This window comes from Perca flavescens, chromosome 15 (assembly GCF_004354835.1).
Source record: "Perca flavescens isolate YP-PL-M2 chromosome 15, PFLA_1.0, whole genome shotgun sequence".
Lineage (NCBI taxonomy): Eukaryota > Metazoa > Chordata > Actinopteri > Perciformes > Percidae > Perca > Perca flavescens.
In genome coordinates this window covers 9,992,725-10,048,888 of record NC_041345.1, presented here as the reverse complement: position 1 = coordinate 10,048,888, position 56,164 = coordinate 9,992,725, and the positions used below count along the sequence as shown (strand labels likewise).

At 41.8% G+C, this 56,164-nt stretch overlaps 1 protein-coding gene across 6 annotated transcripts; it reads left to right on the top strand.

Moving 5' to 3' along the window:
• Window positions 1-16,817: 16,817 nt before the first annotated feature.
• tnrc6c1 (trinucleotide repeat containing adaptor 6C1) lies at window positions 16,818-55,021 on the top strand. Of its 6 annotated transcripts, none has more exons than XM_028599557.1 (21): window positions 16,818-16,915; window positions 23,639-23,741; window positions 24,616-24,637; window positions 33,795-34,145; window positions 40,450-42,933; window positions 45,032-45,211; window positions 45,790-45,956; window positions 46,080-46,166; window positions 47,134-47,352; window positions 47,916-48,062; window positions 48,899-49,018; window positions 49,252-49,335; window positions 49,549-49,789; window positions 50,007-50,171; window positions 50,406-50,576; window positions 51,087-51,236; window positions 51,632-51,742; window positions 52,147-52,362; window positions 53,034-53,107; window positions 53,210-53,349; window positions 53,436-55,021. In XM_028599557.1, the coding sequence occupies exons 2-21, from the start codon at window positions 23,679-23,681 to the stop codon at window positions 53,824-53,826; spliced, it is 5,583 nt and encodes a 1,860-aa protein (XP_028455358.1). In that variant the 5' UTR covers window positions 16,818-16,915; window positions 23,639-23,678; the 3' UTR covers window positions 53,827-55,021. The 6 variants fall into 6 exon arrangements, with proteins under 6 accessions (XP_028455358.1, XP_028455359.1, XP_028455357.1 ...); XM_028599558.1 differs by having other exon boundaries at window positions 47,913-48,062; window positions 53,037-53,107; XM_028599556.1 differs by having other exon boundaries at window positions 47,913-48,062.
• The last annotated feature ends 1,143 nt before the right edge of the window (window positions 55,022-56,164 follow it).

Genomic DNA, 56,164 nt, shown 5'->3' with positions numbered 1-56,164 from the left:
AGCATGTGCTGTCTTGAGTGCAGATGGCGTATTTTGTTCCTGCCTCTCTAAAAGAAGAGGCGTGATATCAATCTAAATCTCTCTTAGGAATTCTTATTCAATCACCTGAGAGAGGTTATTGAATACAAAGACCTTGCCTTCTATTCATCACCAGGATGAAGTACTGCGCAGCCCAGAACAAGTATTGTGTGTGTGTGTGTGTGTGTGTGTGTGTGTGTGTGTGTGTCGGTGTGTCGGTGTGTCGGTGTGTTGGTGTGTTGGTGTGACAGTGTGTGCCTGCAAATATTGTCTAAAGGGAATAACTGTCCAAATATTCTCTCCTTCTCCCTCCCTTCTCCTCTCAATCACCCTTTATCAGACCCACACATACACTAACCTCTGTTGCAACTAAATTAAAATTCTAATGGTTATTGATCTGTGGTTTATAAATAACGCGCTTGTTCATCATCTTCAAACCCTCCCTACTTTTTCCCCACTCTGTAATAATATAAGCACTCTCCGTGACTGCACATACACAATCAGCAACCCCCTTGGCTACAAAGTGGGCATGTATATTTAATTTCTTTGCTGAAAAGCCACAACCGAGTTTCACAATTGAAAGGAAATAGTGTTATCAAACTCAGGGCTTCACTCAGAGAAAACTGTTTGTAAAGATGAAAAGACAGGAGAACCTCCTGCATTTTCTTTTTGAGTCCAGGGCTTGAAATCAAAGAAAGAATTGTGAACTATAATTGAAATGTTCCTCTCTCTTCCTACCAGTATCATCATGATTTTAATAATTATAATGCTATAGGTGATACATTATAGAAATTAACTTTGCTTTTGGAAGTGCTCAAAGGTTGGCTGGCAGCCCATTTGGTTATTGATCATCTGTTACGAAGGTTATAATGTCAGGGGTCATGTCTTGGCTGGTCTGTCTGAAGCCCTGACCTCTGACCTCTCCAGAGACTCCCAGGGGAGTCTGGGATTGATAAGGGGGGGAATGGCCTCGTATTGGCTCATGTGCACCTACTGTTTACTTTTTCTGTTTAAGGAATAATTAGAGATTGTGAAATATTAGCTTTCCTGCTGAAAATGAAATGAGAAAATTAATACCACTGTCATATTTGTCCATTTAGTATAACGCTACAGCCAGGTAGCTTAGCTTAGCATTAAGACTGGAAACAGGGGGAAATCCTTAGCCTAGCTCTATGCAACGTTAAAATCCACCTAACATTACCAGTGCCTGTACAGCTCTCTAATTAACATGTTCTATCTTGTTTTTTAATTTTCACCTTGCATTATATGTACAAACTTGACTGCTAATTCACCCCAAACAGCCACTTGTGCGAATGTTAGCTGTAAGCTAGCTAGCAACAAACGCACCCACCGACAGTGTGTTTGTGTTTTTCAACGTCTGACTGAACTCAAAATTCACCAGAAACTCTAGTTCTTTCTTTTATTCCCTTCCGGTTTCCTTCCATTTTCCTCTCCACTATGTAGGCTTATAAAGCATATTCATTAAGCTTTGGGATAAGCCAGAATTTTGCACCCAACTCTCGCCAGGCCGGTTCACACCCACTCGTGTCTATCTATTGACTCGGCAATTGTACCGCCTCTAAAATGTGCTAGAGAAAATTCGAAGAGCTGTATCAATTTTCTCATCTAATTCTCCAACAGAAAGGGAATAAGCGTACTTCACAAAATGTTGAACTAATCCTCACAAATGTGATTGTCAAGTGAATCTTATTATCTTCCTAAAAGTGATTGAGGTGTTTTTGTTTTGCCACACTTGTATTTAGCAGCAGACCAGGTGTGTAGCCATTTGTGAACAGTGCATATTTATTTCTTTGACACATTTAAACTCTTCTCTAACACACACACACACACACACACACACACACACACACACACACACACACACACACACCTTTATCCTTGCCACTGCAGGAGGGGATGTGATAAGAGAGCATCCTAGTAGGAGATGAAACAGAAATCAATGTACTTGTGTTCATTGTCAATTCATGTTCTTGTTAACTTAAAGGTCATGTCATCAAATAAAGCTCCCAGAAGCAGATAACAGTGAAATGAGTAAAGGCTGAAGAACAAAGAGTGAAGCCGTCTCCCCTCGCCCCTCTCTTTCTTTCTCCTCTGTCTCCTCCGCTCTTTATCTGTTAATGAAGCACAATCCTCTAAAGCACTGGGATTTGTCAAGTTATCACAGGCTTGGTTCGTCTGCCCGGCTCAACACTCAGCTACTCTTTAATATTACAGCTTCTGTGTCTCAGTCTGTCTGCCCATCTGTCTGTTTTTTCCTCATTTATTCGTACATTTCTCACTCAAAATACTTCTCAGTCTATCTTTGAGTTCTCATCCTGCTCTTTTACGCTTCCTCCCATCATCCTTCTTTTTGATCACCTTCCTCTCCCTCCCTTTTATTTTTCTCTCCCTCTCTTCCTGCTGCAGTTGCTATTGCTGAGGATCAACATCAGGTCAAATTTAATTTCTGTGTTTACAAGCATCAGCTAGAGTCCAGTGTTTGTCCAATGATTATCCTCAGAATGTGTTTCTTGCAAAAATATATCCCCAGAAAAAAAAGCACTGTATAGGATTCCACATTAAGATGATGCATAATATTTGCTGCTAATAGTATTAACTATGGCCTCTGAGATGTCTAATCACAGAAATGTGATTTTCATGGGCTGATTTCCATAAATATATAATTCACCGCCTTTGCAACTCACACACCTCATGAATTTGATTGAAGCTGGAACTGTGTAACTGTTTATAACAGATATTAAAAGATGCAAAATTGCATAATTGTGTTGCCTGTAACAATAGTTTTGCCCACAATGACAATATTATGAGCATCGCAATCCACCTCAGGTCTCCCCTCACCCACTGCAATACAGTATGCTAATGATGCTACGCTAACAGCCACAATAAAAGTAATGATGATTACCAAGGCGATGGGGGTAGTAACAATAACAAATCCTGGGATGTATAGTGAATTATAAACATCCTCCCTGCTGTAATTTCATAGTTAATTCATATTTGTATTCAGGTCAGGAAAATTGGCTCTCTACGCTCGATGTGTGTGTGTCTGTGTCTGTGTGTGTGTGTGTGTGTGTGTGTGTGTGTGTGTGTGTGTGTGTGTGTGTGTGTGTGTGTGTGTGTGTGTGCGTGCGTGCTTGCAAATAAGCCTACTATATTGAAGAGATGTTAGCCAGTATTTTTATATTGCTGCATGCATGACTTCATCTGTTTGTTGTGTAAAAGCACATAATCCCTGCTTACTGTCTCTGTCAAATATTATTAATATATTGCGAGTAGAAGTGTGGGATATAAAATATAGATAGCTAGATAGAGATATAAAATGACTGTAAATCTGTTTGTGGCTCATTATCAGAAAGATATTGTAGATGTTGTTACTGGTCAGTGTATGACTCACCTGCAGATGGCACTGTATCTCACTCTGTGTGTGTGTGTGTGTGTGTGTGTGTGTGTGTGTGTGTGGGTGCGGGTGCGGGTGCGGGTGCGTGTGTGTGCGTGCGTGCGTGCGTGCGTGCGTGTGTGTGTGTAAGTGTGTGTCTATACGGTACATGTCTGTTTTTGTTTGTTTGTGTGTGTACACGTGACACTCTGTGATACATCTGCGGTTGTGCAATTGCACATTCATGCAAAAAAAAATGTGTGTGTGCATGTGCGTGAGTGATGATAGCATATGCTGTGATACAACTTCTCTGTGGTTTGAGCCTATGCAGCTGTCTGATCATTTATGCAGCACACTGACGACTGTTTTGTTATGTTGAATGTTCAGAGTGTCCCGAGAGGGAAGCGCGCATGACATCCACCGAGGGCTGTCCAGTTGACTGATTTGTGTTGGGACACACACAGACTGTACACGCCCTCACCTCACACACCATGCTGCTGACACACAGGGAGATGTACAGTGGGGGAAATAAGTATTTGACCCCTTGCTGATTTTGCAGGTTTGCCCACTTACAAAGAATGCAAAAATCTACAATTTTAATCATATGTACATTCTAACAGTGAAAGACAGAATCCCAAAGAAAATTCCAGAAAATCACATCATATGAATTTATTAAAATTGATAACCATCTGATGAGGAAAAACAAGTATTTGACCCCCTGGACAAACAGCATGTTAATATTTTGTAGAAAAGCCATTATTGGCCAGCACAGATGTGCGGTTTTTATAGTTGGTGACAAGGTTTGTGCACATTTCGGAAGGGATGTTGGCCCTCCTCCCTGCAGACAGCCTCCAAATCATTCAGGTTCGAGGTTGTTGCCTGGCAACTCAATTTTAAGCTCCCTCCAAAGATTTTCAATCGATTCAGGTCTGGAGACTGGCTAGGCCACTCCAGAACCTTGATGTGCTTCTTCTTCAGCCACTCTTTTGTTGCTTTGGCGGTGTGCTTAGGGTCGTTGTCGTGCTGAAACACCCATCCTCGACCCATCTTCAGCTCTCTCACTGAGGGAAGGAGATGTCGGTCCAGAATTCCACGATACATGGCCCCGTCCATCCTCCCCTCAATACGATGGAGTTGTCCCGTCCCCTTGGCTGAAAAGCACCCCCAAAGCATGATGTTGCCACCACCATGCTTGACGGTGGGGATGGTGTTCTTTGGGTTGTACTCGGTGTTCTTTTCCAAAACACGACGAGTTGAGTTGAGGCCAAAAAGTTCTATTTTGGTCTCATCTGACCCATCACCTTCTTGTTGCTGCAGGATTTCAATCCACGGCGTAGTGTGTTACCAACCGTTTCTTTTGTAACTGTGGTCCCAGCTGCCTTCAGTTGATTCATCAGTTCCCCCCTTGTGGTTTTGGGATGATTCCTCACCGTTCGCATGATCAGGGACACCCCACAAGGCAAGATCTTGTGTGGAGGCCCAGACCGAGGAGGTTGGCGGTGGTGTGGTGCTTCTTCCATTTCCTGATAACTGCACCGACAGTTGATCTTTTCTCTCCAAGTTGCTTTCCGATTCTCTTGTAGCCCATCCCAGCCTTGTGCACAGAAAGCTCTTTGGTCTTGCCCATGGTGGTGAAGTTGGATGCTGGTTGTTTGGGTGTTGACAGGTGTCTTTTATACAGGTAACGAGGTGAGGCAGGTGTATTTGATGTAGATAATTGGTTCGGATTGGGGCTGTGTCTTAAAGAAAGACTAACTGGCTTGTAGGAGCCAGAATACTTGCTGTTTGTCCAGGGGGTCAAATACTTGTTTTTCCTCATCAGATGGTTATCAATTTTAATAAATTCATATGATGTGATTTTCTGGAATTTTCTTTGGGATTCTGTCTTTCACTGTTAGAATGTACATATGATTAAAATTGTAGATTTTTGCATTCTTTGTAAGTGGGCAAACCTGCAAAATCAGCAAGGGGTCAAATACTTATTTCCCCCACTGTATGTGTACATGCACACACATCTTGCCTGAAGGTCTGTCACAGTACCCCAGAGAGGCTGCTGGGTTTGGTTTTATTGCCTGTATTGATCGTGGCTCGGGCCGAGTAGAGGGATCAATATGTGGATTATACGGGGGAGTTAACTCCTCGGTGCTGCCCCAGAAACCCCTTAGTTCTCTAACACCTCTTATGTTTACACTCAGCACCTGATTACCACTGTGTAACGGAGAGAAAAGAAGGACAGAGATCCACTAATAGACAGAGATAGAGATAGATGTGTGTTGTGTATAGAATTATATTTAAATGAAGCTTGGCACACTCAGCCTCTCCCCTCCCTGCCAGACGCCTACCCAGATACCCTACACTTCCTACCTATATCTACGTATCTACAGTAATTGACATTTTCCATCTGGCAGGTTCTGTATCTTCCTCCCGTTATTTCTATGGCAACCAGCGGTGGGGGCTGTAGTTGAGTGAGTTAGCTGCACCCTTTGGGCCAAGGCGTCTAGCCGGCTGCCTGCTGCCAAAAGCTGTCAAGAGAGCCCAGGGGATTTTCTCACTGCCCGTTTAATAAGGTATAGGAAAAAGTCAGACACTCTAATAATACCTATTTTGATTTTAAAGCTTGTAGAAAAACCCAGCAAGCTACTTGGTGGAAGAAATGCACATTTTAACGGTCATACCTGGATAAAAATCTCTCACATTTTTTTGCTTGTTCTTAACCCAGATTCTCCCACATACGTTATCCTCATAACTGTCTCTCTTACATTGCATCTGTCTCCTCACCCTCTCTCTCTTTACCATTCTCTCTTTTCATCTCTCTGTCACTGTCTCCGCCTCTCTTTCGCCCTCTTTCCCACCTTCATTGGGCAGAGTGAAAACCGGGTTAGAGTTGACTGGGTCTGTCCCAGCAGCTTCGATTGTAGTCCAGCAATTAGGAGTTTGAGAGCTTCTCAAGGCAACAGTGGAACTAACACACACACACACACACACACACACACACACTCAGAGCCCTCAGACTCCCAATAAAGACATGAAAGGCATTTGTATGTGAGAGAGGCGAGAACAGGAGAGGAAGGTGAGGTCTTGGTGAGTGGATGCATTAACAGGAAAACACTCTGGGTCCTTGAGATGGAAAAATACGCCTTTGTAGGTTGCAGAGGGTGGGGGATAATGGGAGACTTAACAGCACTTGTTCCTTTTCTCATATAGGCCAGGCTTGTCATGTTGTGGCCTTTTGTGGTTTAATGGCTGTCAGAGTGGATTTCACTTTTCTGTCACTCTCCCAGCACATACAATACAATATATTTATATATTATATATATTTATATTTCTGTCTCTGTGGGCCTTTTTGTGTTGAACACACAGACAAACAGCATGCACTGCCTGTACAGACGGATAGACAAACAACTCCTTTGCTTTTTTTCTTGTAACTATGGTACTTTCCAGCACTCATTTGACCATACCTGTCATACAGGCTGGGTTTCCTCTTGATTAAAGGGCCTGTACAAAAAAACAGCCTGTGGAAGTCTATCTCAACCTCATTTGACAGATAAACAAATTCTCAAAGTCTCAATGTCTAACATGCCAGTACATTCATACTTTAAATACAGCATGTTTGCATGGTGAATATACGTACTTTCCCCAATGTGGCATGGCCATAAGTCAGCCTAATATCTTAAGAGGCCATAAAGAGATGCATGATCTGCTGGGCTGCTGCCAGAGCAGTTCTTAAAAGGCTCTTTTAATTTAGCAGATTCTGAGCATTTTGTATTTTCCTAAATTGATCTTTAGTGTTTTTTAAAGGTGTCCAATCATGACCCGCGAGTGTTTAGCTTTTCACTGCAACCAAATACTGCAGCAGCTGATTTCACTGATTAATTTCCCACAAGGGAAATAAGCTGGCATAGCTGTAATGTGACAGTGCGAGCCAAACAGGCCATTTTAATTTTTTTTACTGTTTTGTTAAGTAAGGGTAATAGAGGAAAAGAATAGAGAGAATAGCAGAAGAAAAAGGGAAAATCCATACAGAGCTGATGAAAGAATGGAGACTTTAAGATGCTTTATCTAACCTAGCCTCTAACTCTCCCACTGCTGATAATATCATAGACATAAGGACAGATTTGCTCTACAAAAGAAATCGAGATCCCTCCCTTTGACCATATGCGCTTATGTTAGCTTCTGTCACTGCTTGTGTTGTTTCAATCCTGCTGCTACACCACACCGGGTGGTTTCAGGGGACGATTAGTGTATTATTAGCTGTATGATTTAGAGGCCTGCTGACCAGTTAGAAGAATAGATATCCTCAGGCTGCAGCAGATGCTACTGTACACAGAGCTGTTGCATGCCAGGTGCTGTGGTCTCTTGGTGGTTCAAGACCAATATTATTATGTTTACAGTTACTGCTATTATGCAAAGGCCTATGGTTGACCCTTAAATGGGATCAAGTACAACCATTTACTTAAATTGATTGATAGATTTACTTACTGACTTATCACTGAGAATTCAAGTTATATTGTTATTAGTAGTGTGCTGCTAATGTAAAGATGTAAAGCAACCTGATTAGCTAACACCACAATCCATGGCTTTAATAACCAAAATTGATAACTAAGCAGAACCAAAGACCAAGAAAACAAATCAATGCTTGTTTATATGAGGAGAGGCATCTCGAGCCACAACAAATCTTAATACCAAATGCTCATTGTTGAGTGATACACATTTAAAAAACCAAAGAAACAAATAAATTGAAGGTGTGAAATGAGAGGGGGCAGAACTGGAAAAGGGCACATCATGAGCTGAGAGTGGGAACACAGAGTGTACACACAGATTAACAGCCGTTTGTCCTGAGCAACCAGAATATTTGAGTCTTTCTTCCATTGAACATAAAACATCTTCTTCTGTCCCTCTGGGACAAACAAAACAAGCTTCCTTCCTGTTATCTTGTTTACGACATGTTGTCTGGGTATTCTGCCAATTACAGATCATAGTTTAATAATGCTCATTGAAGCGTTTTTGTGTACATATGATTTACACGTGTTGTTCATGGATTATGTACAATGTACCATTGGTTAATGAGTGTATGCAGGGTGTATTTAAAAGCCTGCATGTATGTTGTGTGTGTAAGTGTGTCTGTGCTTATGTGCATGGATATAGGTAAGGAAGGCCTGAAAGGTGAAAAACAAAAATTGTAGGCAATGTTGGCCAAAACCTAAGTTTAGCTCCTATGTAAGAAATGTTATCTAATTTGAGATGTTATCTCCTATCTACAAGATAATATCTCAAAGTTAATCTCCTCAACTTTTGGCCCTAATTAGGCTGTTTTGAGGGTGAGAAAGCCTGCAGAATGAAGCCCTTAGTGCACGATACAAAGGGAATTGAAAGTTCAGCCAAATGCAGCATAAACAAAAGGTAGGGTGAAGGTCGCGATGGATGGATCGGTTGAACACACAGGACCTTCACGCAGGAGCTGTCCGTGTCCGGTGTGAAACTAAAAGTCAACGTTGACATATTTGGGATGGAATTTTGAAAGGTTCTCTGTGTTTGAGCAAAGGTTATCTGTACATGTACACAACATATAAAAAATACACCCACCAAAGGTTTGGTGGGGTTTAATATGTGTATGCCGTAATATTGAAAAACACTATATTGATCTTGGTCTTGAACTATAATTGGTATTGGCTTTTTTTGGTCCCGCTTTGACTCAGACAAGGCTGCACATACTGTTATGCATGAATGCTGTATACAAGCATATAGACTGTTTAACAGAAAGGAAGTGTTTTGACTTGAGGTATTATTAAACACATAAAATGATGTATCTACGTTTGTAATATATGAAAATTGTCCATATCAGCCAATCCGACCTTATTAAATTCCCAAATGTCTTACCCAGCCTCCCTATAACATGCTTTATACTGTATCTATTACATCTATTTAATCTGTAGCAAACGGTATTGTCGCACACCTTAACCCATTTCATTTCGAGCTTATCTGTTACGAGCCTCTTCTCTCTCTCTCTCTTCTGTATGTGCTTGCCTCACTGTCTTTCTTTCTGTCTGTCTGTGTCTCTCTCTGGGGAGAGGGCCGAGGGCATTATGTGCAGCTATGAATGATTCATCGCCCTCTGTGGTGTATGTGCTTGGACTAGAAAACAAGGAGGGACTGAGAGGGTGAGGTGGATGGTTTGCAGGAAGGGGAGATGAGGTGACCAGAGACAGAACATAGCCAGAGGTGGAGGACAGCAGCAGGGAGTTTTTTTTGTTTTTTTTACCAGAGTAACCTACCTGTGTGTGTGCTAAATGCAACACTGTACATGCAATGACCATTATGCTATTTTATTAATGTTGTGTTAATCTATGTTTTTGCCTTGAGGACAGTCTTTACCTTCATTGACAGAAGATTTCTGAAATGAATGTTCTCATTACTACTTAAAGTGATGGTTCCGAGTAATTTCACCCTAGGGTCCTTTGCACCATGACCTCGAGCCAAACAACCCCCCAGAATCTTTTTTCACCTGGGTCGAACATTGGGAGAGTTAGCGTTATCAGCTGAATAGCTTAGTGCAGGGGCTAATGGATCCATGTTTGTATCTCGTAAATGACCCAACTAAATATGCCCGAAATGATACCAAACTTCTACAGCAGTGCAAATAGGTTATGCACTCATAAAACGATGGATTGGAAAGTTTGTAAGTACACCAGAAGTTTATGTAAATAAGAGCAGTTGGCTTCTGCTCTCTGCTGCTGCTACCTAACGGACAGTAAGAGTGATCAGGGCCGTCTACAAATTACAACACCGAAAAGAGATACAACAAAAATATTTATTAATTTAACTTTTCTTTTTTAAGTAAGTGCTGTAGTATAACTAGCAGAAGACAAGTTATAATTGAGGTAAGTTTGGAGACATTATCTTATTTAATCATTAAATTAATACATATTTTTGTTGTATCTCTTTTCGGTGTTGTAATTTGTAGACGTCCCATACAATCTTAATACAATACCTCATACCTCATTCCTCTCAATTCATAACCTTGCAAGCAGAAAACACTCAACACTCGCCTCAAGATTGTGAGACCCTTGAAACAACGTTATCTTTCCTTATCTAATTTCCCACGACCTGTAATAGATTATCTGCTGGATGATTAAGACCTGCTGAATAATTAAGTGGGCAATAATGCTAATTCATGAATAATATATCTGTTTATGATGGCGAAGCATAGATAATGGCTGCTGCAGCGCTGACAGGAAGATTGATGCTGTGGCCTAGATAGGATCTCTCCAGTGAGGCGATGCTGTTGACTGCGACGCTGCCCATATTCATTAGGCATTGGCTTATGTGCGTAATGACATACTTATGTATAATTTACAGGCACATCCCAAAGCAGAGGTGGCATACATGATGGAATAGATCAAACGTTTTTTTTTTGGCACGAGGCAGTTGGAGTTTTGCGTTACAGTCCTACAGTATGTTCCCATGGGTTGTGACTGGTTTATTCCTCACTTGGTTTATTTCTATTGCATTTTTATTTGAATCCTCTCTTTCTCTCTGAAGTATAACGTCTCTCTGAAGTAATGTTCTGTATGTTTTCATATGCACATGTATGCCAGCAGTCTGCTAATGTGTGGTCTTGAGCACTTGAGAACATTTTCTCATTCTGAAAACCTTTTCTGATTCTGATTGACAGCAATGTAAGCACAGTGCTATGTACTGTATGTATGATGATGTGGTGTAATAGCCCTGTAGACCCTGTGTAGGAATGTATGTGTATACATGTGTGTGAGGCATCCCTGGAAAAATTTCAAAATCAATTAAACAAATCCTTCTTTCAGCCTACCCCACCCTGATCTAGTCCAACCCAGCACTGCAGAGCCTGTAGCAGCCCAGCCAGTTTGATTACATTTGCGATTAGAGCCATGGCCAAGCGATGGTGAATTATGCCTGAGCTGTTACCTTGCTGTAGCTGCTGGGGAAATGAGGCAGCTAGGCTGCATTTGCCCCACTACCGCAGACCTTGGAGGTCACTCACAGGAAAGAGACATTCATCACTCTGACACATGGATGCTGTGGGGAGAAGAGGACGGTGTGTGTGTGTGTGTGTGTGTGTGTGTGTGTGTGTGTGTGTGTGTGTGTGTGTGTGTGTGTGTGTGTGTGTGTGCGTGCGTGTGCGCGTGTGTGCGTGCGTGTGAGCGTGTGCAACTATAACTATTACAGTTTTATTCCGCCCAACACTTCTGTGCTCCCAATAGTATTAAAGCACCATCTGAAGATATGCAGTGTGTATAAGTCATTCTTTCCTTACTGTGTTGATCTTCTCGGCTCACAGAGATGTTGTATTCTATGTGATGCTGTTGCTAATTGAAATTGTGGGTGAAGATGTGATGGTTTTACAAACACGTGCACTTTCTTTCTGTCTGGTGAAAGACTGGTCTTCCCTTCTATCTCTCTCACTCTCCGTGCCCATTCTCTTTATATCACTTGATGCTTTCTGTGCATATAATCATGAGTGGCAGACAGTGGCCATTGTTGGCCCAAGTGTCTATATGCTCACTAGAAGAGACTCATTATGTTACAAAATATTGATATCTCTGCTCCCAAGGACTTTAATCTCATTTTAAATGAAAATAGAAGCAATCATAGCTGTTGGTAGGGTGACAGCGGAGTAACCTTGGCAGGTGCGGCCTTATCTCTCTGTGGGAGAGATGTGCTCCATATTTGTGTGTATCTATTTGTGTTTGTGTTTTACTGAGTATACATAAGAATATGTAATGTTGGTCATGACAGGAAAGGGAGGGGAAAATCTTGTGACACAAAGAAACGTAAAAGAAAAAACATTAAAATGGGAAACTGTTGTCCAAAGCTTAATTGTTTAATTGAATAATTTGAATCCATAAAGGCACACAATTATGTTGTGTACGTATGTCATAAATCTGATTAGTGCTGACATATTTTGCATATTTTTCATACTTGTAATGTCTGGCCATTCAACATTGTGGATTATCTCTTTCCGTGTATCCTATACTTGCCTCAGCTGCTCTTCCTAACACCAACACTTGTGGTTTATTCTTGCATATCTTACTTGGACTATAGGCCAAGGCATGGATAGAAGTAATAAATAAAATAATGTGCAAGTTAAACCTGTTTCTCAACAAATTTGGGATAAACAGGATGGGATGCCAAGTCAAGGAAAAATACTGTCTTTTAGCACAAATACTGAAAAGATCTCTGAGAAAGTGTTCCTGTATCATATCAGATCCGTACTGATAGGCTTCCTCCAGTTTAAAGAAGACTGACACTAATATAAGCAATGTAATGGGCATGCTCCAGGCAACTGTAACTGTCACCTGCTGTCTCACTACACTTCAAACATTAGATTTAGCTCTCCCGTGGTTTTCAGATGACTGCTCTAATGTTGGAATAATGCACCAAAGTAACAGGAAAAGTGGAGGTGGATGTGTAGGCCTATGCTGTGTAGAAATCTTATCTTCATCTGTAAAGTGAATGTATTGCACACACCTGGCAATGTTTTGTATATGTTTATGGCTTTTATTTGCTAGAACAGCAGTGCACATTTTACGACTCACATATAACTTTAAATACACATTCATGTTTTATTAATTCTTCCCTTATCAAGTGACACTTAGTTGTGGAGGAACATTTTAGGTCCTTTACGCAAGTAAAATTAACAATACTGCAATATGGAAATAGTAAAAGCATTACAAATTTCACCTACAATAAGTAAATAATGTAATATTAGCAAAAATTTACTTAAAGTATTAAAAGTTAAAGTACTCCTAATTTAGAAAAATGGCGCCTGTGAATGTTGTAATATTATATGTTATATTAGATTATTTTAACTTATTAAAATATAATATACATGTATATGTAATATATGCATGTGTATATATATTTTTTTTTATATATATATATATATTTTTATATTATTTTTTTTTTTTTTTTTTGTTTGGTGTGGTTGTGTTTTGGAGTATGTCTTGTATGTTTAGTTTTTGTGAGTTAAATTGTGAATAATATATATATATATATATATATATATATATATATATATATACATATATATATAATATACAATATAAAATATATAAAATATGCAGATTATTTATAATTTACCTTAAGTTACTGTTATACAAGAGCATATTAAGACAGCACGTGTACCTGCCTCTATGTGTGTATGTCATAAGTTGTGTTTCCAACCCTTTAACTCAATCAATACAAATGCCTTTCTGCTCCTGAGAGATGTCCCAGACCGGCCCTCTTACAGGGTCAGGTTGATATGGTAACAATGTGAACTTTTACCCTCAGCCAAACAGGTCAGTTGGCCAGGGTCATAATTGAATTTGTCAGATTTACATTGACTGGCTGCGTTCACTGATCAATGCTGCTAACGTCCACAGTGGAGACAGCAAGGTCAGATTTTCTTCTCTTCAACAACTTTTCACATACCATCTTACACACAAACACACACACACACACACAAGTTTTAGATGCTGTATTTGAATCAGAAAATCTCATTACAAGTACACAGAATATAGAGAGCTATACATTAATTGACACTCCAGGGTAAAAAAAAACTGTCTTGCTCTTTTTTTTGGTAAACGTTTCAATCATAAACAATAGTCAGATATGAACATGCCCCAAAGGTGCCTAGGATGACTCTATTAAAACATCTCTTTGGCCTTCATTTACAAAAACAATATCAGGAGTGTTTAAGATGTTACAGAACAGGTTATGTGAGATAGGAATCCATCCTTGCATCAATTGTATTGAAATGAAGGTGGACAAGAAACCATTCATTCGGCCACACCAGCTACATTAAATAAGACAAAATGGTAAGAGTAAATGCATTTACATGTGTTTATTTTCTCTGGAGTAAACTGGTTAACAGGTCAACAATACAAATGGAGTAATTAGACGTAAACAATGGCTCTATTTATCATTGAAATACAGTGAAGAAGAGCTACCAGTGAACCATTTGTCTTTCATTTCTTCTCCTTCACGTGAAATGATATACCCTGACCACAGAGGTCACGGTCCACTTCACTTTAACGGCCACAAAACCATGGTATCTGTTTTCAGTGTAGCATGGCAAGCTCAGTTTAACAGCATCAGCAACAATATGTTGTACAGAGACAACATCATTATAATGTATAGTTCATTGAATCACAAAACACTCTGATTACAGTTGAGTCTCTACAGCAGCAATATTTCCTAAATAAACCTAAAATGCAAAAAACAAATGCAGGATCACAACATTGTTTAGATCTTCAAATCACTAAAATTGAGATGATGATATTTTTGAGAAGATGGTATCACCCAGAATGTGGTCACCATAGAATATCACACACACACACACACACACACACACACACACACACACACACACACACACACACACACACACACACACACACACACACACACACACTCAAAGTTAAAAGATGATTTAGGTAATCTATCTGACACACAGAAGATTCATCACCATGGTGCATAATTAGTGCCTCCCCTCCTCTCCTCTCCACACATTTTTCCCCTTGCCCTCCATCATCTTGTTGACTGAATAATTGTGTTTTGCCACCGTCACTGTAATGCATATCCCTCCGATTATCCAGATGTGGCTGACACCATAATCCATATGCCCACGACAGCAAGTACAGATGGTTGTGTAATTGCAAGCACACACTGGTGATCACCCTGCTTTGTAATCAGATTCATAGTAATTTCATGTGGGTGTTCACCATTTGATGTTTCCAGATTCATTTCCCTATCAGATGCCACTGGAGTCTCTTTTAGAGTGGACTTCCATGTCTGCTAATGAGGGTTTTTATTTTGCTCCAGATCTGGCTCATTGAGTGGTGACATATTGGCCCGGCACACACTCCAATCCTATTTGTTTCACCTCAGTTCAATGGTGGAGATAAAGTTTCCACTGAGCCATGCACGGAGGGAATTTCTCATTCTAAAGTGGCCAAAATATTGACTTCTAGAAGTTTCATCTCCAGTGTATTGGGAATATATATGTCTAAAGTCGGTGGTTAGGTTACAAGCCACCTTTTGATGCATCAGTCCATGCATAAGCATATACCTGTACATGGTTATATTATTGCACTTAAATGCAGCACAATCATGTGACATCTAAGTGAAGTTGCATCTACCTCAAATATGACGGGTGTAATAAAGCTTTACAACCATCAGGCTACAGGTTGCCTGTTTGGAATCCACAACATTTTCCTGTCTCTAAAGTAGTCAAGTCAATTTTATTTATATAGCCCAATATCTCAAATCACACATTTGCCTCAAGGGGCTTTTCAATCTGTGGAGTATACAACACTCTCTATCCTTAGTTAGGTGAGTTAGTTAGGAGTTTGTTGTCATGTTGAGTCAAGTCAATTTTATGTGTGAAGCCCAAAATCACAAACTTGCCTCAAAGGGTGTCCTGTATATGATATATGTCAGCAGTAGCATTTATAGACTTGCTACTTGATAACATTAAAAATTTGAGTTTTAGCACTCTAGTTTTGGGATTTGGGAGAGAGTTGTTCATGTTTACTCATATTTATGGACTGTCTTAGACCATAACATGTATGAATTTTGAAAATGGCCGTAGTTCCCCTTTCAGGAAAGTAGCAATATAACAATGTATAAATGTAAAAATACTCCACTACTAGTAAAATGTGACAGATGTCAAGGGGCCCCAAGTACAGTTTTTTTTGTAAGGGGTCACAAGCCAAAAATGTTCAGAACTACTGTCTTTAACAAGGTATTGTGTTTTATTAGCTCGGCATATGTTTTTTTATTTTTATTTTTTTATAGAAAATCAGTGTGGAGTCCAAAGTTCAATATTTACCTCTGAAATGTAGAGGAGTAAACTGATCATAAAATTAGCACAAAATGGAAGCACAAGTACCTCAGATGTGTAAGTAAAGTATACATGAGTAAATATACTTCATTACTGTCCACCCCTGATTTGGTATCACTCCTAGCACATATGTGTCAAATATAAAAAATGACACCACAGCAGCAGGATATTGTGGAGTAAGTCATTAGTTTATGGTTTATAGTAGAAATTGTGCCCTCTATTGGTGTAAAAACATAGCACAGGTTCCAGGTTGCACAAACTGCATGCTGAAATGCTGTTATATATTATATTTATCCCCGTAGAAAAATTCACTTTTTACACGTAGTTTGCTGACTTGCTTACTTTGTTCTTTAGCTATTAGGCCTATATCGTTACTAGGAAGGGGGTGCACGAGGCCACACAGCTGCATCAGTGCAGAGAGGGGAGTGATGGAGGGGCTGCAGTTGTCATGGAAACGCCGGGGGTGGAGCATTGGGAAGTGGCACCAGTTTGTTTTGTTATTGAAGGTCACGTGGCAAGGTGAAGCTCCTCCCCCCTCCCCCCGTTACCACCGATTCAACCGTCTCGAGCTCGAGCTCCGGTCAGTTACTACAAAATGGCTGCAGAGGCTCCGCCGCCAACGAGAACCTCCTGAACGCTTCATGGTAGGCTTTTATCCCTTTGGGCGCTTAGCACGACAGATTTGCACCTTGTTGTTGTCCGCTTTCGGAAATACGCGTAATTTTATAGTTAAATATGGCAGCTAGAAAGGGAATGAAAATATTTCAGCTCAGCCCACTTTGACATCAATGTTTTCTTCGCTGCGAGTGGTTATCGCAGTTGTCTGTGGCAGAAAGGTCCTTGTTTTTAGACAGTGCATGAGTTACTTACCTTAGCACGGATTTTGTATGTTTCATGTCATTGGTAACCTGCGCTAATTGGCCTAACCAGCACAGTTGCTTCACAGTTCTAATGATTCAAGGGCACCCTGTGTTATTGCTTGTTGAGTTGTATTTGTAGTACGTTGTAGACGGTTGAACGTTTGCTGTTGCACTGGTGTGTAGGAGTAGAGTTGACATGGATATTTTTGCAGCTCATTCTCACATAACATGCTCCGTGCTGCAGAGTGAGATGCCTGTATCTAACATGCATCACCTGACTGCCAGTTAACGCATTAGCAAGCTGAGTTTACCTTTTTTACTCATGTCCACATATGGCTTGTCTTTTAATTTCAATTACTAACAATATTTGTTTCTCATGCATCCTTATCCAATCAGCCATTCTCTTGTTGAATAGCTAGTCGTTTGCTGGCCTAAACTTTGAAATAAATGTTGCACTGACTACTTTATATGCAGAAAATACAAGTGCTGAGATTAGAGGCCACTGTCTCAGCTAAGCGTTTCATTGCCTTGTCATAACCTTGGGATGGTTGTTGAAATTGAAACAGCGTAATATTTTATAAACCGTATTGGAAATCTATCTTGTTAGTCCATAGTTTGAGCATCGAAAGCAAACCTTGAGATATGATGCATTGCTTCCTGTATTCCCTTCACCATACAGTAGAGACAGCATCATTGCCCGCCTCCTGTTGTAGCTCCTGCTACAGCAGCTTCAGTGACACACACCCCTGAAGGAGAAAGCAGACTGTGTACAGACTGGGAATGCCAGCTCCCTGATGCATGTAGAGGGCAGGCTGACGTAAGCTTTGAGGCCCGCTGGTTTTACTAATGTGTTAGGGTCTCTAATTTGGGTCTGGGCCTGGCAAGGGATGAAGAGATGGTGGCAGTAAAGGAAAGGGGGTGGGGGCCTTTGCTGTCCCTGCCGGGTCAGGGGCCCCAGTCAGCCCCCAAGCCTCTGAAAGAGGCAGTGTGTATTCACAGAGAGGCACCAAGGGGGGGCTTGATAACAAAAACAGGCCACTAAATATGGTGATTACTATAAGGCTTAGGTCATAGCCTCACTTTCAGTTCAAAACTCTCGATGGCTTTTTGCTTAGTGCTGGACTAGAGGGACGAGAGGCATTTTGCCAGTTTGTTTCATTTGGTTTGGCGGGTTGTTTGGTGTCAGTGATGGGATGCTTAGCTGGAGTCCTCAGTGGAAATCATGAGTTTTCATTACGCAGAAAAAACGTTTATTGCTGTCAAAGAAATATGTTTTTGTCTTGAAGTTTAGATAATTTTTTCAAGCAAGTTTGCTTGAATTCTAGTTTCATTCATCTGGTGTTTGTTTTTGAATGCTGGATAGGTAGTTGCTATATTTGTGTACAGATTAGGCCTAGTTCTTTAGAGCTGTTAACAGTTCACATATGCTTTTGTATTGGGGTGTCAGACACTTGGCAGTATTTTTTTAGATAAATGCTACATTTAAAGCATTTTCCTAATCGTCCTTTACAGAAATAAAAATCTCCAGCACACGATTGGTCTCACTGCAGCTCAGTTATGTGAGATCTCCCTTTCGTACAGTACAGGCTATTACTCCACACAGAGGTTTTTGTTTTTTTCAAATTATGAAGAGGATGTGGAAACTGTAAGAAAGCTACGTGATTAGAGTTTAAAAAAGACAGTTGTTAAGGACGTTCTTCGTTCTTTCTGACCTGGACCAATACATTGTCAACCGGGCTTGTAAAAGAGTTCCCGTTACTTTTGGAGCAGACCACTGACATTGGGACTGGAGGCAGTGCTTTTGGAGTGTGTCCATACAAGTTATTTTAGGGCCTGTTCAGAGTGCCAGGAGTACAGCATAAGTTTCTCTTTTTTTCTGTCGTTAGCTCAGGTCAGAAAGCATTAACATGACCACACTGAGAATAGCTTCAAGTACTTTAGAGAGTACAATCCTCTTTGCGGAGCACAAGGACTTTGTTAGTGCTTACCCAGCAGTTTTTAAATCGTCACATTATTTGAAAGGTAACGCTCACTAATTCGGCCTTTTACTTTTCGGTATGTTTTTTTGTTATGTTTTCGTGGTGTGTCTTTTTGAGGTTGTGCATTTGAAAATCTGCTGACTACTATGGCATATCAGATATTTTTGGAGTAAAAAGCTGTGTTGCGCTCAAGTGCAATTGCAGAGGGTTGCTGCACATTCTGCCATAGCTGTGGCGGCTGCTGCTGTGGTTGCTAGCGAGTGTTCTCCCAAGGGCTCGCCGTGCTCTTGTTTAGCTTGCAGCGATGGCATTCCTGGCTCTGTGCCCAGCGACTGCCGTCTAGCACCCCTTCCCCCATATCTCACATATACACACAAACCAGCCCCATCAATCGTAGCCCCCTCATCTTCATTTCTCCGAAGTGGGGCAGCTCGGCATTTACATGTCCGCAATTCACCTTGCGATCGTCGACTCTTCTTCCCTCTCAGACTCCACTCAATTTTCCAACAATTTTTTACACTTGCTTTTATTGGCTGTCCTTGGTCTCTCCCCAGTCTGACTGTGTTTTTTCTTTTCCTTTTGCCTTCCTTTGTCAGCAGAATGAGTGTGTGGTTTAAGAGGGACACCAAGCTTTAATCCTGTTGTTCTGACAGGAGGGTGTAATTCCACAACAGAGCTGAGCTCATTGACCTACGTCCTTCATATCCACACAAGCTGTGCTTTCCCGCTACAAACGGCTGCTCATGATGTAGCACAGCCCGCTACTAAGAGTAAACATCAAATGAAAACTGCAGTCTTGCAGCCTCTTCTGTGCAATTTTATTTATTTATAGAATGGCCTTTATGTTATCATTATTAATGTTCTTATCTACATTTGATAAAAAAAGGGCTCCTCAGAATTTCCTTTCTTTTCAATTACAATTATATATGGGGGAGTCTGTATTTTTTTTATTCTGATTTTAAATAGTAGTTTAATTAAAGTCATGTCTATTCATATAGTAGTGCCATTATATTTCCAGAGATGCTGCAGCTTCCAAATGGGCAGGAGGTGCCATTACTGCATTCTCACCATCAGCCAACACAGAGTCCAAGGGACACACATCTGTCCAAGCCAGGCAGATGTTTGGAAATGACACGGAAGCTCTCATTGAGAGAGACTCTTTCTGTCCTGCTCAGGGGACCCAATGTTTCCTAAACTGAAATAATTTTGACGCTTTGCTCGGCACTCCTTCTCCTCATCTGGGTCCGAGGCCGACAGCAGCTCACATTAACTGGACCATCTCTCTTATCCTCTGATCCTACATGACACAAGCCCCACACTGATGCCTTTGAAAGGAGCAGCACCCACTATATTTAGCATGGCAGCTGCATCAGCAGGTTCCCTATCCAGCCTCTTGAGTGTAAAAATAAGTGTGTATGATGTGAATTGATAGATAGTATGGGGGTGGTGTGTCAACAACCTAATCTCATGCATGCTAGCTGGTTACAGTCCAGTTATAAAGACATTCTATTTAACATGCAGCTTCTTTTCATTTCTGTGCTGTTTTTTGAAACCATCAGACTTGGAGTGCTGCAGGATTGGCTGAATTAAGTTTTCAGCATCCTGTTAACATTAGCCTGTTTGTTACAGTTAATACTGATAGCATTTTCTGTTTTTTAAAAGTTTGTATAAAAACAAAAAGTCAGTTTGAAGTGAAAACATCAAAAGCTGGGCAAATATTTGGTTGATTTAACTTTGCTAAAATTATTAGTCCCAGGTTGTTGTTTGTTTTTTTGCAGTTTGGTTGATTTATTTATTTTTGGTTTTTGGATCACTAATAGATTACTTTGTTGTTGAGCTGTTTGATGTACAGTTAATTCAGAATAGCCATGGTTGTTTTGACATCAAGTAAATCATATCTAAAGCACAGTCTACCAAAAATATTAAAACATTTATTTTAATATAGCCAATAGCTGGGTACACTTCATCTTCAACATTGTCATTTAGAGATTAACTTGCACAGGTTTTGTGGGTGGTTTCCAGTTGCCTATTTAATTATTTAGTTGTTTATGTCTTTCTTACACTTCTTTCTTGCACATCACTGATTGGCCACTTGAAATGATGCAATGCAAGGACACACTTTCTAACAGTGTAGCGCAGTGTACTCAGAAAGCAGAATGCATTGGTTTCCCTCAAACTAATTTAATAATAGCAGGTCTCTAGTTAAATTCCTTACTTACTAACAGTTTCCCCACATGTTACGTCAGCGTTAAAAACAATATAAAGAACAGATGAAAAAATATTGTGGGGTCTGATCTTTGCGAACAGGAGGCTTCCCCGTTGGGATCCTTTGTCACCTGTTTGCTCGCCGCTCGTCTGAGAGCAGAGGTGACCGTGGCCTCTGGGAGATGGTGGCAGCAGCAGCAGCTGCAAGATCTGATTTGGAAAAACTTGTCTGCACACTCAACAGTTTAGGTAGACCATGGTGCAAGAAATCAAGAATGAATCGCACATTACTGTAAACCTTCAATTCAGTTACAAATGTAGTAGCAGAATGAACTTTAATGTGCAGTGAATATGCACCATTACAATTCTAAACCTAAACCTTACACGTGTAAAATCATTACTCACAGGGTCTAATAACAATACATCAATGTCGTCTGACATATTCATGTATAAGGATGGAGGGCACTGCACTTGACACATGTTGACTACTTTTCAAATTTTAAACCAGTCACAGCCCTTTGTATTTTATCCCCGCGTATCTTTTCGTACCATTCATAGTAGCTCCTTGTAGCCATACAGGAAACAACAGTGAATTACTGTTTCCAACTGTATTGTTGTCATAAAAAAAAAACAATGTTTCATCATAACAAAGCTAAATCAGTGCTGCTTGGTTGAATTCTCTTATCAACCCAGTTGGTGGTTTCTAACCAATTTTATAAATGGCCTTTCATATCCTTGGTTGAATGTATTACATTTGCCATCATGGTCAAGAAAGAACAGTCAAGACAGGGAAAAGGAAATACTTTTCTTTTGTTTGTTTGTTTTATTTGTTTTTGGATATTCAAAACCATGTCTTGAACCCTCGCTCTCATGCTCCACGCCCTGACTAAATTTCTCAGTTATAATCTCAGATTTGTGCTTTATTTTTTGATTCTTGTCCAAGTTCAACTTTCTTCTTGTATTTCCAATTCCATCATTGAACATCCACAGTCAAATAGATTTCAGTCCAGAGCTTAAGGGCGCTGTCTGCCTCCACCTGACTGCTCACCAGGGCCTCGGGGAGCGCTTGTTGCTAGGCAATGGCACACACCGCTGTTGCCTGCAGCAGCATAGGCATGGCAGGAGAAAAGGCTGATGGTTTTAATTTCCCATTTTAAGATTTAAGGAACTTGATTCCAATGTATGTATTTTTCCAGGCTGGTTCCTCTTCTCTCAGTCCTTAAAAAACCCAGCTTCCAGCTTTTTATTTTTATTTTTTTGAGTAAAGGATTAGGATAGATAAAGCTCTCAGCTGGATGCACTTGCACATGCAATTATAGGGCATTGCCAGGTGGTGTTCAACTAGAGTGGTGTGTGTGTCTGTCTGTTGTGGACACTTTTTGTCTCAGGACTGGGTAGAGAAGGTGTAAGCTATTACCATGTCAGTGTTGAGACTTTGTCCACATGAATGGTGGGCATAAAGTTGTCTACGACCCAGAAGAATACTGGCATGTATTGTTTTTATGGTCTGCCCACATATTAGTTCTAAGAACGGGGACCTCATCTCATTGGCATGTTAGAACGGCAGCTGTTGACAACACTTATTTTACCTAAGAGCAACAATCGAATAATGCAGCTTAGTAATTGTATATACAGTCCCTCCAGAAAACGCGATTAGGCGATCGCATAATTCAATGCATAATCAGCCAAAGTCTGCATATTTATGCGGGGGCCGCATTTATTTTCAAATACGCCGCACTTTCGCCACATAAATTGCCGATTTCTGCGCTAAATATGCGGGGCTTGCATGATTTTATAATCCCTGCATTTTTGTTGCAAAAAAGTCACATATCTTAGCAGAAAGTTGAAAAATGTTGCGTTTACTTCACACAAGAGCAGACATTTTCCCCTGTTGCCATGGGAACATTATGAAGTGACGTAATTACGCGACGTGAACATCATCGAAAAGCAGGGTGTAGGGGAATCACTTTTTTTTTCTCTTTTTCATCAAACCACAGTTTTTGCAAGTTCCCGCAATTTTTGCAAGTTCCCGCAATTTTTGCAAGTTCCCGCAATTTCATTGCATAAAATTGCATAAATATCCCGCATATTCCATCACATTTTTTAAGAAAACATGCCACATAATCAAGGATTTCTGCCCGCAACAATCACAAAAAAATTTCTGGAAGGACTGTATATAAATCAATGTTGCAGGTGTTCGCATGCCAAGGCACAGTACCTTTCTCAGTTGGTGATTGGGATTAAACAATCTCTCTCTCTCTCTCTCTCTCTCTCTCTCTCTCTCTCTCTCTCTCTCTCTCTCTCTCTCTCTCTGTATTTTAAGCTGTGAGAAGAAGCAAAAAACACGAGAAGAGAACCATTTGATGGAAGATAAGAAAAAGAAAAAGCAAGAAGAGAAGAAAAAGAAAGAAGCTGCTCAGAAAAGGGTAAGCTTGTGGCAGGCCCTCTCATTTGACACAAATACAAATAATTTTAGCTTTAATTGCCTCTGCCTACCGTTGAATCAAAACCAACATGGTAAGATACTATGAGCCCCCGTTTAGTGGGGATTCATGCATGGCCAACATCCCCCAGCAATTGAAAGAAATGCTTCCACTTCCTTTTTTTTTCTCATACAAAGCTGTTGAGGGTAAAAACTTTTTGTATTATTTTAAATTTTAGGTGGTGAACAACAAAGCACAGGTGTCCAGTATGCTCAGGTGTTTTTGCTGAAGTTACATCACATAGATCACACATGCATATTGAGCACATGCAATTTGTCATGTGTGTTTCCACAGGGAGCATTAACCAGAACATTATGTAGTCTTTACCCCGCAGCCCCCCACCTCTACCCCTCCTCTTCACTTGTTCCTTTAGTGGGTTATCTGTATTCAGTTTTTACCTGCTGTTTTCTGTAATATATTTCATGTATCCTTGGTGCTTCTTGTCACTGCGGGTGAAACAGTGTTTATGTTTCTTAATGTACAAGAGGAGCATTTGTGTTCTTTATTTTACTCCCACTCCAGCCACAAGAGCAATGAACCCGCTCACCCCCCTCGAGCAGCACAAATGAACATGAACCTTTTAGCATTTCAATAGATGAGCAGAACCAGCCCCTGAACATTTTGTTCCGATTGCCCTGGCTAGTTGCTCCAGCATTGTCATGCAGCTGGAGAGCCAGCCGATGCGACTAAGATGTTGATGGCACATTAACATTTAGGCCCACAATTTTCACTTATAAAAGATGGTTATGGCTTCATTATAAGTTATTCTAGAGAGTCTTCTTTTTTTTATTGCTAATTATTTTTTTCTCTTTTTCAGGCCACAGAACAGATAACCAAAGGTGAGTTCTTGTGACTTATTGAATTAAACTTTATTTATTTAGTGTATTCTGCCACACATACAAAATGGGTAGCTTAAATTTAATTTACTTTTTTATTTGCCCGCAAATGTGAATCTCCCTTTGCTTTCTGTTACAACATGCTGCACATGGAATAACACAAAGTTTCTCTGTGCAGGCAACATTTTGCCAGGTTTGTCTGCCATGATCCTTGCAATGAGTTTGTGATACAATGTTTTCAAACAGTAGGGAGACTTATTGTGTGGGTTTGTTAAATTGTGTATCTTCCTAATTGCGTATATGGATAACTCTTGTGCAGGATTGCTTTTTTGCCACAGAGCCTCAATTTGCTCTCTGTTCACTGCTGTGTAATTTGGAAATGAAGCATTAGCTTTTATTATATTCAACATCTTGAACTGAAAACATTAGCCGCAGCCAGGTGGTCCATACTACTTGAGCCAAAATGGAGGCCAGGTGCCCATACAAGACTAATAAGGAGCATAGGGATGGTGCAGCTGCTCCTCGGGCCTCCCTGTGGGCTCCTCAGGCATGCCTAGGAGGGTAGCGGTGAGGAGAAATCTCAGAAGAGTAAGAAAACATAAGGAAATGTAAAAAAAGACATGAATAAAGTTGATTGGAAGGTGACTTCTGAAGGGAAAGGTGTGCTTAGCTTGCAGGTTTTGAACTCCTGCTCTGTGGCAGCTGCAGACCCACTCTTCACTTTGTCTCCCTAAGCCAGTGCTCTTAATGACCAGAGAGGAGGCGGGTAGACAGTGTTGGACAGTCAGTTAGCCCAGGAGCAGATCTCCTAGTTGAGATGAACCGGCAGATGGGATAGGGACTTAATGTCTCGCAAGGGATGGGCAGGGTGAAATCTGATTAGAGCTTCTGGCAGACTTTGGCAGCAAGAGAATGGACACCTAATTACAGTGTTAGTGTATTTGTGCCCAAAGCTGTGTTCAGACAAATGTGTTTGTGTGAATTTAGATCAGTAGAAAGAAGTAAGTTCTCCTCTTATGGGTTCATACAACTGTGAACTCTCTATCGTCAAGGGTCAGTGCCTTGACCACCTACTCTCTCCCTGAAGGATGAGTTAATGAGGCTGTAATGTCACAGAGGTGCCCCCTCCCACCCCTTATTCCTCTTTCCTGAGTTATTTATAGCCCCTCACAGTTTGCTGCACTAATGAATGTGATCTGGGTTGGCTGTGTTACTATTCTTTGTCTTTTGGGTTGTTTCACAGCATCCACAAATTGATATATATATATATATATATATATATATATATATATATATATATATATATATATATATATATATATATATATATATATATATATATATATATATATATATATATATATCTATATATATATATATATATATATATCTATCTATCTATCTATCTATATATATATATATATATATATATATCTATATATATATATATATCTATATATATCTATATCTATCTATCTATCTATCTATCTATCTCGATCTATCTATCATTGGATTTTTTTCAACTTATCAACTAGTTTATTCAATTGAAAAAATGTCTATTATTGTTTCACCACGAATAAATTCCACAGAGATACAGAGCAACTATTTTAAATCTAGAGCTCATTTCAAATCAAAAAATATTTATACATATTGTGATGCCAGAGATATGACGTTTTATTTTTAATTAATTATTTAATAGTATAGTGGCTAATTCACCATAAAACCATAACAAAAAATAACATTTCAAAAAATATATTTTTTTTACATAATGAGTGACTTGTCAACTAAGAGAGGCAGATTGTATCTGATACTAATGAAGGGTACACTGGGAGCTAATTAGGAGAACAAGGCTAGCGTGTAGGCTGAATAAACAGGCATCTATATACAGGAGATCTCCAGGAAGACCACAAGCACCATAGTAACACTACACCACCTCCTGTCTAGTCAAGAAGAGAGACACACTCTGGGACCAGCAGGAGGGAGCAGAAGAAAGTGGGCTGTAAGCAAAGAGATGGAATTAATTGTTGTAGTTACATTTGTGCAAAGTGTAGAGTGGCAGCTGTTAAAACACAGTGCCTTTGGTTGATTTTGAGAGAGCTGGAAAAGGGCAATGTGAGAGCAAAAGAAACAGACGGAGCCATGTGAAACTGAGAATGCATGTCAGTTTCCTGTTTGCCGGCACAGCTGAGGGGGCCATTTGAAGAAAACGTCTACTGGCTCACTTCTCAGACACATACACACAGGCACACACTGTCATTCTACCAGTCCCCTTATATGACAGGCAAACACCAGCAGCATATGTACATTGTGTGCTTGTGCAAACACACACATATGGTTTTACTCATATGGTTTTCCATTGCTATTCACAAATACTACACAGACCCCTCTGCAAACGTAGCACATTCATTTCCAAATACCAAAATACCTATGAGGGTGCTTTCACACCTAACCTGGTGGGTTTGCCTGGTTAGTATGGTTCTTTTGGGATGGTGTGAAAGCGGTCTGTTGAACTCTGGGGAGAATTAGTCAACAAGACCAAGACTGCCTGAAAAGGAGGAGGGTCTCTGTCTGCTTCCAAGCTGAGCTGATCTATATATTTGTGCAAATTATTTGGTAACCATTGTCACAGTGTGTTGAGCTTGTGTCCTAATCTTTTTTGGCACTTGTTCATTAGAAGTGAGTGAAACATAGTGACCACATAGTAACCCCCCATAATTTCTAAGGGTTTATTAGCTATTGTGTTTCTGTTCATGTTGTGCGTTTTTATCAATATAAGATGAGGGCACAACATACATACATCTCAAGGCGCACATTTACATAGCGCAATAGAAGATAACATTATTAAAGAGCAGTGTCACGGCAGTAATTTCATAACAGATTAATTTGCCTTTTCACATTCACTTAATTACGCCCAGCACTTTGTGTTGGAGAGTCACGAATTGCGCTGTGCTCAGGGGGGAATTTATGCCAGTGTGCCGCTTGTCATCGTCACCGCCTCTACTACATGTCTTATGAGCACAGGTTAAATGGATGCAGCAATGGCGATGATAAACCACTTTTTTTAAAGAGCAACAGGGCTGGATTTTGCAGTTGTGAAGTGTTACACTATATATTGTGCATATGAGCTTTTTGTCATCAAATGTCTTTTCATTCAATCTGTGGTTATACAAAAGCGGTCTAAAAATATATTTTTGACAATTTATTATCCCTTTTTTAATGTAGAAAAAGGTCAAAAAGATATACTTACTTAGAAATTGCTACGTTTTAATAAAATCAAATATTTAATCTATCAGGTATCTTGTATAATACAATGTGTGTGACAATTGTAGCCTCTTGCAGTTTCTGTATGAAGCAAATATTGCAGTCTCAATCATTCTTCAGTGAATTGTGTTTGCCCAGCGGTTGCTGCCCAGGTCAGGAGGACAGGACGTTCAACTCTCTTTCACCCATCACTTCCTCTAAATCATAACAGACAGTGGAATCTGGTCTGCCTGCAGCTGTTGGCACAAAAGGCCAGGGATAGGGGAGTGATGAGTCCAGGGAAGCTCTCTGTCTGTCTTCAGTCTTCTGAGAGCAGTGGGCACACAGGCAACCCTTCTCTAATCTGTCAACCGGCTCTCATGGTGATGTTTCTGCATGTTGAGAATAGTTCTGGCTAGAAGCACCTTAAAGACGAGAGTGATTGTTGCTGGTATGAGTAACTGGTGATGATGACTTACAGTGTATTATACAGCTCAGGTGTGCGATTATGTTGCACCATTCAGAAATCTAGTTACCATTTGATAAATGTTCTGAACTATATAGCCTTATGCTCTTCACACTGTGCTGTCAGACATCAAGTGCTTTTAAATAGCATTTTGTCTGTGTTGAATGTGATGCAGCGAGGTAGGGGTTTCCCTCTTAACTACAGTGTCATATTTATTCACTTCTAATTAAGCCCTTTAATCTTCTCTCTTGTGAGGCTCACTGCTCACATTTTAAAGCCCACAGGAGGAAAGAGATGGAGAACCCTAAAGACACGCCTCCATTCCTCGCTCATGATTCGTTGATACTCTTTCTGCTGCCTCCTCTTCAATAGACATCTGAAAAGGATCTAGTAATTCCCATGTTTCCCTTTTGCTTCAATTAGAGTAGTGTACTATGACACTTTGGCAGCAACACCAGATATACAATACACTTGAAATACAGTGGCTACAGAGAAGGCATGTATCATAGAGAATTTGTCAAACTTGAATACACATGGATGAAAGGGCCTTTTCATCCATGGCCTTTTAGAAATAATCTTTTTTTTAAGATAATCTTTTGGACATTTTCGGCCTTTATTTTTGACAGGACAGCTGAAGACATGAAAGGGGAGAGAGAGGGGGAATGACATGCAGCAAAGGGTTGGAGTCGAACCCGTGCTCGCTGCGTTGAGGAGTAAACCTCTATATATCGCCTGCTCTACCATCTGAGCTATCTGGGTGCCCAGAAATGATAATTTTTTGTGTTTTATGTATGGGTTTTCATTTAGTGTGGTTAACCAAATCTGAATCCTCCAGATTCCTTCACTTTTTTTTCTTTGTTGAACTTTATTCTGTCGCACCCATTATACAGAATTTGTATAATGCTGCCATGTCTATGAAATGATAGACTGTTGTTTTATAGAAGCCAGGCAACCTGCCTGTTTGAATAGAGACATGCATCCTACTGACACATCAACCCGGTTTAGAGAATGTTCTTTGGCTAGTGTGTAAAAGCTTCATTCAAGCCATAACTTGGCTGATTAAAAGCTCAGCCACAGAAAGCTTATCACTAACAAACTGAACTTTTCCATGCATATCTGTGTATACTCTCCCTAAGAGCAAGGCGATCCACTTCGATGAATGGAAAGCAGAGACAGCATGGTGCTATTATTAAACCTGTAAGTAGACTTGCACTGATAGTATTGGAATCGGCAGTGATCCATCTCACAAGCACTTTTACTCAGGTCCGCATTTGAATCTGTGCCAGTATTAGTTGTTAAATGCCATGGTCTCTGCACAATATTTTATGTTCTCAGTTCAAGAAGAAAATGCCTCCTCACTTGAAAATTTTGAAATGCTTAACGAAGTTCATATGAACAGCACCTTTTGTTTAGACAAATCCCCGGCTAAGCAGTAGCACGGTCTTCTGTTGTGAAATTGTTGCTGTAATTATTTTACAGCATACATGGAATCTGTATAACAGGAACTTTAAATCAGAGGTTCTCAATAATTTTTCAACCAAGGACCCCTTACAAGATAGAGAATATACCTGGAGACCCCCGAAACTTTGTAAACTATAAAGCCTGTAAGAAAATAAATACACATTTTTATAATGAATCTGAAAACTTTCACAGAGTGCCAAGGACCCCCACTTCACTGCTTTTAAGTTATACTTTCATTGGCTGGTCTACCTATGAAAGTATAAAGTTCTCCTGTGGGTCCTGAACAGTTTCTATGTATGGCCCTCCACTTACAAAGCTCACACACAGAAGAATCCTTTATCTTCAAGGTCATGCAGCCTGTTTTTCTTCTTATAAGGGCCCTCTCCTTTTTTCCACCTACCTTCAACTCTCTATCTTCCCACACAACCTCACCCCCAACCTCTCGGTCTTAAACAGTCAAGCAAGCATGCTATCATCTTTCCTCTCAGAAAATTAAGACCCCTTTTTAAAGTGGAAAATGGGATGTCTTCCTCTGCGTGAAGAGCACACAGCCCTAAGGCCACGGTTTGATGTGCATCTTTGATGAACTGGGAATTCTCCTGTGCACTCGCACAGCTGAGCACTGTGTTTTTGCAAATAGGCTGTTAGAGCAAGTGACTCAGATCTCTTATTACTCTATTTCACTTTTTCCTGCAAAGCACTGCCTTGTGAGACTTGTGCTTAATAAGCCACACCTTGCTGATGTCAGAGGTATTTACTGGTTTGTTTTTTGTCTCCCGATCCCCTTCCTAACCAGATTCAGTCTGTGATTTTCATCATGAACATAATCGCAATAGACCATTTTGCTTGAACATAATTGCAATTATTAGAACATTTTGCCTGAATGTATCGGTCACTTTGAAGAAGTGAGCAGGACTGAAGTCATTGTCTTGAGAAGAAGAATCCAGCGTGGCATAGCCTACTATACGCAAATGTGTTCGTAATTGTAAGCGGATTTAGACCAGAGCTGGTTTCCGACAGTGAGACTCAAATTCACAGTGGAGCATGCAAGGGGGGCGGAGACTGTCTTACACACACACACACACACAAATCATTCTCTTCATCACTTAACCTCCCTGCTCTACCTCCTTCTCTTCACTCTGTACGTCAGCTCTCTCTTTCGCTCTCCCTCCTCTGATTGGCCGACAGAGCAGCCAGCCAACTTCCCCCTTCTCCCAGCTTCCAGAAGAATTTACGTCACACATCAGAGAGTCCCAACTATATAATGATCGCCTTAAAAACTATTATTATATATTGTGGCACATCCACAAAGTTCTCTGTTTTTAAGAGGAAATCACCTTTTAAAATCAGCGGGGAGAATTGTCTGGGAATTATCTGCCGTCCCTAATGGTGTAATAATGATGAGGATAATAGTAGATCACAGTGAATGAAGGAGAAAGGGAGAGGAGAGCGCGGGAAGGTGGGGAGGGATGAAGCACAAGATAGGAGAGGAAATGGAGCAGATGTAGAGAAATCCGATGAGAGGCGAGCTCCAGCTCTCGAGCTTCCACCCTGATTCCTGAGCTGCAGGGAGAGGGAGACACACAGACAGATGCGGGTGAAACTGGATCAGACCATGCAGACGGTGGTTGTAGCCTACAGAGGGTTTGCGGTACTGGGGGCAAAAATTACAGAGAAAACCCCCACACATGCATTATAGACACAAACATATGCAGAAAAATGAGGAAGAGAAGTAATTGGTTGTAATATGTGAGTGAACATGTCTGTCGGTATTTACAAGGCTGTGTGAACGTATATACCACAACACCATCCTGTCCTCTCCCCTCAGTGTGGGCCTCAGCATTACATAACTCTTTGTGTTTCTGTGTGTCGGGCTGGCCGCATGTGTGCGAGTTATTCATTGCTTCACTGCACACACTCGGGACGGCAGCCAATGGCGAGCACTGCTCTTTATAACTCATTACGGCCACACAAAGATTTTCTTTTTCTTTTGGTTGCTGCATGACAAGGTTATTTTTTTTTTTTTCTCCTTTCCCCCTCCTGTATTTTATTTCAAGAACTCAAATACCATTTTTGTCTGGGTGCACATTATGTCAGATCAGCTGATGTTTAGGTCTTAAAACACATTTTTTTGCATCCTGTTTACATTCTAGTTTACCAGCTTATTCTATTATGTAATGAAATGTACTGAGACGATTATACAGTGTGCTTTGTGTCCCATAATGCATCTCACCCAGCAGCAGCTCTGTGACCCCGAGCTGATCATCCTGTTTGACTTAGTAGTGACCTCTAACCTTGCACGTCCGCATTCAGCTACAGGATATTAGCCTGCTGAAGACTTTACACTTTACTTACACTTACATTAACAGCTTTGGCTTCTTTTCTTTGGCAATGTTTATATATGACATGTCTTGTTTACAGTCTGCAAGTTTGAATGTGGAGCTTGTCTTTAAAGCAGCTATAATCAATATTTTTAGAATAACCATTTATCAAATGATTATATATAATGTGAGAGGCATCGCTCATGTTGATGAACCCACAGAATTATTACGTGAATCTGTAGTTCCCTTCAGCTTTTCAGGGCTTTATGGCGATTTTCAGCTTATTGTTAGTTGTCCGGCCTGCAACTTTGCTGTTTTCACAGTGTTCAGTCTAACCGCTCTCATACCATTGTTTTCGGCCACTGCAGGCAGCTGCTTTCATTGAAATGGGTAGTGACCAAAAAGAGAGCTAATATTAGACCTACATTTGCAAGGTGGCCAGAAACACGACTCCAAATCAGTGTGGGACCCAAGCACTTTGCTTCGGCAGCCGCACGAGCAGTTAATAACCAACAGCATTGGTAGAACGCTATCAGAGAGCTGATCATTTCAGGGGCCTTAACCTGCTACAAACCATAAATGGCTTATGTTGATGGGCTGAGAGCTCTTTAAAGTACTGTCCTGACGGAGACAATAGCCCACAATAATGCAGCAGGCAGCAGATATAAGTCCATTATCTGTTTTTTAGTCTGGATCAACGGAAGTACATTGCCAGGATAAGCCTGACAAGCCGGATATCTGGCGAAGAACAAGATGTTAGGCTTTGCCCCTTCCCTGCTGCTAACGGTGTGTCAAAATCCCTTAGCTACGGGGGGGAAAAAAAGAACATCCTCCGAGCTAGCAAGCTAACTTTTTCGGCTGAAAATAGCCGGTTTTGCTGAGAATTTGAATTGTGCAGTAAGGTAGTCCTGCTTGGTTATTTTGGTGAATGATTGTAAAGAATTACAAAGAATATCTTTATCTTGCATTTACTTTGACTGGTTTTAAAAAAAAAATGGAAGCAACCCAGAGCGTTTTTTCTTCCTATTCTAGAGTGCATCTGTGGTGTAGCCCTTACTCCACAGCGCTGTGGAGATAGGTCTGGCAGTCCTATCTGGTACTTGACCTCTTCATCACTTCCAATCTGTGACTAGGCACCAAAAAGCAGACTGTAAGAGTTGTTTCTTGGCATCCCTAAAGGCTAAAGATTTATTACAGTTCTTTGGTTCTCCAAAGAGCAGCCAGGTTTTAGACTGACCACTGCCTAGCATCAAGTTTCAGCCAGCCAGGAGAGTCAGCTAATCTTGTGCATTTCTCCTCATTTGCCTTTCTGAATTTAAAGTTACGGCCCCTATCCAAAAGTGACCATGGCTTTAAAAATAGGCAGTGGAGAAAATGCTTAGCCACAGCAGCTTTTCCAGAAAAAACTTGAGCTATATTGATTGTTTTTCTTCTATATGCACTAGGTCAGCAACTAACAGTAATCTATTTTTTTTGGGATGTTTTATTTATTTATTTATTTTTTTTTTTTTTTGCTTTTTTAAAATGTCAAATATAATGAAAAAATACAACCACTTAGGTTTTTGTTATCGGTCAATTGTTTTGGTGCTAGTGCGCTCAACAACTGCTCCTCCTCATCCCTGCATTTCTGCTTTCTTGTTACCTGTCCCCCACCACCCTCCCATCTTCACAGTGCCAGAATCTGCCAAGCTCGACCCCACCCCTCTTCCCCCCGTCAACCCCAGTGCTGTCCCATCTGTACCCCCTAGCAGTGGCAATGGCAAGCGCGCCCCCTCTGGATGTCAGCCGCAGACAGCACAGCAGCCCCAGACTCTGCTCCAGCAGCGCTACCCGCCAAGAGAGGTGCCCCCACGCTTCCGCCAGCAGGAGCACAAACAGTTGTTGAAGAGGGGCCAGCCTTTGCCCTCTGGGACTCTGCCTCTCACCACAACGGGACGTCCGGCCACTACTGAACCTGCAGCAGCAGTAGCCATACACTCCTCTCCCTCCTGCTTCTCTTCCTCCACAGCCAGCCTGCCTACAGGTCAGCCGAGACACTCTGTTGGCGAGTCACTATGTCTTTTTTTTTTTTTTTTTTTTTTTTTTTTTTTTTGTGCAATTGGTTTTAAAGGGGAATGCAATTAATGCATATTGGAAAATTTTTCTTTACATGAGGCAAAAGGGGTTGCTGTAAGAGAGTTGAAGGTTGTTGTGAATCACTTTCAGTATATTTGTTATGTGATGTTACCTTTTATTGAGAGTGGTGAGTGGATTTCAGTAGAAAATTGGGTAGTTTTAAGCTGGGAAAACTCAGTGCCCTTTTATTGTCATGTACGTTTTGTTAACTCACACTACACGCTTTAACAGGCATTTTCTTACAGACAGATAACAAAAGCCTCACATAGGTTATATTTGTACATGTGATGTTGCCATTCCTTTTTACAACCCATCCTGACAGCTGTTAGACTTTTATCAGCTACGCCCAATAGTAGTCGTGTTCTGTATATACTGTCATTGGCTTTATCTACTTTTTGTATGGCACTGTGATTGTTACAGCGTGGTGTACCTGTAGAGCAGTGCGAATGCATTTTCATCACAGGTGCTACTGTTTATTTTGACTCTTTTGGCTGGGAATTAGAAATGAGGATATAGCAATGTCTGTGTGTCTCTGTGTGTGTCTCTGTGTGTCTCTGTGTGTGTCTGTGTGTGTCTTCCACAATAAACCAGGTTCTTATGCATTTCCATGAGATAAAGGTCTATTCCTTCTTAATAAAGTATCAGTGCTCTTTGAAGATGATGATGTTTAGAATTCTTTTTAGGGCACTTGGCATGTTTCATTGTCTGGGAAGGAAGACAATTTTTTTACCATGAGTATGTCTGAGCTTTGTCCAAACCCTCTGATGCTGTTTGAATGCTGCTCTATCTCCATGACGATGAGATGTTTACCCTGTTCTCTTTTCTTTCTCCTCCCTCTCATCATCATCCTCCCACTCTTCGTTGAGCATTGCTGACCAGCCCTACAGTATTTCTTGTTTTTGGAGGAGGAGCCATATGGAGCAAGCTAGTTGGCTGGGCGCCTCAGTGGGCCTGACCTGGCACTGATAGAAAGACTGAGTGAGAAAGAGAAAGAAAGAAAGAAAGAAAGAAGGAAGGAGAGAGCGAGCGAGCGAGCATGGCAGAGGTCCAGTACTGTGGGCTGAAGTGACTCATGGCTTACGGTAAAAGCTGCTGCTTCTCTCCGCCCCTCTCTGGCAGGCCTGCTCTGCTCTGCTTTTGCTCTCTGTAGGTCTTTGAATTGACTGATAACATTAGGACAGACAGACAGGAGAACCTTACAGACTGAAAAACAGATAGGAATCGAGGGGGAGGTTTTCGTATATATGCCTCTACAGAGACTGCATGCTGAACAGGAACACAGAAGTTTTGCACATGATGCTCCACTCTATCTCCCTTCTCTGATCGGTCTCTTTAATCATCTAATGTGTCAGTCGAAAAACCTCACAGCTTATTTTCTGGTTTGTAAAATATTCAATCTTATTCAACATGCATACAGAGCGCTCCAGGTAAACCCACCTCCATCCCTGTCCCTATAGCCTTGTCTGCTTTCATTTCTTGCAGATAGCTAACAGTAGACACACACTAGCTGCTTTCATTCCCTCCCCTCCCCTCCCCCTCTTCTCTCCATCCGCTGACTCCACCTCTCCTCACCCCGTCTTCATTACCCTGTCACATGTTGGCTCTCTTGAAAAGTAGGGCTGATAAACATGGTCTGTGTGTCCACATATATGCATGTGCGAGTATGTAAACAAACATTCTCTTCCTCTGCTGTATGTGCCCCTGCTCTGGGTCCCTCTCACAACAGAGGCTAACACCAAAGAACCACATCTTAATGTAAAAAGGCATTGTCAAGTGAACAATGTAGCTAATGTGCTCATATCGTGTCTAGTGGGGAACGGGGAGAGTGTATGCATGCTAGACTTGATGTGCTCTTAAAGTTTGCTGATGGTGCTGTAAAAGAGCCATGGGAATCCCCTCAAAGAGGACTGGGACGTCTTGTGATGTGATTAAACATCAGCTCCCTGTTAACCACAAATGTTGAGCACTCGTTTGCTCTGTGCCCATGCTCCTCTCGCTCTCTCTGCCATGCTCATTGTTCTCGGATGCACATGTGTTCACCTCCTCCACCTCTGCTATACCACTACAGCTCACACATACCCTTGTTGGCCAGAGGGCAGCCAGGATTAGTCAGGCTGCACATAAGTCTGTCAATCTTTCCATTATTATAGCCTTCTCCCACTGTTGCCTTTTGCTTAGCTAACAATCCATATCCCAGGGCCCTTTGCATGTAGGAGGCGTGAGAGACCAAGCTATTTTAAGACTGGCATGCTGGAGAAAGCCCTTGACCTGGTTTATCCTTTAGAGAAGGAGGAGAAAGAGGATACTTACAGGCAAACATGACGACCAGATGTCTTAGATGTTTACTTTTTAGAACACATTTTGTCCCTCTGTTAGTCTTTTCCCTTGAGATAATAACATTGCATTAACAGCAAAGTAGCTACAAAGAAAGCATCCATATGAAATATAATTTCTTGCATAGATTTCTGTGCACTCCCTGTCATTAAGTTGCTGTTGTTTGTTCCTGGATTAATTAACAATTCGGCTAACAGCCTACAAACTATCTGTGCCAGTTCATCATATTTCCAACAGTAGCAGACCGTAACAAAAGGCTGTCAACTGTTATTTGTGCTGGGCCTACAATAACTCCTGGTTTGGTCTACGGTTGGTGTTTTTCAAAGATGTTTCACATTCGTGGTTGCACAACTTAATAATAATTTGATTATTGAATACTCTCATTCAGTGCCTAAGATTGACAATCTTCAATAGATACACAGTTTATGTTGCTCTAAACACATGCGTTATGTAAATATATATTGTAATTAATTTTTGGTTTATGTTGAAATGCATACACATTTAGGACTGAAACTAATTCAATTTTTTAATATGGATCAATCTGCTTATTATTTTCTCGATTTAAGTTTTCATTCAATCAATTGTTGATTCAATTGTTTTATCAAATAAATGTCCTAAAGTTGTGAAAATGGCCATTATATTTCCAAAAGCTCAAGGTGATGTATATAAATGCTTGCTGTGTCTGCCAAAAGGAAGAAAAAAAACATTACGATATTCAGTTTACTCTTATACATGACAAAGAAAAGCATGAAATTGGCACATATGAGAAGCAAGAACTAGTGAAGATTAGGCTTTTTTTTTTCTGAAAAATGACGAGCAAAAACAATTGATTATCAATTCTTATAGCTTCCATCAGTTAAATAATCAATAATTTGTGCTGCACCTACACAGTTATGGGCTTTTTTCAGTACACCAATAAAGAAAACAATTGGGGTGTTACTATTGCGATCATTAAACACAGAGGTTGCGTGCGTGCGTGCGTGCGTCTGTGTGCGTCTGGATGGCAGCATGCATTGTCAGCTCTACCCCATCCAGTCTCTCTGCCCCTCGGGGACTTCATTAAGCCAGGATCAGTGCAGCTGAGTCCCACACAGCCCTCCTAGATTACTTCCTCCTTCCATCTCTCAACATCCATCTCGGTTTTTGTATTTTTATTCCTCAATGATCCCTTATTACCTGACCCTTACCTCCCCCCCCCACACACACACACACACACACACACACCTTACTACACTTACTGTACATGCCGTTCATGCTTGTCAACTTGCTATGTAAAATGAAATAAGTTGGAAGGCTGAAGGAAAGCATGAAAAGGTTTGCCTGCTGATCTGAGCATTCAGTATGTAGTGTGTCTTTTTCTGTTTGTCAGTGTATGCATCCACACAGTAGATGCAGTGTCGCACTGTGTGTATGTTAAAACACAAAGGAACAAGTGGCCATGCAGTAGCATGGCGTGAACTCAGCACATGTTAGGTCCTCACAGTGGAGAGGCACAGGGGGCTGAACCTCAGCCATAAAGGGGCTCTGTTCTCTACTAAACATTGACTTATTGTGTTGTTGCGTGGGCGCTGGGATCATTTGTAAACAATACCAGCCTTGATCCAGGGGATTGCTGCGCTTTTTTCTTTTGCCAAGCTCCCAGCCCCGGTTATCGTCCAACCTCCATGCATTCTATTAAGTCTAACACATGTACTTCTCTGTTGTCTCTCTATGCAATCTCTTTCCCCCCCTGCTGCTCCAGTGCCATGTTTGGGACCAGACCCATATGAGATTGCTTATTTCATGTACTTTGCCCAAAAGGCATTCTTGGCAAGCAGTCATAAATTTAAACAAAAAACGTGCGATCTGATGATATGCCTGTTAATACATAAACGTGCATGTGTGAGAAAATTGTCATTCCAGCACTGGAGGGGGTGCAGCAGGCTTTTGTGAGGTTTTTCTTGCTTACTCTTGCCTGTCACTGTCACGTCTATTCAAGAGGCTTTCCATTGTGGGTGGCAGTGCTAATTGCAGATGGAGTGGTCTTTACTAAATATTTAGTGACAGTTTTGAAAGGTTGAAAGATGTGAGAGTGGGGGGAGGTTAGAAGAGTCCACCTTTTGTTTTACCTCATGCCTAGTGAGTACATAATGAAAGTCTCCAGGCTTTATCCTTCAGCTGTTAACCAAGCCCCCCTCCCATCCCGTGTGGATGAGCACTTTCCAACATTTAAACTGCAGCGGCAGTGCATTGCGAGCATGCAGTGTTGAGTTCTTATGCTTTGTTTTTATTATTGTGAGTGAGACATGCATGCTATTAATGCAGCAATGGTGGAGTTACAGGCAGTAGCTCAGAGCGTTTTTGACTGTAGTTCAGGACTGAGAAAATGGCGGCCCTGCACTTCTCAGTAGAGTGACGCTACAAAACGACAGAAACACAGTGCCCCCCCCCCCCCCACCGCTCTCTCTCTCTCTCTCTGCCTCCTCTCTCTCTCCTTGAGTTGCAGGCATTGAAGTAAGCTTGAAAACGGGGTGGGACACAAATGCTGTCACTTCCCTCATGTAGTTTTCGAGTCTTTGCATACAAACTAAGCATGCATGTGAAGGCACATGTAAACAAACTGACACAGCACAAAGGACATCAGAAATGAGGCAATGGGGTAGCAGCAGGTCGATCAGTGCAGCAGTTGTGATCTGCAACTGGGCTTAGTTTTATGCAACTCCAGGGAGCTCAATCAACTCACTCCATGAGGATCTACAAGAAATATGCCAAAGCTGAACTTGTGGGGGTTATACAGGCAGATGGGAGGCTGACGTGTTGCTGAAGAGACAGGCTGCCTAGGGCTAGTGCATAGTATGTGTGCTTTATGTCAAGTAGAGGTCATGACTGAAATGGTTAGGAGGTCAGAGGTTAAGGATGACTCAGCTGGATGGCCTCTGTCATCGATGTGTTTCCCAATTATGAGACTTCTTCTTAGGGTGGCCTGTCAGAAAGATACAGTGTCTAGCTTTTAGGGCTTCTCTTTTCATATGTGACAAACAAATGCATTGTTTAATGACCAGAAGATTTCGGTTCATTTTTAACCCTACCACTGTGAAATCTAAAGGTTGTATTTTTGGAAAAACCCTAAACTAGCAGTTTAACCACAAGCCCATTAACATGTTGAACAATATCTACAATGATTATAAAATCGCTTCATGGATGTCTGAATTCCCACCACATTGGCTGCATCTCACTACTGTACAACTTTAACTACTGTATAACTCTACTACTTTAGTGAATGTAGTAATGTTTGGTTTTGAGAATTCCAATACAGCGAATTACATTTTTAATCCAGATAGATACTAAAAAATAAGCCAATCAAGCAAGCGAGACAGATCCCATGTAGCTTAATCCATGACTGCTTTATCTGACAGATATTTTTGTCAGTACAACACTGTAACATAATCTGTAGTTTCACTGAATATTTTCTTATCTTATTTCCGTTACATCATAGAGAGCATTATTCCTTGCTTGAGTCATAGTATATTTCAAATGAAATGTATGAAAACTACAGTATGTGTGATAGTATAGTGTTTTGGATAGAGTGCATAAAAGTTGTATTTATTTTCAAATTAAAGATCCCTCTGCCATCATATATAGTCTTTCTCTGTGTGTGTATCTGTGTGTGTGTGTGTGTGTGTGTGTGTGTCTGTCTGTGCACTTTCAGTGTGCATTGTATTTATTTTTATTAAAAAGCATCTTGCAAAGTCTATGTACCCATAAATAGACACGTTACGTGTTGCCATGGCATTTCAACCTTACTAAACATATGTGGGTGGGATGACGTACATAACTTATACCTCTCTTCTCTCATCCTCTTGCTCATATCCTGTTTTTTTTTCTTTCCTCCCATACAGAACTGCCTCCACAGAGTGGCCAGGGAGCCCAGTATGATAATCCCCTCTGGGGACACCTGCCAGCCAACAGGAGTGCCACAAGTGCTGGATCTTCTACCAGTCTCAGTGGCTGGGATCAACTGATCATTGACCAGAAGAACACAGAGGCTTGGCCTTCTATTACCCTCAGCCAGAGCCAAGCCCATCCAGGAGGATGCCCTTTGGACACTGACCCTGGTCACCTGACCACCAGCAGCAGTAGTACTAGTAGTAGTTGTAGAACAGTGAGTATGGCCACGGGGGCCAATAGCCAGACAGGCCATTTTCCTACCAACCACCTTAGCAGCAAGGCCAACAGTGGGCCCAGCCCTGCCAATCATACTGGAACCAGCATGCTCAATAGCCAGGCCAATCGCAACTGGGGCTCTGGGCCTGGACCCTCCCATTGCCCCCCTCAGTCCTCAGTGGGGAGTGAAGGGAAGAATGACGGCCCAGTGGGGGGAGGAGGCAGCAGGGGCTGGGGGGCTTCATCATCCTCCACTACCAACTTTAACTTGAACCTAAACCCTAATGCCAACCCTTCTGCCTGGCCCATGTTGGGGCATGATGGTGGTGGCACAGGGGGAGGTAGCTCAGGGGGAGCCAACGCCATTTCACCTCCTCAATCTACATCCAACCTCTGTAATCCACCTGGCCCCCCACCAGCCCAGACCGGAGCCAACACTAACAGCAACTCCTCTGGGATTGGCAGCGCCTGGGGTAACATAATGGCCTCTGACACATCAGAGCCACACCGCTCCCCAGCCATGAATGTGTCTTTCAGTTCAGAACCTCAGAACCTTAAAACTGATGGACCAAATCACACTAATAAGCAGGAACCCCCCAGCCCCATCCGCAACTTGTCTGGCTGGGGTAGTTCACCTGTAGGCTTGGGTTCCATGGGCCAGACCCCTCCAGGGGGCCCACAGGTCAATGGAGAAGATGGTAGCTCAGTATGGGGTAACAGTGGCGACTCAAAGGCATCTTCATCTGAAGAGGCGCCGGGTTGGGACTCTGGCTGGGGCCTTGGAGGAGGTGGAGCAGGAAACTCTGGAGGCTGGGGTGACCAGTCTGGTGGAAACTGGGGGAAGCAGCGCACTGAGGAGGCCCAAGGAAGCTGGGATGCCCCCACCTCTCCTCCCCAGGAAACACAGGCTAGTCCTTGGAGCAAAACTGTGAACAAAGCTGGTGCAAGTGAAGGGAGCAGTGACAGCATGGAAGGACATCCCAAGCAAAGAGACCCCTCATCCAGAGATAATCCAGCTCCTCTGCTGCCTGCCCAAGATCTGGACCCCAGGGTGTTGTGTAACACTGGCTGGGGACAGACCCCTGTTCGCCAGCACACCTCCTGGGACATGGACAGTACTAAACACAAGAATGATGCAGCTGCTGAATCATGGGGCTCTGGCCCAACCACTCCAAGCGATGCCCAAGGGCCCTCCAACAGTAACATGGTCCCCTCTCAGAGGACTGACCCTGGGAACAAAAATGATGTGCCTGGTTCTCAGGGATCTTCAGGTTGGGGTGGAAGCATAGCTGCCAACAATCAGCCTAGCTCTGGTTGGGGAGAACCACCCAACAACATTAAGCCCCCAGGTGGCCCTGGTGGCTGGGGGAATCCTCCAACAGGAGGCCCCACCACCAGTATACCCAAGAATGGCGGTCAATCCTGGGGAGAAGAGAAGTCAACTGGGTGGGATGATTCTCGCAACAAGGCAACATCCCAGAGCTGGGGAGAGCCACCCAAGGCATCCCGAAGCTGGGGTAATAGTGGAGGGAGCAATAATGCAGGGGACTGGAGAGAACCAGAAGAGAGCAAAAAGAATCCCACCAACCCAGGGTGGGAGGGAGAAGCAGGAGGCTGGAAGGAAAACCCACGAGGCTGGGGAATGTCTTCTTCAGGACCTGGGATACCAGCAGGAGGAAATGGGGGCTGGGGAGAGCCAGTGAGTCAACGTCCCAGTGGCCCTCCCCAAAGTTGGGGGGGCAAGCCTCAGGATGGACCCAGTGGTAGTAGTGGGGGAGGAAGCATAGGCTCTTGGATTGGATCAGGCTCAGTGAAGCAGGGTGGAAGCTGGAGTGGCAGTAAGAAGGAGTCCTCAGCTGAGCCTACAGGCTGGGAAGAGCCCTCCCCACCTTCAATCCGACGTAAAATGGAGATAGATGATGGGACCTCAGCTTGGGGTGACCCTGTTACCTATAGCAAGTCAGTCAACCTGTGGGACAGGAACAATCCAGGAATGTCCCAGGCTAAAGTTACCACTGGAGGCAATAACCCCCCAGGCCCCAACACCAACAACAACAACCATCCCCACTCTCACAATCACCCCTATCACGGGCCGCCTGCACCTTTACAGAACCACACCCAAAACTCCCAAAACCCAGGGCCCACCAGTGGGCCCATGGATCCTGTTGTCCAACATCAGTCTGGACCATCTCACAACAGGGCCCCCCTGATAGCTCAAGGTGAGACATCATAATACTCTGATTTTGAAATGTGTAATAGTACCACATACCCCACACCTATCCTGTTAAGCACAGTTGGTCAGATTAATTCACTCATAGTTTAAAGATGAGTTAACACAGTTGGTAGAGCAAGTGCACATATGTAGAGGTTTACTCCTCGACACAGTGGCCGCGGGTTCGACTCCGACCTGCGGCCCTTTGCTGCATGTCATTCCCCCTCTCTCTCCTCTTTCATGTCTTTATCTTTCCGGTGAAAATAAAGGCCTAAAAATGCCCCAAAAAATAATCTAAAAAAAAAAAAGATGAATTAGATTGTCAACATTCAGATTTTAAAGGTGATTTTATTTCACATATTTAAAATCCAAATTATCGTAATTTCACGTTTTTCTGCATTTTTCTTTTTTACTGTTCAAAGTAAAGGTGTCAAACATAAAAGCTGTTGGGTAGTTAGCACGTTGCAATGTTAAGCTCCAATCTCTTGATCCACTTAAAGGTAAAATCTTGACCTAGTTTGCCCTCTTTGGATTTACATCTAATCAACTATCCAAATGAGTTAAGCAGTGCCAGCCCTGTCCCTCCATGAGGCTCCTCACATTTCACAACACACAGACACGTCTGTGTGGGTAACTCTGGCAACCTCTGATGGGTACCCAAGGGAAGTACAAGAATGCTGTTTACAAAGTGCCTTGTGAAAATAGGGATTCACCACAAACAGTTTGAGAAGGATCGGAAGTGTGTGATTATATGGGAGCCACCATCTGTCAGTTGATGAAGGGGAGAGGTGGAGCAAGCCCCTAGGAGTGCTGTCCCTCACTTGACCCTGCATGCAGACTCCACATTAGATAAAAATATGATGTTTGTTCGTCACAGTAGCCCTCTTTGGAATAGTATAGTGCTTCAGCCAGTCATACTAGAAGGTTGAATGTTTATTATAATTTTGGAGCAGCCTTTAGGACTTGACCTCTCCCTGGAGAGCGAGCTAAGCTAAGCCTGGCACTACCCGGGCCCAGAGACAGTGCTATGTCTTTCATGCCAAGAGGTTCCAGGCTGCGCCAAATCTTAAATGGGTGTCTTCACCCTCTGTCAACCATCCTGCTAAGCCAAGCCCAGGTTTCTGCCTTCCTGCACGAGTGGCCCTTCCCACTCCAAAACAGAAGGATAAATGGGTTGATGGTGTTTACCAGAGGCTCAGTTAGATTTAAGGCTCAGTTAAATAACTACAAATAGGAAAACAAATAAAAGAGAATGCAAGTATGTTTTTGTAGGCCTATCGTTTAAATGCATTGCAATTTAAGCTATGAAATTATTTAAATTTATAGTTATTAACATGTGGAATCAGAAGAGAGAGAGCCTGAGTGTCCACACATTTTCTGTGAGAAACTTACTTACATAAAGTAAATTAAATGATTTAATCTTCAATTCAGCATTTTGTATTCAAGACATGAGCATCACAAACTCTCATGTTGAGCCCAAAAGTATGTCAACACAAGCCAGCAGAAACTACTTAACCCAACGCTTCATACTTTGCCATTTAACTTTTGCCTGGCCAGTAAAATCAACAAATTGGTAACAAAGCACCATAAAGTTTGATTGTGAAATGGCATGTGAAAATGCAGCAAATTGTTTGACAGCTGTATTTCTCAGTGCTTCTGATATTTCTGGAAAATGCAGACAACGACTAATTTGTTTCTTACTGTAATAGTTTTAGTTTACAATACAATTATTTGGGTGCCTGGATGGCTCAGTTGGTAGAGCGGGTCGTCCTATACAGAGGTTTACTCCTCGACGCAGCGTGCCCGGGTTTGACTCCGACCTGTGGCCCCTTTGCTGTATGTCATTCCTCCCTCTCTCTCCCCTTTCATATCTTCAGCTATCCTGTCAAATAAAGGCCTAAAAATGCCCAAATAATAATAAAATAATAATAATTTTAGATTTTCATACTATATCTTTCTGCCTTCTTATGAGAAAATCTAAAAACAAGACAATCGAGACAAAATGCTGACAACTTATGATTGTATCCAAAGCATTATTTTAGATGTTGGTAGTTCTGGTTTGAAGTATTTAAATTGACAGGCCCTTGTCCTTGTGTGTCCTCCAGGTTGGGGAGAGATACCGAGCTCCCACACAAAATCGGAGAGCTCTTGGGGGGAAGCTGCACCTGCTCCGGTCAGCGTTGACAATGGGACGTCTGCCTGGAGCAAATCTACCGGGAGCTGGGGAGACCCAGACAGCTATGGCAGAGGCAACCCTACAGTGACGTCTGCATCTTGCAAACCTGGTAAGTAGCTTAACTATGTACGGTTTTACAAATTAGTCTTTACTAAATGTGTGTACCTTTTTTAAGGAATAATGATATCACATGTTTCACATGTTTGCTCCACTACTGAAATAATTCTCTCCTGATGAGTCAAGTCAGTCTTGAACATCAAGGACATCAGTATGGTACAAAGGAAGCCAGAGCACTGGAAATTGTACTCCTATATCCACACTGACCTCTAGTGGCCGGTCCAAATTACTTTTATGTAGAAATGTGAAACATGTTACGTTTTAAGTTCATGTAACCAGTTCTTATTTCTTTAGTTATTATTTTCCCGGGGTTGAATTTTGTCACTTTTATTTTCCTGAAACTAAAAGCTCACTAGCAAAAGGGCAACTGGCTGGATGCTTAACTTTAACTTGAACCAGTTGGATAGAGTTAAATCTTCCAAATGAAAAAATTGTATACAGTCAAAGTTATTGACTTTGATGAAATTATTATAAGTATAGACTAACATAAAGTTATTTTCTTAAGGCATGTGTCAAAGTATGTCCTCAATGCTGCTTGGTTTACATCCTGTCTTGTGATGTGTTTTCCAGCCCCCAAACCTATGCAAGACGGATGGGGAGGTGGAGGTGAAGAGCTGAACTTGTCGGGGGGTCAGTGGGATGCTGAGGAGGGAGACATGTGGAACAATGCTGCCTCCCAGGAGAGCAACTCCTCCTGTAACTCTTGGGGCAATGCATCTAAAAAGGGCCCACAGAAGGTATGAAGCCAGGCTAATTACATACAGAATAGTCCCTTAGTCCTTGAGAAAAAAATGTGATATTACATTTTCCTAGTTAAATATTATTAAGTTAATTTGTTAATAATAATTTTGTGTCATCAGCTCTCCCAGGGAAAGGTCCCTGGAAAGCAAGAAGATGCCTGGATCCTGAATCGTCTCATCAAACAGCTGACAGATATGGGCTTCCCTGTGAGTTGAAGTGACACTAAACTGCACTGCTCTTTGTCAATTCTCAGAAGTAAAGAAGAAGTACATTTTATTTATGTATTTATTTGTACTTTCGATCAATGATGGTTGTTACAACATACTATTAAGCATTTCTCTTTCAAAGGTGGGAAAATTGAAATGAGCGTGTAAAGCCTCTGTGTAGAATTTTAAAATTGACAGCTTTGGTCAGAGCAAGCATCAAAAAACCCACTGTGGCAGACAGCAATGCATGCCTGTATCTGCTCTGTATTATCTTTCAAGACTAAGATTCTCCCAAAAAGCAGAATTAATGATAATTTTGCCAGAGATTATTCTTGATGGTTGCTTTTGTTTTCTTTATTTGTTTTGAACTTTAAATGGTATGATGTAAATATCTGTATATTGTTGTTGCATGTTAAATTAATTCTAATAAGTTCACTCATTCTGTGAATGATGGTTATTAAACTTGCAGGTATTAGTTGATTCATTTAATAGTCAATCGACAGAAAATTAAAGGGCAACTATTTACAATTACTATTATAAACAACTATAACAATTTATCGTTTTGAGTCACTTTTGTTTGAAAAAATATCTAATTTCACTGGTTCCCATGTCTCAAATGTGAATATTTATTGCTAGTTTAATTTAGAATATCTATTTGGGTTGTAAATTATTGGTTGTTTGGACAAAACTTGACATCATCCAGGGCTCTGGTAATTTTCTGACATAGTATTAAGAATTGAAAATAATCGATAGATCGACTAAGCCCTGTCCCTCCATGAGGCTCCTCACATTTCACAACACACAGACACGTCTGTGTGGGTAACTCTGGCAACCTCTGAATGGTGTCATTTGTATCTGTAACATTAGTCATGAAAAGGGAAGTTTGAAACTGCATATTGTTCATACACTACACTTTTGGTGATGATACGTTTCTGCATTACTGATGCTTTCCGGATTTATTCTTCAGAGGGATCCAGCGGAGGAGGCTTTGAAGAGCAACAACATGAGCCTGGACCAGGCCATGAGTGCCCTGCTCGAGAAGAAGACAGAGATGGACAAACGGGGGATGGGGATAGCCGGCCACGACTACAACAACGGGCTCATCAACAAGCCCATGAGCTGCCCTCGGCCTCCACTTCTTTCCAAAGACCCCTCGTCAGATCCCCGCTTGCCCTTCATGGATAAGGTAAGTCTTACATTTATATAAAAATAAATAATTTAAAATTTTAATGCTGGTTAGCATCATGTGGTGTAGAAAAATATTCAACTGGGGTGTTTGAATGGTATCCCTGGGAAAAGCAATTGATAAAGAGAGGTTCCAAATTAAAAGTAAATCATCAATTTTAACCCTTTTATCAAAGAAGGTTAAGTTGGTGTTTAACAGATAATAGTCTACTATCCCCAAACAAATTAGACATTTTAAATGTGCCTTAATTTCCTAAAGTATCATTTTCATTTTGTTGGTAAGGGGGGATGTATTCTTGGTGCACAGGAAATGCCAAATCAACAATGTCTAAATCTCACAACCCCCCTGCACTTTGCAAAAAATTACGTTGTTTTGGGCATCATATTTTTTACTACAACTGCTTTTATATGATATTGATCACTTACCTCTGTCTCTTGCAACTTGAGATAAAACATTTAAGACATTTCAAACAGATAAATCTCCATCATTATGATTGCAAGACTTTTTAAGGACATGCTGGCACTGTGTTGATCATTTCTGTTGACTCTTTGTTTGTCTAGCAGATGCAGAGTGGAATGTTTGGCAGTGGTGGAGCAGTACAAGCCCGGGCCATGCAGCATCCGCAGCCGCCTCCTCACCCGTCAGTGCCGCCTCTCAGTTCCTCTCAGCCTAGTCTACGGGCTCAAGTGCCTCAGTTTCTCTCCCCTCAGGTATATATACACACACATATATAGATAAGCACACACATGTGGCCTCATTTCTCACTTACTATACAAACACATTACTATTTTATTTTTTTTATTTGTTTATTTAACAGGGACTATACAAGCAAACATAGTTACAATACAAAGCCCGTAACTGATGCGCAGCATATAGAGTTTATAGCTAATGCTAATTCTCAACTCTTGTCCCTGGTTGGGCATTTCTAAGAACATTATAAAAAAGAAATAAAAGAAATAAATAAATAAGAAATAAAAATAAAATAAAAATCATTGACATTTCTTCATACACACACACCTTCACTCACTACACAACTAAACAAAATAATACTTATAACAATAGTTAAAAATGGTTACAGTTTTGATTTGCCTTTAGCCACAACTTAATGCTGGAAGTAAAAATGTTTAAGTCCGATATGACCTTAATGTCAGCTGGTAATGAATTCCATAGTCTACAGCTCTTAACAGAAAAGGCAATCTGTGCGAAGCTTGTCCTACAGTATGATTTGTACTGCTTCTAGTAAGTCTTTAGCTGCTCTGTATTTGAATAAATCTACTAGACAAAGCATTTTAATGAATGCAGTGATATATTTTACATTCAGATTACAGTCTTTTTTTCATTTGTTATGCATTCGTATAGACCTCTTAACTTGTATATATCAATAAAGGAGCAGATTATTTTTGCTTTCTGGACCTTGATACTACAAGCTGATATGGGACCTCATGTTTACATAGACAGTGTATGCACCAAACACAAACAGATGTTCTGTTTTACATTTTAATTGGGCTAACAAATTGTTTTTAATGTGTTTTTACTTTGCCCACAGGTTCAAGCACAGCTCTTACAGTTTGCAGCAAAAAACATTGGTCTGAATCCTGCACTTTTAACCTCACCAATAAACCCTCAACATATGACCCTTCTGAATCAACTTTACCAGCTGCAACTGGTGAGTCTCATTTAGCCATGTCTGCTTTACGTTTTATTAGATACAATTACCTGCAGTAGAGCGCACATGGCAAATATCTATAAAGTGCAAATACATACTATATGTTTTGTGTACATATAGATCAATTTTATTGCATGTTATTTTATTTCTTTTGTTTACTATTGAGTTATTACTGGATATATAGACACATAACCTCTTTTGACATTGAAACCATGCTTCTACCTGATGCACAGGCATACCAGCGTTTACAAATTCAGCAGCAGATGTTGCAGGCGCAGCGCAACGTTTCTGGCCCCATTCGACAACAAGAGCAGCAAGTACGTTTCCCTCTTAACCTTAAGTTTCCCCTTGTTTCCTGTTCTCTTATTACTCACTCTGATCACTGAAAAATCTTACATTCACTGAGTTATAACTATTTTACCTAAATAAAGCCTTTAATCAAGACATTCCAGGCCAATGTTTATTTCAGTTATGTGTAACACCTGCACATTATAGATCCTAAATAGGTCTTCATTCTGATGTCGTCCCAGGTTGCACGTACAATCAATAACATGCAGCAGCAGATCCAACAGCACCAGCGTCAGCTGGCCCAGGCCCTGCTGATGAAACAGCAGCAACAGCAGCCGCCCCCCTCCCACTCGGGCCTGCATCATGGCGGGTCCAAATCCACCCTGGATTCATTTCCAGGTCACCCCCAGGCTCCAGGCCTCCCTGACCTGCAGACCAAAGAGCCGCAGCCATCTCCCAACACCTACAGTCCCTACTCTCTCTGTGAGTGCCATTTACCTACCTCCTTTTTATTTATTTTTTATGATCCAATTTTTATTGTTTTTATATTTTTTGAACAGACAAACACAATTGAGCCAGCGCCAGCTATCATTTTCTTGGTTGCGGTTGAGCCAGCTATTTACCTTTCTCTTTTAACGGATAATAGGTAACACTGCGCTAAACTTCTAGGGCTTGTGTAGTAACCTCTCTGTCTCCTCAGCTGGACTGAATCCAAACATGAATGTAAACTGCATGGAGGTGGGAAGTCTGTCTATGAAGGAACCCCCCCAGCCTCAATCACGCCTGTCGCAGTGGACGCATCCCAACTCCATGGAAAGCCTCTCTGGAAGCTCCTCTCCTTTAGAGCCCAACCTGGGCAAGCATGGTGAGAAAAGAAAGGGCATCCTGAGACGCCCCTACCTGATGCAAAGTTTATATTTATGATGACGGATCATTAACAACAATAGCAAGGTCTTCCTTTTTCTAAATTAAATCTCAATACAAGTTGAGATGAGTTCACATTGAGCCGCTTTTACACCAAGGACCAGATGCAGACTATGTTTTTCATTGAAAAAAAGTCCCAAACATGTCCCACATTTCAATATTTCCCTTTTCTCAGGTGCCAACCTGGGCCTCCCTGGTAAGCCCCCTCAGCTGGAGGACTCTTACTACAACATGATGTCCAGTTCAGAGTCTCCTACCAGCCCCCTTGTCACCCAAGACAGCTGGGGACAGGGCAAGAGCAGCAATGAAAAGATGGCCAATGGGACCAATATCAACTGGCCACCAGGTTAGGAACACTTGAAGTACTCTCTATTGATGGTTTGTCAGTTTGCTGTAGGCAGCAGGATGTTGATCACTGTCAACCAGTTTGTTTCATCGAGTCAGCCATGTTGCCAGCTACTTGTGTATTCAAATAGTTCTGCTGTATTCATCGCTCTCAGTGTAGAATTTTTCAACTATGTGAATGACACAGTTATTGATTTACTTTGTCTGAAATCGGAGAACTGGCAAGTAAAAGACAAATCTTACCAGAGCACTTTTCATTACTTTCATACTGGAACACTTTTCAAAACACATTTGCATTACTGAAATATGGGATATACAGTACATAATTACACATGACTATTATCACTTCATCTAGAAACAATTAAAATATAGTAACCACCTAGTTAAACTTAAGCAACTAAAAACTGATGCCTGGTTACTAGCTGGATGGTAGCAGTTAGTTAATACAGATGTTTAATATAATGCTGTTGTAGGAACAAAAACAACAAACTGCAAACATTTTAATTTTCAGAGTTCTGCCCCGGTGTGCCCTGGAAGGGTCTTCAGAATATTGACCCTGAGACCGACCCTAATGTGACCCCAGGCAGTGTCCCCAGCGGGCCCACTATCAACACCAACATCCAAGATGTCAACCGCTACCTGCTGCGGGACAGGAGTGGAGGTGAGAGCAGGTTTACAGAGTTTTTGAGCTGAAAGGGCTGAAAACTTGTCTCAGTGAGATACTAAGTAAGACATTTTTGTGTAGTGGTCCTGAATATCTTTTTTTATAAAACAAGCTGTGTCCCTATGTTTTAAGTCCACTGAAATTGTCTGATACTTGCGGGCAGTTGCTGCCACCAGAGAGCCTGCTTCTTATTCTTTTGTTCTTCATTTTCCTACTTTTGACTGTTTTTATGACATTGTCATTTACCAGTTTATACTCTTATCTTCTTTACAGTATAAGCTTACTATCATCATTTGTAGTGCATTTTTCCTTTACTCCATTTTCTCTTTCTGCTATTTTTTGTCCTTATTTGTTTGTTTGTCTATTTATTTGTGTTGATGGCATCGGCTTAGGCTCCTCTCCCACTTCATCTCAGAACGAGGCTCTGCCTCCCTCCACTGATTGGCCAGTCAGTGCCTACACTAGCTCGTTCAGTCTGTCGTCCCCGGAGACAGACGATGCAGGTACATGGTTTATCCATAACCTTCTCCCCCCACATTGCAGTGGCTGAATCACTGCAAATCAACATTATCCTCTCCCTCTTGTTATTGTAAGAACCAGTGCCTCAACCACTCATTAGAGAACCACATCTCTCCTTTCCATTCAAGCTTCTGATTAAATATGATCCTCTTTTGAACTCTCTCCCTGTCAACTCTGCCTCTCATGCAGTGCATATTTCCCCTGTGGTGTTAGTGTATCTAGTGTATATCCTTCTTCCTTGTGTGTGGCATGGGAAGTGCTGTCCTTTGGACAAATATTAAATAACTTAAGTCCATTTATGCTCTACAGGACTCCCTCCTGTGGGAGTAGTTGTCTTTCAGTTACTTGGTTCTGCAGGCCAACCTTTCCCTTACTCTTTTCCATTCAGGTAAACTGTCAGAGATGAAATCTACTTGGTCTCCAGGCCCCATTTCTCACAACCAAGGCTCTCTATCCCACGAGCTGTGGAAGGTCCCCCAGGGCCCCCGGAGCAGCAACACAGCCCCTTCCCGACCCCCACCTGGCCTCACCAACACCAAGCCTTCAACCTGGGGGGGCAACTCCTTGGGTCTGGCCCAAGGCTGGAGCAGCTCTTACACCTCAGGTAGTCTGATAGTGGCATATACAGTATATAAGCCAAGTTTTTTATGCTTCCATCAAAAACATTGTACCTAGGATGTAATATAATGATAAATAAATCATTTTACTAAAAAAGCATATATTCCGAATTGAGAGTGCCTATATTACTTACAATAATTACTTGATTACACAAGACAATTAAACTGGTTTATTGGTTTTATTTGTAGTTAATTAATGGATTAAACATTCTTGCAACTCTATTAGGAATTTTTGCACACCTTTTGGCAGCAAAGACATATGACATATAAGGTGTTCTTATTCTTTATGTGGAAATATTGGGCATTAACAAAAAGTTGAGACATACTGCATAGCTAATACACAAAGTTTGACATTTCTTTCTGTCATGAAATGTGAGTTGTCTAAAGGTCAGATTACGGCGCCATTATTGTGTTCGTATGTAAAGTTGCAGTATGAGCGTAAGCTGTACTTTGATGTGGCAAACAACCACAGGCCAATTATGAAGATACAGAGTAACAGTGTAGGCAGGATTGACAACGACTTAAGATCTTGTGGTTAAACAGATGTCAACTGACACTGGGTGGAAATCGACACCACCCATTCAGTTCAGGTAACTGACTTTGGTTTCAGATAAGCATGTTAAGCATAAGCATCTTTGTGTCTCTCTCTTTTACACAGCAGGAACCACGTGGAGTACAGACAGCTCCACCAGGACCAGTAGCTGGCTGGTTCTGAGGAACCTCACTCCACAGGTACCAGTTAACAATCAGCTGCCTCCTCTTAGCATCACAGATAATTAACTGTATCTGTCCACTAATGGCCTAAGTCTTTCTGTGTGCTTGCTTATGTCCCAGATTGACGGTTCAACTCTGCGTACACTGTGCATGCAACATGGCCCCCTCATCACATTCCACCTCAACCTGACGCAGGGCAACGCTGTGGTGCGCTACAGCTCCAAGGATGAAGCTGCCAAGGCTCAGAAGTCCCTGCACATGTACGTCTCTTAATTAACTGCTTCGTTTGATGTTTAAGAAGTTTTAACCAGTGCTCATGAATGTTTTTCCTCTCATCTCCGTCCAGGTGCGTGCTCGGGAACACCACCATCCTAGCAGAGTTTGCTGGGGAAGAGGAAGTGAATCGCTTCTTTGCACAGGGCCAGTCACTTGGCGGAACAACCAGCTGGCAGGCCACTCCAGGCACCAATCAGACAAGGCTGGGTGGGTCGGGGTCCGGAGCCTCCCATCCCATCGGTCACTCACCCCACTGGAACAACAACAACGGCAGCAGCAGCAGTAGCGGTGGCCTGGGAACAGGTGGAGCAAAGACAGGCGGAGAGTTGCTGTGGGGTGGTGTGCAGCAGTATTCCAGCCTGTGGGGACCCCCAAGTGGAGAGGAGGGACGGGTCATGGGAAGTCCCACTCAAATCAATACGCTGCTGCCTGGGGACCTACTGAGTGGGGAGTCCATGTAGGACGGAAGAGCCCAGGCTTAACAAACACCAATAGGAGCAAAAATCTTGCAAATCATTGTGGAGATAATCAGTGTGGCTGTAACGGTGACAAGGAGAGACGAGAGGCGGGCGAGGCTACATCCTCGCTGCTCACCCTCGCCAACCTCCTCTACTCCTTTTAGTTTTTTAATGACATTTCAGTTGCAGTTCTTTTGTGAATCTCAGTGAGAGATTTTGGTCACAGTGTTCAACTTTTACTTTACTTTACAGAAAGAAGTCTTTCATTCAAGAAAAAAAGAGAACTTTTTACAGAAATAAACTTTTGGGAACTTAACGTGTGAAACATGTAGTTTAGTTCAAACTGACACGATGAGCTGCCATCTTTAAACTTGCTTAATCCCTCTCTGCCTTTTCAGGCAATCATACTGCACCTCAGAGATCCATGAAAAGGCATCATTCCCAAAGTAAAACAATTCAATCAGAGTGGTTGTCAAACTTTCAGCTGGTCCAGACTCAACATTTGTTTCTCTCAGCACTAATATTAGCCTTAACCTCTTTCCTGCCCTGCTATCCTCACTCACTCTGTACTTGGTGAAGAAGCATACGGACACTTGCACACCCTTATTTCTGAGCCAGTAAAACCTGAGTGGAGAGTACATGCTGCGGCTCAACGTAAGCAACCACAGCTCACAACTTCAGTGCATTTTTGCAAGCAGATTGAGTTCCCCACACAATGATCAAAGGGAATGATGCAACTCTATTCGCCGTGTTCAAGCCATTTATTTTTGTAGTGTTTTTTGTTTAGTTTTTTTCTTCTTAAACCATTGCAAACAAAGCTAGGAAATGATATTATTCAAATGTGTATGTCAATCTTACCTGGTGGGGGGAAAGATTTAGGGGTCGTCACATGTACAGTTATGGACGTGATAGACGACAAAATGAACCACTGCTATTATTAAGGAGCTGTAAAAACAAACCCTTCAATGCACCTCAACTCATCTGCGGGCAACTCGCAGTTTGGTCTCGGACACTCTCACTGATGTTGTGGAAAACCTCAAGTCGTAAATGTTTCCCACTGGTCTGTGTTTCCACCATTTCAAGTGACGTGCAATATAAGCCACAGACTCTACCGTCCAAGCACCCTACTATGACCTCTCGCAGAAAGAGAGGAGACTGTAAGGAATGAGTGAACTGCAAAAACGCTATCTACCCTACATCCCCCACCCCACCCCCCCCCCACCCCCACCCTAAAACTGCCACTACTACTCTTCATCTTCCCCCCCTCAAGAGTGAGTGAGCTAAGGAGAGGAGCAAGCTGGTCTTCAACCACCTTCTGTCCAAGACACAAGGACGTACCCACAAAGCACTTCTTCAGCCAGCCTACTCTCCACACTTACGCCAGTGACTAGTTTTGGGGGAGAGGGAGGGACGGGTGTGTGTGTTTCTGTGTATGTATGTGTGTGCTTGGGGAGAAGGCATCAAACCAAAATGAGGAGCCTGTTTTCCTTTTTACCCAGATGACCTTTTTTTTCTTTTTGCCCAAATTTGCGTTGGTAGAAAGGTTTGAAGCAAAGATTTTTTGAATAGGTGGTCTATCATAGCACTTAGCAGGAGCGTCGCAGCTCGTTATACCCTTAATGCCAACGAATAGAAGAAAAGTGAAGCAACACTGGCAAATAAAAACTTAAAAAACAAAGACTAAAAAGCAATCTGCTTAGTGGCTTCTCTGTATACTTATTTTTTAACTTGACATGGATGTGAAGATTTTTTTTTCTTTCTTTTTTTCAATCCTTCTTCCCTCAAGTCGGTGGGACCAGGAAGGATGTCAAACATGGTAGCAAAGTGAAGGGAAATGCAAAGAAAGAACTAACTCAACTGATGATGGGTGTGGCACCTTAAAGCACTCACCCTCTTTATCAAAGTAAATATCACTGTTACATTGCATACTTTGAAATCTTTAGCCTTGGTGTCTGGAAACACTCAACCTGTTTATGTTCTACTGGATCCAGCAGGGAGGATCGCCATCTTCTTTGTCCTTTTTTTTTCTTTCTATTGGAGGTCCTGCCAACCTGTGTGATAGTGTGGCCACTGAGTGCCTGCCTGCTGCAGAGTGCTCTGCAGCAGCCCTCAACCCCACCCTTCTCCCCCCCCTCCCCCGCGCTCGCTGCCTCCCTGCGGATCCCTACAGACTGGCTTCCCTCCTCTTCCACCCCTGGCCAGCAGGCCAAGAGCAGCTCTTTCAGAACTGGCCCCCCTGTATTAAATTTACTACTACTGCTGCGCCAGAATCTGTCCTCAGCAACCTCCAACTCTCTTTGTCTCTCTCCTGCAAGGATCACTTTAGCCAGAGTTTGGGGTG

Coding starts and splice junctions, on each gene's coding strand:
- tnrc6c1 (XM_028599556.1), top strand. CDS start 23,679: ATGGAAGATAAGAAAAAGAAAAAGCAAGAAGAGAAGAAAAAGAAAGAA. Junction 46,167..47,133: donor TGACAGATATGGGCTTCCCT/GTGAGTTGAAGT, acceptor TTTATTCTTCAG/AGGGATCCAGCGGAGGAGGC. Junction 50,577..51,086: donor CAATATCAACTGGCCACCAG/GTTAGGAACACT, acceptor TTTAATTTTCAG/AGTTCTGCCCCGGTGTGCCC.